The sequence below is a fragment of the Saccostrea cucullata genome, unplaced genomic scaffold (genome assembly GCF_032062105.1).
Source record: "Saccostrea cucullata isolate Sc308-1 unplaced genomic scaffold, CSIRO_AGI_Scuc_v1 ctg3110, whole genome shotgun sequence".
Taxonomy (NCBI): Eukaryota; Metazoa; Mollusca; class Bivalvia; order Ostreida; family Ostreidae; genus Saccostrea; species Saccostrea cuccullata.
Window position 1 is genome coordinate 1 of NW_026933755.1, and position 58,796 is coordinate 58,796.

General features: G+C 33.6%; 1 protein-coding gene across 1 annotated transcript; it reads right to left on the bottom strand.

Moving 5' to 3' along the window:
- Positions 1-6,929: 6,929 nt before the first annotated feature.
- On the bottom strand, positions 6,930-43,629 carry LOC134239288 (uncharacterized). Its single transcript, XM_062721466.1, has 9 exons — positions 43,547-43,629; positions 43,354-43,461; positions 35,896-35,979; positions 35,019-35,117; positions 28,810-29,300; positions 22,685-22,966; positions 20,645-20,759; positions 12,518-12,670; positions 6,930-7,109 (listed from the first exon to the last, which is right to left on the bottom strand). The coding sequence occupies exons 2-9, from the start codon at positions 43,450-43,452 to the stop codon at positions 6,930-6,932; spliced, it is 1,503 nt and encodes a 500-aa protein (XP_062577450.1). The 5' UTR covers positions 43,453-43,461; positions 43,547-43,629.
- Between the last annotated feature and the right edge of the window lie 15,167 nt (positions 43,630-58,796).

The window sequence follows — 58,796 nt, forward strand, 5'->3', positions numbered from 1 at the left end:
TTTTAAGCTGTTAACTATCATTTAACAAAAAAATATTCATAAATTTTAATTTTTAAATTTAATCATTTTATCATATCTTTATATGGAGCTATTCTTTTAAAGGAGATCAAAATTGTCTAAAAATGGCCACGACCACCCAGCCTCTTTAAAAAAAAGCACATCACCGATGTAAATTCGCATTATTGTCTTAATGAGAGGTAATAAATAATTCTTCCATAGAATTAAACAACAAAAAAGAATAGACAAGTTTTGTTATATTTATTTCAGTAACCCTCTAAGACTTAAAAGAAGTAACGATGATGCAAAAACAGGACATTAATTATCTTTAGCTTTGCTTGAAATATTAGAATTCAAACATATTCTTTATTGCCGTTTCTCTACATTAAATTTCAGGATATTTTTAAAGAAAATATTCATGTTTTATGACTTAAGAAATGCTTGATCTTTTTTTAAAATGGGTTAAAGGAAAAGTTAGCACAATAATAATAAATACTGAATTAATGTTGTTTATAAACTTGCAATGAAAATTCGCATTATTGTTACAAGGGGAAGGTGATTACCTCCCTCAAAGCAATTCCTTTAAATTAAGTCAAGAAGGGACAACATCCCGTTTTTATGAGGTTACACATTCTCAAATCCTTAGAATTCCCCAGTTGTCTGGAGATGAGCACCCACAAAAGGGTGATGTTACTTATAGAGAGTGGCGACAGTGTCTTATGAATGATCCTGAAATAAAAGAGACAGTAATAATTCAGAGCATAAGAAGATTTCTACGAGGTACAGCTTAAACCATGCTTATTCCTCTCCGTGAAAAAGCTAGTGTACAAGAAATACTTGACAAACTAAATATTTTATTTGGTGAAGTGTCAAATAATGCTATGATCATGCAAGAGTTCTTCAATGCATATCAATTTCAGGGAGAGTGTGCAACATCTTCTGGGTGTAGATTAGAAAGCATGTTACAGAATGCAATTGACAATGGTTATTTGAACAAATCACCTAAGGATGATTTACTCCGTCATAAATTCTGGACTTCGTTAAGTTGTGATCGGTGTAAATCACAAACGCGTCATAAGTACGATACGCTTAAGAACTGTGATCAGCTTTTACTTGAAATTAGAAGGGTTGAGAAAGAAATTATGATCAAATAACCAAAAAAAAATTGTTATACATTCTAAAAATAAAACAAAAAAGAAGTAGTAAATGATTCAGACAAAAATCACAGATATTTTTAACCAAATGAAATTAAACAAATTGGATTTATGTAAGTAGAACAAGTGAAAACACTTTATTTTGAAGAGGAACATTTGTGTATGAAAAGCAAGAGTGTCCCATACCCTCTGTTCTACCACAATTATTCAAAACATGAAAGGAAGCCGTCGGACATTATTCTCCAATAGATCACAAACGTCATCAAAAAATTATCAGATCAGAAACATGTATCAAATTAAAAAAAATCAAATGCATGTTTGGCTGTAGAATGAAATACTTGATTAGACCGCATCGATGTGTCGTCTTTTGCAGTATAAACACTGTAAATTGCATCAAGTTGCTGATGAATGTCGGTTTTTATAGCTAAGAGGGGCTATTCCACGGACCTCCCTACACATTAAACAACGTGATTTTAGCAGTAAAACAAGAACATGATTTTGTTTTTGTATATTCATTTTAACTGATCAATACATATTACGAACAAATTTGTAAGTAAAAAAGACTATTTTCAATGCAACGAAAGCTCAAATCATCTGCATTCCATATATAGGTAAGTCAACAAAATTTCTCTCTGGTGTTAAATAAATAAGGTAATCGAGACATGGTGACCTAATTCGTTTTTCTAAACAAGGAATACAAAATAAGGCCGTATTCATCGCCCTGGTAGAAACATAAAGTCCTTGTTGTCGTGAATGATGCTGAGAATAACCCCGCCGTGTGCTCATTGTCATAATCAGGAAATAACGGAAAAAACGCCTCGGCTTTTATATTTCAAACAACAATTCGACCTCGGAGGTTATTCAGCAACATTCAATGATAAATTTATTTCTTAAATCATACCTATTATAAGTATGTATATTATTATGCCTATTATAATGTAAATTATTGTTTCATTCAATAAATATACCAGTTTAATTTTGATTAATACAGAATGTTGTCTTATTTGGCTAATTTCTCTCTAACCAATGGTGGTCAGATAGGACAGGTTTTACTGCAAAACACAAACAGAAAGATTGGTATGAGTGTTTTAGAGATCTATTCTAAACTTTTTATGACCAGTTAGTTAGGGGTGTCCACACTGTGGCTTGAACCTACAACTGTTAGATTTGAAATCCAACTCTTACAACTGAGCTAAAGGGTTAACCCACTACCGTATAAGTGGAAATTTTAGCGAGACGCAAATTTAGCGATTTCTACCTAAGAACTAGTATTTTATTTTTAGCGAGAAGTAATTTAGCAAATTTAATATGTTATCTAAAGAAGCTATTACAAATAAAACGCAATTAATATTTAGCGATATTCAATTTTAGTGATGTCAGCACCCTTGCTAATAATGCCAAAATTAAATCCTCGCTAAAATTTCTACTAATACGGTATCTAGTGCTAGTAGGAGCGTGGCCTCACTATTTACAACACATATAGCCACTTTAAACTCTGTTACACATCCATGAATTTACAATAATAAGTGATTCCTTTAAAACATCATACCAATTTTAAAATATTTAGATAATTATGAATTATGCAGGGCTTGACATTAACGCTTGTCCGCTTGTCCGGTACCAATGAAAAACAATTACGGACAAGTGAATATTGCTGGGCACTTGTCCGATTGGACATTTAGTGATTTTTCATGTATAGAAGTCTTTGAATAATAATAAAAAAAACAACTATTGATTTAATTGATAAGTTTATCGAATACCTGTCATTTAACGGAAGCAGTACATAAACCCGAATTTCGATCCCGATATCAATCGCTATGTAAGTTGAAGTTTAACACTTGATCGGGATCGATATTCACTAATTGCATCCATACCGTTGCATGGCATAGATCTTGCGATGTTTGACGATTTGGAATAAATCTGATTGAATTACAGATTCACTTGCAAACATTTATGTTGTTGTCAGGTCAGGTTGTGTAGATAAAATTTTGCTTTATATGTGTTTGTCTTTTTTATCAATAACAAGACTAATAAATCAAGCACGTTTAATTTTTTTTTTTCATTTATGTAATAGTTTTCAAGTTGACAGAATAAGATATTCACTGAAAATTTTTTCGGACAAGTGAAGTTGAAGTTCGGACAAGTAAATATCTTGGTCACTTGTCCGAATGGACAAGTATGGAAAAAAGTTAATGTCGAGCCCTATTATGCTGCAAAACTAGAAGAAAATCCTTGTCAAGGTGAGCTAAAAGTGCTGCTTAATTCTTCTAGTGTATATTGGTTTATTCAAATCTGATTTACTGATTTTTATTTCAAGATTCTAAATCAGACCCTTTCCCTTTCGTTGCAATTTTTTCAGTATTTTAACCAACACAAATGAATACATCAATCAGGATTCATCTTACCAACACAAATGAATACACCAATCAGGATTCATCTTACCAACACAAATGAACACACCAATCAGGATTCATCTTACCTACACAAATGAACACACCAATCAGGACTCATCTTACCTACACAAATGAATACACCAATCAGGACTCATCTTACCTACACAAATGAATACACCAATCAGGACTCATCTTACCTACACAAATGAATACTCCGATCAGGACCCATCTTACCTACACAAATGAATACACCAATCAGGATTCATAAAAATGTTACCAAGGTAAAATGAACACAAATGAATCTTACACTACACAAATGAATACACACAATTTAAAATACATTATTTTTCCTGCAAAAATGAACACATAAAAGGACTATATATACCTACACAAATGAAAAAAAGGATTCATAATTTTTATAAAAAGTGACCAACACCTAATGACATCTTACCTACACAAATGAAATGCAAATCAGATTCATTTACTGATGTTATACACAAATAAATACACCAATCAGGATTCATCTTACCTACACAAATGAATACACCAATGTTTTTTTTCATATTCAGTTTTGAACACACCAACTGACAACATAATACACAAATGAATGCACCATCAGGACTCATTTTACCAACACAAATGAACACACCAATCAGTTCTTTCATCTTACCTACACAAATGAATACACCTACCAATCATAATTTACATTTTGCACAAATAAACACACCAATCATGATCATCTTACCTACACAAATGAATACACCAATCAGGACTCATTTTACCTGCACAAATGAACACACCAATCAGGACTCATCTTACCTACACAAATGAATACACCTATCAGGCCTCATTTTACCTGCACAAATGAACACACCAATCAGGACTCATCTTACCTACACAAATGAATACACCTATCAGGACTCATTTTACCTGCACAAATGAACACACCAATCAGGACTCATCTTACCTACACAAATGAATACACCTATTAGGCCTCATTTTACCTACACAAATGAACACACCAATCAGGACTCATCTTACCTACACAAATGAATACACCTATCAGGACTCATCTTACCTACACAAATGAATACACCTATCAGGATTCATCTTACCTACACAAATGAATGCACCAATCAGGACTCATTTTACCTACACAAATAAATACACCAATCAGGATTAATCTTACCTACACAAATGAATACACCAATCAGGCCTCATTTTACCTGCACAATTATGAACACACCAATCAGGACTCATTTACCCTACACAAATGAATACACCTATCAGGCCTATTTTACCTGCACAAATGAACACACCAATTCAAAATCATCTTCACCTACACAAATGCTTTGTACACCAATTTGGCCTCATTTTACCTACACAAATGAACACCAATCAGGACTCAATCTTACCTACACAAATGAATACACCAATCAGGACTCATCTTACCTACACAAATGAATACACCAATCAGGACTCATCTTACCTACACAAATGAATGCACCAATCAGGACTCATCTTACCTACACAAATGAATACACCAATCAGGACTCACCTTACCTACACAAATGAATATACAACAATCAGGATTCATCTTACCTACACAAATGAATACATCAATCAGGACTCATCTTACCTACACAAATGAATACAAAGTCAGCATACCTTACCTACACAAATATATAAATAACAGGATTCATCTTACCTACACAAATGAAACATCAAACAGGACTCATCTTACCTCACAAATGTCAATACACCAATCAGGTGTGCTTACCTACACAAATGAAAATAACAAGAAATCAATTCATCTTGTACACAAATTGAATAACAATTAACATTATCTTACCTGTCAGGATTAAATCTTACCTACACAAATGAATACACCAATCAGGACTTATCTTACCTACACAAATGAATGCACCAATCAGGACTTATCTTACCTACACAAATGAATACACCAATCAGGACTCATCTTACCTACACAAATGAATACACCAATCAGGACTCATCTTACCTACACAAATGAATACACCAATCAGGACTCATCTTACCTACACAAATGAATACACCAATCAGGACTCATCTTACCTACACAGGACTCATCTTACCTACACAAATGAATACACCAATCAGGACTTATCTTACCTACACAAATGGATACACCAATCAGGACTCATCTTACCTACACAAATGAATACACCAATCAGGACTCATCTTACCTACACAAATGAATGCACCAATCAGGACTCATTTGTTGTGTACTGGTTGATGACGCCAGGACAGAAAATAAATGATTGGACGACGTATCTTCAAAACATCCACGGTAAACTTCGTCCCCGTACTTCGTGGTCTGTAGGTTTATCTTAGATCTTCCTGGTAAACTATGGTCCTGAAGGAATGATAATGTTTATATTTATAATTCAAGTGTGCAATGCTACACTTTTATGCTAACAATCTTGAAATCATTATTTAAGTGACAGGTGACAACAGAATGGTTCAAGTACATGTACACATTTATACATTTAAGCAAAGCAATGTTAGGTATTTAATGTAAATTGGCAAAAATTGCACTGTTAATACAATGAATTGTGTAACTTTTTAAAAAGTTAAAATTTACATCTATTTTGTTCATGATTGAACTTGCAAAATTTTTAATGTAAATGCATACAAAACTTTTGCACTGGGTAAATTATCAAAAGTATGATAAATTTTATTAATAAAAGAAGTATTCAAGTCCAAAAGTCCATTAAATAATATATATGAGGAACAAAGCTAACAAGGACAAATGTTAACTAAATAATATAGAGTCTACATAAATAAACAGTTTAGAACCTGATAATTTGCAGCAAGTTTTACAAAATGAAGTAAAGAAACAGAAAATGGCTCCTTAGGACACATGTCTCACCTGAGTAACTTTTGTGATGCCGTTCTTCACCATAATTCCCCTCTTCTTATATCTATTGTGGCCCCCTAACACCCCCCCACCCCCGTGTTGAACACTGACCCCCTACTTTCTCTGCGATTTTAAGTCATACAGTATGAGTACTCATCCAAAATATACTTCTCAAAAATTTCATGATTTAAAAAATTTTACAAGTTACACATCTTTATACAGTGGGTCGCTATGGCAGTTTTAACTGAAAACTTCATACAATTATGATAAAAAAATATTTACTTTGGAGTCGTTTCAATATAAAGGGTTCAATGTTTGCAAACAAGCTTTTTTTAATTGTTTTCATGGGCATAATTTCAAAGCTAACAAAATAATATGGTAGAAAAAGCATTAATTTTTAAAATGAAAGGTATATTGTGTTAATGTGTGGGGCAAGGGTATCATGAAATATTGATTTCATCATTTTTACAAAATAAAATTTCATCATTACATTAAGACAATTCCTAACCAAAACATAAACTCTGCCATTTTCAATCTGTCCTCTGCTCTCAGCATGTCAAATGGTTCAGTGTACTTAATGATCCCTGGATCATCTGCTTTTCCTCTGATTCCATTATATATGCCGTCTGAATGCTGTCTTGATATTTTCAGGAAAGCAAAAATTAACTACAAAAGAAAGGAGAGACCAGTGTGTAAACTTTCAACTGTTGCAAAAAGGATGTTTGTACAGGCCCTAAAAGTTGCTACATGTACTACATGTATACCTTGCATAATATACTGTAAATGTATTATATTTTGCATGTACTGTATTTTGAAGAAATAATTTCTTTCAGCAAGTTAGTATAGTTCAGACACTATCTGAATGTGCTAGATATAACACTTGATGGCTCACCTGAGCACTGGTTAAAAAGAAAAACTTTAATCAACTATTGTGTACCCATCCAGTAAGGCTTTGGGTCAATTACTTTGGAATGTAACTAATTACTTTCAATTACTTTTAAGGAATGACTCTAATTCTTGGCCAAATTATCGAGTATAATATGGTTTGGGTAAGTTTACGTTTCATAATCCATAAAGTGGCATAATCCATAAAGTGGATTATAAAAAAGCGTAGACTGACCAAAACTAGATTATACTCGATAATTTGGCTAAGAATTAGAGTCATTCCTTTTAATTTAATTCTATAATAATTTAACAACTTAGGATGTAAAATTATATTGCTTTTCAAGAGTTCAAAGAACAAAGTATGTTATTGGCTCCATGCGGCCAAGGAATTTTACTTTTTTTAAACTACCATTATTAATGCAAGTCCCTTATGTTTCGTTTTCAATAAGATCAAAGCTAAAATCAAATTATATAAAATTGACGTAATATGTTACAGTACACATTTAATTATAACACCATACAGCAGTTGCCATTAAATTCCATTTTTCATGAAAAATCAGTAAATGTTAATGAAATTGAATATGTTCCCAAGCATAAACCACTTTTATTTTTTGTGTAATAAAAATCTTCAGTTCAATTAAAAATTCGTGTCAGTTAATGAGTTGACATCAGATTCATAATAAAAAGTAAGTCCAGAAATAAACAATAAAATTGTGAGCGAATGCTATGAATATAGCTCTGATGTAAATAAGCACTAAAATTTAATATATATGCAAGTTCAATAACAGGCAGTCACACAGAAATATATGAAGTTGACATTAGATTCATATAAAAATTAATCCCAATAATGGCATGCCTCAACAAATTGTGTAATAAAATTTCAAGCATCCGCTATGAATAGCTAATGAGAAAACTGTGACGAAAATTTGTTATGTGTAAAACAGACAGATGCACAGACAAATAGGAAGTTAACATCTGATTTGAAAAAAATGTATCCCACAATATGGCATACCTTAAAAAAGATTTTGTTAAAATTTCAAGCATCTGCAACGAGAAGTTGCTGATAAAACTGTGATGAAAATTTCTTATGTATGAAACAGACAGATGCACAGACAAACAGGAAGTTGACATCGGATTTAAGTGAAAATGAATCCCAACATATGGCATGCCTCAGAGAAGGTTGTGTTAAAATTTCAAGCATCTACAATGAGTAGTTGCTGAGAAAACTGTGACGAAAATTTGTTATGTATGAAACGGACAGACACACAGAAAAACAGGAAGTTGATATTTGATTTGAGCGAAAATGTATCCCACCATATGGCATGCCTCAGAGAAGATTGTGTTAAAATTTCAAGCATCTACGATGAGTAGTTGCTGAGAAAACTGCGACAAAAATTTGTTATGTATGAAACGGACAGACGCACAGACAAACAGGAAGTTGACATCGGATTTGAGCGAAAATGTATCCCACCATATGGCATGCCTCAGAGAAGATTGTGTTAAAATTTCAAGCATCTACAATGAGTAGTTTCTGAGAAAACTGTGACAAAAATTTGTTTCGGACGGACACACAGACACACGGACACACAGACACACGGACACACAGACATACGGACAGACACACAAGGGTAAAACAGTATACCCCCCTCTCCTTCGGAGCGGGGGTATAAAAATATGCAACATTAGCATTCATTACTTTATGCTGGTTTTACACAATATTTTAGGAAATTAATAACATCAACAGCTGTTTTAACATGTGAACACAAACAGAATCATACAAGATAAAATTTACATATGTTTATAATTATTTTTCAACTTTATAAAATCCATTTAAATTAAGAATGAACCATTCTAGTGTCGGGAATTTCATTGATTGCATGGTTCAGAATATACATATATAGCATTAATCCTTCCTCATTATATGTGCATTTGATGGTGACGTGATATATAGAATATCACACTGCTGTTTTGATCTCGGCCCTGGTATCAGCCCAAGCGGTTGGTATCGGCCCAAGCCCGGAGGGCGCGGGCCGAGACCACCCGAGGGCTGATACCAGGGCCGAGATCAAAACAGTGGTGTGATGTTGTTTATATCATATATCTAAAACCAAAGAATAGAACACATATCTATTTTTTTTATCAAAAAGTTCATATAAAATTGTCGTAAGAAAAATAAAGATATCTTTCTTTATTTCGTTGTTCCTGAGAAGTTGCTTGTCGATCAATAATCATTTATGAGAGAGATTCGCATTGTCTGGTCATTGAAAAGAAAAGTCCTGGTGTTTTGAAACACTTCATGTCGAAGCACATTAGATAACAAAGATTTAAAAGGTTCCAAACTGAAAAAAATATTCTACTTTCACTTTGGATTGAACCGGGGTTACAACTTCTTCAATGAATCGTTAAAAAATTTTAAGTCTGAGATTTATAGCTACTGTTTGTTTTGTTTACAATATATATTCACTTAAAAATGGCTTATTTAATAAATGAAAACATGGTATTGTCTTACTGTCGAAGCAAATTAACGTCCATTTTTTTCAAAACATGACTTGTTGCTGTCCTAGATGTAAACCAGGGTTATCTCTCACACGTCACAAGTGCTATCATTTGGCGCACTTTTTAAAACATTTTTTTAACATTCTAACATAAATAATTGTTATACCTTTAGAAATTTGTTCCTATACAATTCTATATGAAAAAAAGTCTAACATTTTTAATGTTTTGCTGAGCGGGCATAAAAAAATCGATGTTGGACCGCTGAGTGAGTATTGGACCGCTCGGAGAGATGTTGGACCGCTTACGTCACAGAGTGGGCGGAGCTTAATCTCATTTTCATTCGCTGGTGTTAAACAGTGATAGATCTGGTGTTACATCACGGAATAAAGTACAAAATACATGTAAATAAAAAAATAAATAAAATAAAATGAAAAGTATAACAAAACATTTATTGACAGAGTTCTCCGGCAAAATGCGTTTTGTCGAACCCTCGAACCAAACTGTCTGCCTTCGGCCTAACGGCCTCAGGCAGACAGTTTGTGTTCTTGGGTCCGACAAAACGCATGTTGCCCTCGAACTCAGTCAATAAATGTATAATATTTTTTATAGATTTTGGTTTAATTTCTCGATATATTATAATTCTTTTTAATATTTTAAATATGAATTTTACTCTTAATTCACACAAATTAAACAGAAATAATGATTTGAAATTTGAGGGCGAGACAGCCCCTTGACGACGGGCCAAGACTAATAGAATCATTCATTACTACGAGTGTGGGATAGTGAAATTCCACCGAGGGGACAAGATTCAGTCTAGGACGAGGCTGTGCCGAGTCCTATTCCGTGAATCTTGGCCCCGAGGTGGAATTTTACTATTCCCACACGAGTATGTAATGAATGATTATTTTTCTCGCATAATTTTATCCTAAATAACGCTCTGTCAATGACGTCGCCATGATGGGGCTAAAAAAATATTTTTTAATTTTCCATTTAATTAAAAATCTTCATACACCATCGTAAAGAACGTACCTTGAAATGGTTTACACATAGTGTAAACCGACAAAATAATTTTCAGTCGTGTAAATTAATCAGAAAGATAAAAACTTTGAATAAACAACTTATCTATCCGACAGCATAAAAGAAGAATCATTCCGCGATCTAAAAATAGTGCCATTAAAAAAGTGAAAATACGACAATATTTTGAATGAAAATAAGTTTATATCAATAAGTTAAATGACAACAATTTAATTATGTGTTATAATTTTTTACATTGTTACAATTTCTTTAAATAATGACTGAATGTTTACGTTCTCGTTCGTGGCGTAGTAATACACAGTGTAAGACAGAAAAATCTCACACTGCTGTCTCACACCGGACAAGTCAATCTTACACTGGTGATTATGTGAGAAAGAGATACCTCAGCCCTGAGGGCGAGACAGCCCTACTTCCCAGGCGCTGTATCAGGGCTGATACACTACTAGGTATATCATATAAAGGATAAATCATACATATGTATTTTAAATAATCTTTTAAGATATGCTTTTATTCAAAAGTAGTAAGACTTTACAATTATATAGCTATCACCAGCTTCTTGTACTGTCTAGTACGTGATGGTAGTCCTGATGGTTTTTTTGGGGAGGGGGTCATAACGTAATGTGTCTTGAATCGTTCCGCATTTAAGCATTTGCGAACCTTATTTACCACTGTACTTTGCACAATTTATACTCGAGAATACCCAACAGTCATTAATTACAACTTATAAAAAAAAATTTTTTTGTTCTCTCAGATGACGTACATGTAGATGGACCCTAAAATTTGATTGAATTGGATTTCATAATATGCTGAAAGGGGGATACGACTGAATAAAAAAAACATGGAATAACTTATTATGTCATATCCATATGTTCACAAGTTCACAAACAATAATTAGTTTGTTCTGCATTCATTAAATAAATTGTGCTTCATTCATTTTCTTTGGATATAAATAGGCAAATAAATGGAAAAAAGAAATGGTTTTCAAAAAAAACAGTCTGATAAAAAATTACAAAACAAAATTCACACCTTTCTAATCGCACCATCATGAACGATTAAAACCACAAATGATTGAGTGTGATACATACACGATCCTGCACCGGTACATACAAGAATGATTCTACACAATTGGTTTGTTAGCAATACCATTGCAGCTACTGTATGAACAATTAAGATTGGACACTACCCTACCATGGTTCCACATAAGCTTCAGATTTCCAGGACCAGTCAGTTTTAAGAAGATTTATCCTAATATATATATCAAAGTAAAATTTGGATTCCTTATTGTGTCGCCCCAACTAAGAGGATCATTTTTTATACAATTAAGAAACAGCACTACCCTAAAATGCTTCCACATATAAGTTTCAGCTTTATCTCCGCTTTGTCCTTCATTTTAAGAATTGCCATCCCCTTCACACAAGGATGCTTTGTATCAAGTTTGCTTAAAATTGGCCCATTACTGTTCTTGAGAAGAAGGTAAAGATGTGAAAAGTTTACAAAAGGACAGAAAGATGGATGGATGATGGCCTGGGTAATCAGAAAAACTAACTTGAGCTTACAGCTCAGGTTAAGATAAAAAAGATTTTTCTTCCATTAAGTGGTGATGTATTACACTCTTAAATTTACTGTTTACTTGTGTTTGTACAAGTAAAAATTCTTACTTTTGTTTCCATACAGAGGACTCCAAGGGAATTAGGAAAAAATACAGAGTTCAATGACTGTCCAAAAAGCTCAGCTCCAAATTGTCCTAAAACATTCCTTCCAACAAGCTCTCTTATATCTGTCACATTCTCTGTTACTGGGGCTTTTTTCACCTATAATTAAAGAATAAAAAAAAATAAATACTTACAGAGGTTGAGCTATATGTATGTTAAGGACATTGAATGTTTCCAATAATGTTCCTAAAATATTTTATCATGAAAACTTTAATGTTTCAATCTAAATTTGCTTCTTATTGTAGTTCCATCTTGCTTCTAGAGTCAATGTTTAAAAAATTTAGAATCTTTATTTTCTCTGCAAATATTCACTTTTCTTCCTTTCTTGTCAATAGAAAGTAAAGTTTGTGAATCCCTCCAAATCTTATTTGCTTTCAAGTGCACATGACCTAAATTTGAGATTATTTGCCATTTTTGCATAATAAATTTTTTTAATTAAAAATTAATATTCTCTTTTAATAAACTTTCATAGAATAAAATAAACTAGCAAATTCAAAGAATTGTGGTCCCCTGCTTTCGGTGTATTTGTGGGTGAAATGTTATTTTTTATGACATTGTGTCTTATATGAACACCCTATCATATGTCATTTATTTAGAAATTATCATTGACGTTGATTCTTTATTTTTTTCAAATAAGGTCAATCGTGAAGGTCAATGGTAAAAAAATCATAGCATGCTCGGAATTATCTTGTCACAGACCTTATGATCATTTCATACATGCTAATTTTGGAAGAGACATTCGTCCTCATCATAACCATAAACTTAGTAAGTTTATTTAATACCCAGGAACAGAAAATATTTTCAAAGAATTAATGTATTTTCACTATATGATCTATATAGCCCCACCCTGCTAACACCAGAAACCCTGACCCCGGGGCAATAAAATACACAATTTTGGAAGGGGTATTCTTCCTCATCATAATTATTTACTAAGTTAGTTTGTTTAATACCCAGGAACATAGAGGAAGATTTCCAAAGAAATAATGCATTTTCACTATATGATCTATATAGCCCTTTCTTAGCACTAGAACCCCTGTCCCTTGGGCTGTGAATTTCACAATTTTGGTAGAGGACCCAATAGCCATTTCATCTATTCTAACAGTTTGACTGCTTGATGTCCAGGATTAAAGAAGATTTTTAATTTCATTTTTTAAAGATTGGATTAATTTTAGCCGTTTTGACCCCTTCCCTCAGGCCCCATGGGGGGCAGGACTATGAAATTCACAATTTTTGTTTCCCTTTACCAATAGATGCTTAATGCTAAATTTGGTTAAAATTGATTGATTATGTATTGTTTAACGTCCCTCTCAAGAATATTTCCCACTCATATGGAGATGTCACGGTATGCCGGTGAAGGGCTTCAAATTTTGACCTTTACTTGGCACTCAGGGCTATTGAGCAGTGAAAGGGCAGGGCTCTCACACCACTTTTTGGGACTGGAGCCGGGGCTGTTCAAATTGGGAAAATTATTGTCATTATTGGAAAAGATGGATATTAACCAAAATTCATTTTTAAAAATTCTAAAATTTCGCTTTTCTAGCATTTTGTAATCAATTTAACTCTTGTTTTGAATAAACAGTTAAACAGAACATACATGGATACATAGGCTATGGTATTTATGAAAGTACATAAGATTTGTTATTACTATCTTTGAGTGCTGATGATTTTCGGTTATGTCTTCAAGGTGACATGCAATTACCAGTCACACAGTCCCGAATTTCCTCAATCACATGGAAAATTTGCTTACCATTACAGCGCGAGATTGAACTTGCCAAAGCATGAGATTATTTCTAGGTGCAGCTTACTAATGTTTAAATGAAATGTCTCTTTTTGAAACCAAATTGATGTTTTTGTCGAAACTACATGACAAGATACTCTGCACTCATAGTTAGTACACATTTTTGTAAAAACGATAACCCACAACCAGTTTACGAATGCATTTGGTGCGAACTAATAAAATAGTGGTACGGTTTCACTTTCATTTGCAAATGTGTTGTTTGTTGGTTTTTTTGCGATTAAGTTTCATGGACTTTTATTTTTAAATTCATATTTTGCTATGGAAATTGGGAATTTTACACCTTTCTTTTGGGAAAAAAGGTACCTTTTTGGCATTTGGAAAGGGGCCGAAAATCTGCCCCAGATTTGGAGAATCAAAAGCCCTAGAGGGGCCTCGGTTTTTAAGGTCTCATCCAAAGGACCCAAAACTTCCACTTCAAAATGCCGAGCGCATGGCAAAGGAACAGTTGCTACCCATTTTAACGACTAGGTCAGTCGCGGCCGAGATACGAACTCACGACCTCCCTATCACTTGGTAGAAATTGGTTGAGTGGTTGCAGAAAAGAATATAAAAATGTTCAAACAATAACACATGGTGGAAGACAATGATGACAGACGAAATCAGACAGTTTACGCAAGTGACCTAACCATGCTAACAAGAAACTTCTGAGCATGCTATAATTTTTTACTTTGACCAAAAAGTTGAAAGGATGACTGCACTTACGGAAACTTAAAAATTGTGACATAATTAATTTTAAAAATGGGCATATTTCTTTTAATGGTAGAAATGTCCAATGTCTAAACTGCAACTTTATGTAATTACATTAATTAAAAGTTCGTATTTACGAAGTTCGAAGTCTTTTTATTGGGAGGGGGTCATTGCATATTCTGGAATCTCCGTAGGATTATGAGTACGCCCACCTTTTTACAGGCTTAATACATAGTCAGCGCATGTTTGTCTTTGTTCTCCTTTTTATGGTTGTTGTATATTTATATATATTACCTCATATTAAAAGGAGATCAATAGACAAACATGCGCTCATGGTTAAAAAGAGAAAAAACAGTTTCTTCTTGTGTTCACTTTCTCTATAGTAAACAGGCCATTTTGACCTTGTTACTTGTTGAATATTATAATTAACCACGTGATTTCTATACCCAGGTAACTCTGTGAATACTAAAATTCCACGTGTAAGAAAACACACATTCTGCTGGGCAATAGTGAATTTCCATATCTGTTTCAATCCATTCCCATCTAGCCACGGGTTATTCTTTTTTCTCTTAGAGGTCTATAAGATTCTTTTTATATTTATCTCAGATAAATGTCAGTTTTTTTTTTACTATATTTATATATTTTCGAGTGTCTCTATATGTTCGTAGTCTAAAAGAAAAAAGAGATTTATTTATTATGTTTTGAACCATCGCTTATCATGAACATCCAAAATAAAATCCAGTAAATAACAAGAGGCCCAAGGGCCTTGAATCGCTCTTCTGATAAATTGTGCAACCTATCACTTATATTTGAAACCTCTTACCCTAAGTATCCTATGACCAAAGTTGCACTACCTGACAAAGTTTGATGATTCTTAGCCAATAAGGACTACTTCTTGGTCTACATTCTTGGAAAACCCAAAATGCATCAACTTACACAGTTTGATTATTCTAAGCCAATAAATACCTAAGATACTTAAATATAGCCATAAAATGTCGAAAGTAGGTCACTGTGACCTTATTTTTGGTCGACATTCTCCGAAAACCCAAGATGCATCAACTGACAAAGTTTGATGATTCTAAGCCAATAAGTACCATAAATATAGCCATAGAATGTTGAAAGTAGGTCACCATGACCTACATTTTAGTCAACATTTTTCAGAGTCCAAATATGCATCTGCTGACTAAGTTTGATGATTTTAAGCCAATAAATAACTCAGATACTTTAATATAGCAATAAAATGTCAAAAGTAGGTCACTGTGACCTAATTTTTGGTTGTCACTCACCGAAAACCCAAGAGTCATCAACTCACAAAGTTTGATGATTCTAAGTTAATAAGTACCAGAAAAACTTAAATATAGCCATAAAATGTCAAAAGTATGTCACCATGACCTTATTTTTGGTCGTCACTCATTGAAAAACCAAGATGCATCAACTGACAATGTTTGATGATTCAAAGCCAATAAATACCCAAATATAGCCATAAAATGTCAAAAGTAGGTCACTGTGACCTTATTTTTGGTCGCCACTATCCGAAAACCCAAGATGCATCAACTCACAAAGTTTTTGATGATTCTAAGCCAATAAATACTCAAGATACTTAAATATAGCCATAAAATGTCAAAAGTAGGTCACTGTGACCTAATTTTTGGTCTACATTCTTGGAAAACCCAAGATTCATCAACTGACAAAGTTTGATGATTCTAAGCCATTAAGTACCGGAGATACTTAAATATAGCCATTAAACTGTCGAAAGTAGGTCACTACATTTTGGTCGACATTTTTCAGAGTCCCAAGATGCATCTCCTGACCAAGTTTGATGATTGTTGGTCTGAAGGTAATCAAAAAATGCCTTTTAAACAATTTGAAAACATATGCCTGCAAAATTCTAAAAGTAGGTCACAGTGACCTACATTTTCTTAAATATGTTTAAAGGTCCCAAGATGCAGCAAATTACAAGAATTGATGATTCTAATCCTTTCAGTGCCTGAAATAATGGGATTAAATGTTTTAAAAAGGTTAAGTCATAAGGTTCAAAAAGTAGGTCACGGTGACCTACTTTTAGGTTGACATTGTTAAAGGACCCAAGATGCATCAACTGACTAAGTTTCATGATCATAGGCAGTAAAGTGTTGAGGTATGTCCAGTACACGATGTTTTTTCGATATTGTCGACATCGTAAGAATACTAGTCCTTCTAATATCATAACATATTCAACAAGACAGTAATACCTTTGTTTATATCTGTATATAATATATATTACATCGTTTACCAATATTATGTAAACATCTTGTTAACATTGCCTTCTTATTATCTTGTTTACATCGTTCACATCGTCGACATCGCAATGTTGGACGATATCAAGTCTACATCGTGTCAATATTGCCCTACCTATTTTTCTTGTTTACATCGTTAACATCGTCAACATTGCAATGTTGGTCATTATCGAGTCGACATCGTGTCAACATTGAATTGTTTGGATCTTTGTTTACATTGTTCACATCGTCGACATCGCAATGTTGGACGATATCGGGTAGATAAGTCTTATTTCCCGATATTTGCAGAGAGGTGGGGTAAGAAAACAACAAATTATTTTATTGTAACGCAGTTTATAAGCTTTATGACATTGCCTTTCATTTGGAAATAGACCAAACTCTTTAACAAATGACTTTAAAGTACTTGTACACAGATTTGAAGTTATTATTTTCTTTATAATATTACGACTTTTATATTTTAATAGCATTTTACACAAAAATCAATCAAAAATCTTATTTCATATAAAAGATATTAAAATTTCAAATTTTTGGCGGGTTTGATTGACACATCCATGCACTTTCACAAATTTATTTTATTCTTAATCCTAAGGAAAAGTGACAATCTTGTTGTGTATAAATGAAAAATATTAATACTAGGGCTGTCACGGTTCCAAAATTTTTCGGGTCGGGTCTAGGGCTGTCACGGTTAACCGAAAACTCGGTTAACCGCTCCGAAATGGCATTCGGTTCGGTTCGAGTCAGGTTTTCCGGAATTCGGATCGGTTTTTTTATCTTTTATATAATACTAATTTGCTTGCAACACGCGTTGTGATTGGTTGTTTATTTCAATGAAGGGTTCTTTAACCAATAAAAATACAGGTTACATCGAAGACATTTAAACATGGCATACCGTAATTGTTTTGTCAACCACGTCCCCTTCTTTCAAAAACGTGAAGTATTCCCACACTTGTGATTTGGTGATAACTCTAGTCCATAACTATATTTATTTTATTTTAAACGAGAAGTTTATTACTTTGTGTTATTTTTTGCTACATTTAGCAACTTGTTCTGTTGAATAAAATGGATAGAAATTTGTGTCAGCAAAATAGTACTTTCTACAATGTCCTTAATCCTTATTATCCTTTGATATATATAAAGATGTTTTATTTAAATTCTCAAAATGAAAACCGAACCGAAAAAACCGAAAACCGAGAATTTATTTTCTGAACCGAACCGAACCGAAAAATGTCTGAACCGTGGCAGCCCTAGTCGGGTCGGTTCTGATTTATTCAAGTTCGGTTTCGGGTTTCTCGGGTCGGGTAGGTAATAGAAGAAAGCTCATGATTTGTATTATTTCCACATTAAATCTTAGAAATTGCAACATTATAACTAGTTTAAAGTAGCCTCCTAGCTGACTAGACAACAATTGTACCAATTAAATTATTTAAATCACCTTTCAGGGTTTCAGATTGAAATAACTTTTCAGTAATTATAAGACATCTGGCATATTTACCAGAAAAGTTATAGGCCATTCTGTCCTAATCTTCCTAAACTTATAGGCCAATAGAAAAGTTAAACTAACTCAGATTTCTGTCAGCCTTTAACAAAATAGTCATTTTATTACATTAAATATTCAAATATGAATACTAATTTTCCTTTTAATAAGGTGGAAATATTATTTTGTTTCCTTTTAAACAAAATAAATATATTGAAACAGAATGGGGATTGTTTTTTTTTAAATTCCATTCAATGGGTATTTAACTTATATTAGTCCTACCTTTTCTTACTTGTACATGTATTTATTTCTTGTGAATATGATTTTTAAAAATAGTAATCCAAAAATAAAACTTGTATCTCTAATGATATTCAATGTATAATCATGTTTAAAGATTACCTAGACTAATTTTTTTCCCTTTGTAAAACTTTGCAACATTGTTCGTTTCCTGCTATTAGTCCGACCCCATATTCAATCATGGCGGTAAAAAAACAACATTGATGTTTTAAACACTCATTACTACTTTTATGCTCCTTGCAGATGGGTTTGGAAATAAAATTATAGAGTACGTATTTTGTCAAGATCTATTTATACCAAAATGTCATGGCTGATTGAATCGGCACTCGCAGAAATTAAAGAAAAACAATCGCACCTAAAGGGGGAAATATACAACTGGCCTGTAAATTACATACAGAAGATAATCGGCCATTCTGTCTGTTCAATGTCAAACTTATAGGTCAACATGGCAGGTGATTTTATTTTTTCCTGCCATTTTGAAATTTTATGACAATGCACTAACAAATCTCTCATTTTTGACGCCATTTTCATAGTAAAATCTACTCTATTATACATATCGGACCCGAACCGAATTCCAGAAAAACGGAACCGTACCCGTCCCGAATTAATTGTTCTGCGGTTCCGAGTCATTTCAGGTACCCATGACAGCCCTAATTAATACTATAATCCAGAAAATTCAGAGTAGAAATGTTTGAAAGCAAAACAAACTCGCAATATATTGGCAGTCCGTGCAGTTGTGGTAAGCAGATTGTGACGACTAAACGCAACCGGTGAATTGTAAACATAAACAAAAACAGAACTCTTGCCCTGTTTACAAAAAGTGTGTACACAACACGAGTGTGCTCGATTTGCTAAACTCTGTACACAACTCTTACTTCGGAATGGCAATTCTTGTGAATGAATTTTGCTTTCTAACATATATTCTCTGAATAAAATTATTTTTCTGGATAAAAGTTTTAATATTTCTCATTAATACACAAGATTGCCATTTTTTTCTTAGGATTAAGAATAAGGTAAAATTTGTGAAAGTGCAGGAATGTGTCAATCAAACCTGCCAAAAATTTTGAAATTTGAATAACTTTTATCATGTTTAAATATGAAATAAGATTTTATATTAATTTTTGTGTGAAATACTTTAAAAATCTATAGGTCGTAATATTATAGAGAAAATATTGACTTCAAATCTGTGTCCAAGTACCATTAAGGCAAAAATAAAAATAAAAATAAATGTGACAGCAAAGATTAAAATAGACCCAGAAAACGGCGTTTAGTGCAGTCATCCTTTGGTTATTACTTTTGCATGATATGATAGGGCTTAAATTATGACATACCATCGACTAACACATTGATAGTGGGTCCCACAATTCTCTGAATTGCTTTGTTTATGCATAACTTAATAACTCAAAAAGGCATTTTATCATTACATGTATTTAATTATTATAGCTAAGGCTGTTCTGAGTGAACAAAAATGGACTTAGGCAAGATATCTAAAATTAGTCTATGTCCTCTTTTAAACGAGTTACATAATTTAACAAAAATACCTCCACCATAAACAGGAGTTCTTCAGATGACATTCCTGAATCAAAATGATAGACCAGATCTGGAGTATTCCTCACTTTTTTCCCATGAAAACTAAAGATTCTCTCTGGGATGTGACTAAAGGAAAATATATTGTTTTAAAAGCAGAGCAAAGTCATTTTTATACAGTATTTTAAACTTTGAATAAAAATTGACCAGTATGAACAAATACTGTAAAATCACATATTTTCGTGGGGTCAAATTTTTGTGGTTTGGGGAAAAATTTTTGGTTCGTGGGGATTTGATTTCTTGGATCAAGAATTAATGATTTCTTATGTGTGTGAAATTTTACACATTGTTGTGGACATGAATTCGTGGGTCTTGTCATACCACGAAAACAACGAAAATTAAACCCCCACGAAAATTTGTGATTCCACAGTATGAGAAATGGAAACAAAGACATAAACAAGAGACCCAAGGGCCTTGAATCGCTCTTGTACGTATTACCTAATGTACCTATCAATTCTATTTGAAACCTCTAACCCTAAGTATCGTAAGACCCAAGTTGCATCCACTGACAAAGTTTGGTGATTCTTATTCAATTAGGACTGAAGATATTTTAATAAAGCTATAAAAAAAACATAATAAGGTCACAATGACCTATTTTAAGTTTGAAGTTTTCTGAGAATTCAAGATGCAATAACAGAAAGATTCTAAGCCAATAAGTATTTGAGTCGACATTCTCTGAACACCCAAGATGCATCAACTATCAAAGTTTGATGATTCTAATGTCAATAAATACAGGATATATTTAAATGAGGCCATGAAATGTCAAATGTTGGTCACCTTGACTTACTTTTGGACGTCATTCTCCAAAAATGCAAGATGCATCAATTGACAAAGTTTGATGATTCTAAGCCAATATCAGAGATACTTAAATAAAGCCATAAATTGTCAAAAGTAGGTCACTGTGACCTACTTTTTGGTCGTCACTCTCCAAAAACCCAAGAGGAATCAACTTAAAAAGTTTTCAAAGTTATTTTAAGACAATAAATACCTAAAATACTTAAAATATAGCCATAAAATGTCGAAATTGGGTCATCATAACCTACTTTTTGATTGACTTTTTCAAAGTCCCAAGATACATCTACTGATAAAATTTTATGGTCATCCATGATGAAGCAACTTACAAGATTTGATGATTCTAAACCTCTCAGTGTCTGAAACAATGGTATTAAATGTTTTAGAAAGAGTTAATCAAAGTTCAAAAAGTAGGACACAGTGACCTACTTTTAAGCTGACGTTATTTGAGGACCCAAGATGCATCAACCGACAATGTTTGATGATCATAGTCCTTATAGTGTACAAAATATGCCTTCAAATCAATTAAAAAACAAATGCCAATAAAATTTAACAAGCGGCCCATGGACCAAATAGGTCAGCAGAGCATGCAACAACTTTCAAATGATCGAATTTACTTCATGTTTTAGATGCTATCCCATTCACAATTGAAAGAGGCACCATTGCTCATCATAACTATACATATGGAATACTGAATGTCTTACATGATCAGGGGAATTGGAAAAGATTTTATAATGATTTTCTCTAGAAATTTAAAGGAAAACAAAAAAATATATAATTGCTCGCTCTATTTTTTCACTTCTTCGCCTGGAAATTATTTGATAAAAATATTAATATTATGATTATCAAATTGCTTGCTCGCCCTAATTCTTAGAGTCAGTTGTCCGAAGAACAAGAAATTTTATTGGTGTGGCCTTAATTTAAAAAACTTGAATCTCTCTTACCTAAGGGAGATTTTTAGCAAGTTTGGTTGAAACTTACAAGTGGTTTTGAGAAGAAATTTGAGAAAAAGATTACTGATAGATGGACACTCTGAGAGACACTGGATAAAATGTGATCAGAAAGATAAAATTAACCTTCAGCTCAGGTGAGCTAAAATACTGATTCTAGTTTCATTTACAACTAAATTTGAGCATATTTGGTCTAGCAATTATCTCTCTTCAAATTATTGATTTCTAGTGTTAATAAATTTAAAATGTTACCCTTTTAGCAGAAAGAATATCCTTCCAAATAATTCACAGTAGTTTTGGAAACTGTTTTCAGTGTTTTGACCAATATCTCTAAATTCAAATGACTCTTCTGAGGCATTTTCATCTTGACTTTTCCCTTTCTTTGCCTCCTTTTCACCTGAAGAATATTCCTTTTCAACTCCAAATAATACTCTTTTGGTCAAACTGATAGTCTCCTTTGCAAAATCAATTATAGCTGAATTCATCATTATGACAGACCTCAGTACAAATTTCTCCAAAGCTGGTCCAAATGCTCTTAAAAAAAAAAACAAGAAATCTATGAGTCACTGTTCACTAGTAATACCCCTGCTCTGATTTGAATAAACACATCATGTTTATATACACAAGTTCAATTATGATGATGATATTATGATATCAATTAAGATGATGCACAGAAAAATAAGAAGTTGACATCAGATTCATATAAAAACAAGAAATGTTTGTAAAACATGCATTCCCCCAATTAGAGTTTTTCAAAGTCCAAAGGGGCATAACTCAGTCAAAAATGGCATGATCATACCCAAAATAGAACTTGACATAGATATTCATCTGAATAATCCAAGAAGTTACAATGGCAGACAAAACTTTTTTTTTATTTAGATCATGTGAATAAAAATTCTGATAAATAAAATTTATACAATCCCTGCTGAACTACTCGGTATATTTTGTTCTAACATTTGCATTTGCAACAAAGTGTGTTTAAAATGGGTTAGGGAAAATCAGGGGCAATCTGGGAAATTCTAAAATGAAAACCTTTTTTTTACCTTTAAATTATTGAAATATACTAATGTATTCATCACAAACTTTTTTAATATGTAATTCAAATTCTATAAAATAATATGCTGAACTTCAACACGAATCCAGTTTTTAGTTAATTAGAAATCTCCAACCCGGTTCAAGTTTTGCTACACATTTATAACTCTGCTCCCTACAGTTTACAGTCTACATACAAGCAGAATCCAGCCAGGGATTAAAAATTCCGTCATTTAATAATACACACACACAGAATGATTATTTTTTTTCTCTAAGAGAAAACTATATGATAATTAACAAACAATTAAGATGAACTTAATTAGGGCTGTGTATTGAACCAAAAATTTCGATATAATATGATAAAATATTTTTTAAAGAGATATGCGATATATTGGATTCTAAATCATTTTAATGTATACATTTCAAAACAATAAAGTGTTTTTTTATTACCCATGTTTAAGTTCATGTCTCATTTTCTTTAAAAATAACACTTCATTTAAAACTTTCGATGACAGTAAAATCAACATGTTCAAAAAAATTTCTCTATGTATTTTGTAATAATTATAGAAACTGTTTTATTTTCTCTAGAAATTATATAATTATTGAAGGTTTTAATTCAAAAAAGTCAAAATATAACCCTTGGTGATTGAAATTCCCATCTTTTAAATAGAATTTGAAGAAAAAAGTCTGTCCGATACATATTGGAAGTTACTTTTCGATACGATATTTTTCTTGAATATCGATACGTATCAAAATATCAATATATTGGTACAGCCCTAAACTTAATACAATAGTTTACTGTTGATATAGTATAATAAATTCATCTGTGAAAAAATATCAATCCAAGATTGACCTAGATATTTTCTGCTTCCAAACATGTTACAACTACAGTGACATGCCAAAATTGATGCAACTTTTTCCCGAAGTTTTTTATGTTTGTTTTATTCTCTGTGCATTTTGATAGATAATTCAAAATCAAAACACTTTTAAAAAAAAATTAGAGTTGATACAAATTATATGGGGTATGATTTCCCCTTGCACCCAATTTCAGTTGCTTCCCCTGTTTTAACTCTCTAGTGTTTTAACTGTAAACAATGGAGAGCAGACGACAAGAAATGTCAGAGGAGCAAAGAAAACTCGCTATAGATTTGTATCTACGAGGCGAAAAACAAAGTGATTTGGCAGAAATATTTTCTGTGAATAAATCTACAATATCTAGACTTGTGAAGAAATATAATAATGGGGAAAGTATGGAAAAGAGTTCCAATAGAGTTAGGAAGAGTCTAATTGATGAGAGGGGTGACAGAATTTTGATTCGGACTGTGAAGAAAAATATGACATACTACATACTTTGAAAGAAATTGTGGATAATTTCAACCAACATGCTACTGACAAAGTGTCTGTTAGGACTGTTCAGAGGAAACTCCCTTCTCATGGAAAACATAGACACAAAGTAAGGAAGACCCTCACTGTATCAGAAGTGAACCGAAAACGCCGTGTTCAATGGTGTAAACATATTTTAAAAATCAGAAAGTTGATGACTATTGGAGAAAAGTGATTTTTTCAGATGAAACTCAGATAGTGATATCAAATGAAAATCGTCTGTATGTGTGGAGAACCCAGGATGAAGCGTATCGTCCAGAGTGTGTTGGTCAACATGGCCGCAATGTAAAGCTGAGCGCTATGTTTTGGGGATGTGTGACATATTCAGGAGTGGGGACATTGGTTCCAATAACTGGAAATATGAACTCTGAGAAGTATATTGAGACCCTTGATGAACATTTATGGCCAGTCATTGCGAAACATTTTGGAAATTCGTCATTTTTACTCCAGGATGACAATGCCCCCTGCCATGCCTCACAAATGACAACAGCTTGGAAACGTGAAAATGATTTAGATTGTCTTGACTGGCCATCACAGTCACCTGACCTCAACATCATTGAAAATGTCTGGCTAATTTTAAAAATTTGACTGAGCAAATCACTGGCAGCAATTAAATCCAAAGATGATTTGATCTCTGAAGTTATGAACATTTGGTCCTCTCTAACTGTCCCTTATATTAGAAACTTATACCGCACAATTCCAAGACGATTACATGCTGTAATAACTGCTAAAGGTCACATCACTAAATACTGAAAATTTCAAGTAAGTACCTTTTGTAGTTTTTGAATAATGATGGTTTGAAAATGCAAGAAAGTTTGTTTTGAAACAATGACGTCAGGGAAAAGTTGCATCAATTTTGGCACGTCACTGTAGAACTGTCCAATAGGTACAAATATCCCCGTGGGTTTTACAGAGAAGGTGCCAATTCAAAAATACTTTATGGATCTAGAGGTGTTCACAATTTACTTACAAAAATTTGAAGTGAAATATAATTTCTCATCATATTGTTTTCTTAATGAATAAAACAAAGGTGCAACCAATTGAAACATCAATACTAATACATTGTAATTTCATTGTAAAATTATTTTTTTTTATTTTATTTTCTAATTTCTGCATTAAAAAAATATACTGCAATTATGTGTTATGTCACTCTGCAAACTAATTGTTGAAAAAAAAAATCATATTATACAAAATAAAATTAATCTTAATAACTTTTTATCAAATTTATTTTGAAAATAAATAGCTGGTCATCCAGTAATGAAGTGCTTTGACCGACAATAAATTACAATAAAAAGAATAAGAGAAAAGGGATCTTTAGTTTTTGTGCCTGATTCCCTGCTCGATTCCCAGAGATTACACATATTTGATAATGAGATGCCTTAATGTTCAACTTCCCACACCAAACTCATAAATCTTTAACTGGATGCATGTCCAGTCATTATTTCCAAGAGACAAATGAAATTACATTATCTTCTGTGCAATGTAAAAACTGTTTTTAGCAATTTACTTTTTAAAAAGTTTATATTAGTAGTTTTAAGCTGTAGTATTTTTATACAGATATTCTAGATTCTATGTTTCAAACCTTATACATGAGCCCAAAATGAACAAGTAAATTAAGATAAAAAATAAAACCTGTAAAATGCAAAAAAAAAAAACTAGAACTGTCCAAACGGGACAAAATACCCCCTGCTGGGTTTTTCAGAAGTTTTTCCATAATAAAAATATGTATCAAACACCAATTATGAAATTTTTCTTCCAGTGACCTTGAACTTCCCCAGATAATCTTGGGTCAAGGTCATGACACACCCTTAGGTCATGGGCAATCTTTCAGTGAAATGAGAACATACCAAGTTTATCCATAAGAAAGATATGGACCGGACAGGAATCATTAAAATTTTCTTCCAGTGACCTTGAACTACCCCAAATGACCTTGGGTTAAGGTCATGACACACCCTTGTGTCATGGGCAATCTTTGTGTGAAATGAAAATCTACCTAGTTTATCCATAAGAAAGATATGGACCGGACACGAATTGATATTTTTCTTCCAGTGACCATGAACTTCCTCAAATGACCTTGAGTCAAGATCAAGACACACCCTTGGGTCATGGGCAATTTTTGTGTGAAATGAGAACCTACAAAGTTTATCAATGAGAAAGATATGGACCGGACACCAATTATGAAATTTTTCTTCCAGTGACTTTGTACTTCCCCAAATGACCTTAGGTCAAGATCATGACACACCCTTAGGTCATGAGAAATCTTAGTGTGGAGTAGTAGATTTTAATGTCTTTCTGTAAGAAAGATATGGACCGGACACGATTGCACAGACAGACGGACAGCTAGACAGACAGACGGACAGACGGACAGAGGGACAGACAGACAGACGGACAAGGTGATTCCTATATACCCCCCCAAACTTTGTTTGCGGGGGGTATAATTAACAAAAAGATTTGAAGATTCCAGGTGCACACCTTCATATGTTGAATAATAAGTGTACAAATTTACAGATTAATCCTTTCAATAGTTTCTGATAAACGGTCCAGAAAAAAAACACAAAATAAAAATGACAAGAGGCCCACTGGCCACATCGCTCACCTGAGAAGCTTTGATAATTCTGTCCTTTCCTAGATTTACCCCTTGTAATACATATAGTGACCCCACCCTACCCCACTGATCATAATTTAGACAATTTGAAATCTACACTACCCCAGGATGCTTCCATATAAGTTTCAGCTTTTCTTGCCCAGTTGCTTTTAAGAAGAAGATTTTCAAAGATTTTTCCTGTTTATTGTAAATCTAGAAATTTTTCGTCGATTTATTTTTGCAAATTTGGGTCAAAAAGCTGTTATATTAATTTTTACTTCATTTTTATTTCTATTTCATTTCAGAATTAGGAAACTGAAATGCCAAGCTCTAGTAAGACCACAATTTAATATGTACACTACCCAAGGATGCTCCCACATAAGTTTCAGCTTTCCTGGCCCAGTGGTTCTTGAGAAGAAGATTTTTAAAGATTTATTCTATACATGTATAATTTTTTTTGGTTAAACTTGAATTCCCTATTGTGCCCCCCCCCTACCCCCGGGGGTCATGATATTGACAATTAAATATCAACACTGCCCAAGGATGCTTCCACTTAAGTTTCAGCTTTCCTGGCCCAGTGATTCTTGAGAAGAAGATTTTTAAAGAATTATTCTATATATTTTTTCGGTTAAACTTTGATTCCCTATTGTGGCCCCGCCCTACCCCCAGGGGGTCATGATTTTAACAATTTATTATCTACACTACCCAAGGATGCTTCCACATAAGTTTCAGCTTTTCTGGCCAAGTGGTTCTTGAGAAGAAGATTTTTTAAAGATTTGTTCTATATATTTCTAGGTTAAACTTGGATTCCCTATTGTGGCCCCGCCCTACCCCCAGGGGTCATGATTTTTAAAATTTAATATCTACACTACCCAAGGATGCTTCCACATAAGTTTCAGCTTTTCTGGCCCAGTGGTTCTTGAGAAGATTTTTAAAGATTTGTTCTATATATTTCTATGTAAAACTTGGATTCCCTATTGTGGCCCCGCCCTACCCCCGGGAGTCATGATTTTAACAATTTATTATCTACACTACCCAAGGATGCTTCCACACAAATTTCAGCTTTTTTGGCCCAGTGGCTCTTGAGAAGAAAATTTTTTAATAACCCCACCCTATTTTCGTATTTTCTTGATTATCTCCCCTTGGAAGGGGTCTTGGCCCTTGATTTTAAGAATTTTTATTCCCCTTCCCCCAAGAATGCTTTGTACCAAGTTTGGTTAAAATTGGCCCAGTGGTTCTTGAGAAGAAGTTGAAAATGTGAAAAGTTTACAGACGGACAGACAGATGGACGGACGGACGGACGGACGACGGACACCGGGTGATCAGAAAAGCTCACTTGAGCTTTCAGCTCAGGTGAGCTAAAAACTTGATAACTTACTTTTTATCACACAGCACTGGCATTTCCCTCGCATTTGCTCTTTCTGCTATTTCCTTCATTTCTTGCTTTACTTTTTCTGAAGTCTTTTCTTTATGATCCAGTTTGCGAACATTTTTAATTTCAGTCATGTCATAAGAAAATGTCAACATTTCCTCAAGTTCTTTGATCAAAATGTCTGTTACTTTGCTTATATTTGGACAAAATCCTTTCTCTTTCATAAAAGCATCTTTTACTTCTTTGACAAATGTGTCTAATGTATCAGGTTTCTTTTCATAAAAAATATTTATATACATCAGATCTTTATAACCCCAGCGACTTGCTGGAAAGTTTCTTGAATCATCACTTGAAAGGGGACTCTTTAAGACGCTTGAATCAACCTCATCTCCAGGTTCAGACCATGAAGCATAAGTTGAAAAAGAAGATGGTGTGCGTTTCTCTCTTGAAGGCAAGTTAGCTGTCTTACTAGAGCTTGGCATTTCAGTTTCCAAATTCTGAAATGAAATAGAAAACTGCGAATTAAAAACAGGAGAGGCCTATGGGCCTGATAGGTCACCTGAGTATCATGCAACAACTTTCCACCAATTGAATTTGGTTTGTATTTAAACCACAGGCCATGAAATTCACAATCTTGAAAGTGGCACCCTGTGCCTGGTGGGGCAACAATTTTGTCAATTTTGAATTAAGAAAAAGATAATACAAAAATATTATTATAACAGTAACTTGATCCGAAGGGTCGTATCAAGTTCGAGTTGACAGGCGCGGATCGTCAGATCAAACAGGACGCGAAGCGTCGAGTTTGATCTGATGATCCGCCCCTGTCAACGAGACGTGATACGGCTCTTCGGATCAAGTTACTGTTATAATGATAAATTTATTATATACTGGCCCCCTTATAACTAGCTAAATATATTAAAATAAATCTTTAGAGATAAATTGGATAATAAAAATCCATTAAACAAAGCATAATAACAAGGGACTTTTTAACGCGCAGGAAAAATAACGTCATATTTCTGCGTACTACGTCATCAGTTTCAGAGAGTGGTGATATGGATTCAGAAAACAACATGTTGGTGATCCGGAAAATCGGATCACGACGTCACGTGATAGCGTAAATTCAATAGTAAAATTGAGTGATACACATTAGGTATATAATAAATGTACCAAAGACGGATTTCAAAGCAACAATTCAATTTCAGAAAATAATATAATAACCCCACCTGAACACAAAACTCCCTGACCAGGGGCCATAAAATTTAAATTTTAAAAGAGGTATGTATCCTTCCTCATCAGAATTTTCTGTGTACTATAGAGCATTGCTACATGTGTGTCATTAGATCTATTTTTCCAATGATAAATTTCCTCCATATACAAATCCAGAACATATGTGATCATGTCAGGTCGCAGCCATTTTGGGTGCATTGATTAAGAAAACAATTTCTTATATACTTAAGACACATACTGAGGACACTTAACTTTAAGTCTGTCAATACTTAAACACTAAATCCATGAACTTTATGAATTACATGTTGTATTTCTAATAAATTTAAATACAACTTAGAGCAGTTAAACTTGGAAAACTACACAGCTTAGGTGATTTTTAAGTTTAAGGATGTATTCTTCTGATCATTTTACCCCAAGTGGATCTTCGTACATAAACATGTCGAAAAATTCAAACTGATAACAATTTACCAACAAGTTTTCATGGTTCACATGTTTAACTATATTTATTTTTAAATAAAAATTCTTTCTATGTAGTATTAATGACTAAGACGTGTGCAAAATTACGATATTTAAGACATAGGCCTACGAAAGTCAACAAGTAAAATTGACAGTCATGATCGAGACAGGAAGAAGATGGGATCGCCCGTTTCCAAGTGACAGGAATGCAGAATGGCACTACATTAAAAGAACCAAAAGACAGAATTTTTAAATATTTAAAAAAGTGTTGATATCACAATTAATCCTACAGGTATTTTTCTTGAAAGTGGTGTCCAAACATACCAGCCAAGAGCGCCAAACTGTGTTGACGACCTTCCAGTAGCAGTGGAAAAGCGAAAATGTAGGTTTCCAATGCTTCCAAACTTATTGAAAATAACAAAGTTTATGCATTATAGATACAAAAGTTTCAAAATACATAGTATACTATCTTATCGCAAACTCAAACATGGCATAAACATGATACATAATGTTAAGCCTAAAGGGTCTTCAGATGCAGGGCTAGACAAATAGCAATGCCCTACGCCTGGGACAACCAGTTTTGGTTGGTGGGCAAGTAATTTGATAACAGGTGCCTGTCCGCGGACAAGTTGTTTTCCAATTAACAAAAAAACATTTTATACAATTCTCAAACATATTTTATGTTATCGATTTTAAAGTATCATGAATCACAGCAAAGCACCTGTTTTCACTGATGTTGGCTACTGCATAGGCTGTACATACGTCAGAGTTGTGGAAAACTGTCGGTCATGCGGGCAAAACCGGCTTAAAATTCGCATGACCGGTAAAAATGCTATCAATGTCGGTTCAAATGACCGGCCCCTTTTTTGGTTAAAAGTTTTTTTTGTTTTGTGCATTTTCCATCACAATTTATCGTATCTTATATGCGATTACGTAATACCTTTTGCTTAAACGAGATCGAGGCTGTAAAAGAAAATGAAACTAGTATTGTTCTCGTGACCTTTTTTAAATGCACAACTGGGGCCAAGTTAGGTAGATAACATATTAGACATCGAATAGACGGAACTCCTCTAGAATTTACCCATTAACGTGTTGTAAAAATATGCATATGTCGTAAAACACGGAGTTATCGATGTCGTTAAAAACGTGGTATGGGAATTTAGACATTTTGGATAAACTGGAGCTAAAAATGCATTTCAACTTTGTAACCAGTTGTCCAACATGACCAAGACTCAACAGGAAGCACAAATATCAAAATTTTGGAAATTTTACCATAAATTGTGTTTCATTAAAATTGATTTATCAATACCAAAGATCAGGGGGCATGAAATTCACCATTTTGCTAGATGCACCATTCTTCATCACATATATATACTTAGATCATTGGCATAATACACAGGAGTAAAGAAAAATATTTTCAAAGAATTCATGCATTTTCACTATATAATCAATAGAGCCCAGCCCTAACACCAGAACCCCTGACAAAGGGGCCATAAAATTGACATAAACTTGAGCCTTAAATACCGTATATAGTCGCCTATAAGTCGGTATTTTGGGGGTTAAATAATGGTCTAAAACTCTATGTCCGACTTATAGGCGAGTCATAAAGAGACAGGTATTTTTCCGGGGGCTAAAAGGTAGTATTTTATTTGCATTTCCAGGGCTCGACATTAACTTTTTTTCCTACTTGTCTATTCGGACAAGTGAACAAGACATTTACTTGTCCGAACTTCAACTTTACTTGTCCGAAAATTTTTCAATGAATGTCTTGTTTTGTCAACTTGAAAACAATTAAAAAATTAAATGTGCTTGATTTATAAGTGTTGTAATTGATAAATTAGACAAACACATATAAAACAAAATTTTATCTAGATTTCCTGTCCTGACAACAGCATAAATGTTCGCGAGTAAAATCAATCAAATATATTCTAAACTCATAAACGTCATAAGATCCACGCCATGCAATTGTATGGCTGCAATTAATGAACATCGATCCCGATCAAGTGTGAACTTACATAGCGATTCATATCGGGATCGAAATTCAGGTTTAAGTACTGCCTCCCATTTTTATTGATAAATTTTACAAAAGTTGTTTTTTATGATAATTATTATTTGAAGACTTTTTTACTTAGAAAAATCACTTGTCCAATCGGACAAGTGCCCAGCAATATTCACTTGTCCGAATTTTTTTTTCATTGGTACCAGACAAGCGGACAAGCGTTAATGTCGAGCCCTGATTTCCGATGATTATCAAAGAAATTGTCTAGATATATAAGTTAAATTTTGTATTCTAAGGTTATATACATAAAGTGCTAGTATATACATGAACATATTTGAATAATTTATTTGCATTTTAAGTGACATTGCCTTTATGTTTGATGATTTAAGATTAAATATCAGTGTCATTTCAAAAAATATTAATTGAAACCATGTTAAAATATCAGCGGATTTACTTGAAGTTGTCACCAGATTTTGGCAAAAAATCGTACCAACTTATAAGCGGGTCCATAGCAATTCCCACAAAAATAATGTTAACTAGAACTGTCCAATAGGGACAAATACCCCCGCTGGGTTTTTCAGAGTAGGTGCCAATTCAGAAATATTTTATGGATCTAGTAAGAGGTATTCACTATTGTCTAATAAAGTGCCTTGCCACAGCATGATACGCCCATCAAATATTGTTCGATAATCATAAATTGGTTAGGGTGCAAGAAAATTAAGTAACCTTGATTAACAGATTGACACAGATTTCAATGATCTAATTTCCATTTCTTAAATCATATTTAAAATATTGCACATACATCTCTAGGAGACTTACAGTGTAGGGATTAATTAAAACAAATAATACATCATATAATTCTAAACTGGCTGTGTTAGAGCTTAACAAATATCCATCTGCAGCTTTAAATTGTTTATTGCATATTTTATGAAATAATGGAAATGCTACAGTCTAATAAAAAAAAAATTCTAAGTAAAGTGAGACATGACTGCAATTTGTTGCAAATATATAAAAATTGAAATGTAATTTTTTTTTTCAATGAACACATGTATAATTGATTTTAATTATATTATACAATACTAATTCAGTTTTAATCATACACTAAAACATCAATTTGTTTTAATTACATTACACCAATTGAAAGATCTTTATCTGAACTACAGCCATCAAGAACTCACAATTAGAATTAACACAAGCAACTATAAGGCCATTTCTTTTTGCCCAACTCCCAAGAGATTAATTAAAGATTAGATCTAGAGATGCTCTTGCCAGTTAACTCCCCACAATGAACTCATTAATTTCTCTCTAATTTGACATGCACATTTCTGCTATCAAGAATTCTCCTTGACCAGTGCTCGATATATGACCGATTAGCTAGGGGGTGTCCACACTGTGGCTCGAACCTACGACCCTCAGATTTAAAATCCAACGCTCTACCGAATGAGCTAAAGGGTTAACCCACTAGCTATTGCTAGTAGGAGCGTGGCCTCACTATATATAACGCATGGCCACTTTAAACTCTGTTACACTTCCCCCTTCTTTTTCTTGAGATTTCTTACCCCTAAGAAATCTCACACACGAGACTCTGTAAACACCACTCACCATGTGGGTTTTTTAGTTGGGCGCCAATATGACCGATTAGCTAGGGGGTGTCCACACTGTGGCTCGAACCTACGACCCTCAGATTTAAAATCCAACGCTCTACCGAATGAGCTAAAGGGTTAACCCACTAGCTATTGCTAGTAGGAGCGTGACCTCACTATATACAACGCATGGCCACTTTAAACTCTGTTACAGATAATTATGCCCATGGGACAAACTGAATTCCTCTCAAATTATTAACATTTGTTATAGAATTTGCTGTAAAGCATATAATAAAAAGTAAGATTTTACTTAATTTAGCATTTTTTAATAAGGATACAACTATATTTTTACATTTTTAGGATTATGAAATTTGAAATTTTAAAGACTTAGTCTTTTAAAAAAAATCACTTAAATTAAAGGTCACAGTGACCTTGAAACAGGTCGTGACACACCGTCTACCCAAGATGCATAAATCGTCTAAGCTTGATGATTGTTAGTCTAATAGTTTTCTAGTTATGAGCCAAACAAAATCACAAAATAAAAAAGAAAAAATGCCTGTAAAATGCAGAAAAATCATCCAATCATGATGAAAATCCCAGGTGCACACCTTCATATGGTGAATAATAAGTGTATAAATTTTCAGAAAAATCCATCCAACAGTTTCTGAGAAACGGTCCGGACAAAATCTTGTCTACAGACAGACGGACAGACATAGTGATTCCAATATACCCCCCTAAACTTCGTTTGCGGGGGGTATAAAAATTACAACCGACTTATAGGCGGACCAACTTATAGGCGAGTATATACAGTAGGTCAAATTCTGAATATTGGGCAACCCCAGCAGTTCTGAGAAAAAAGTATCGACCTATACTCCATAAATTTTGGTACTAGCAGTCTGCCCTGCATGTCAAACTGTGACTACATTTTTAGTGTGGAATTAAAAACTTACCAAGTTTAGACCTTCATCCTCTGTAACATCTTCTGCCTTCCTTTTATGAGATTTCTTTTGCAAAGACTCTTGTATATTGGAAACAATATCCTTCTTCACCTTCAAAATAAACAAAAAAACAATAGGAATGCATATTATACATAAACCATGCAAACAAAAGAAAAATGCATTGAATTTTTAATATCCTTTCACCCCCTTCCCATAGTCACACATTTTAGTGCATTTTAATACCGTTGCCCCACAATCACGCATTTTAACGCATATACCTTTACCCCACAATCAAAATCATATCGAACATGTTATTAAATTACTTGAAATAATTTATTCATGACATGGTACATTCATCAAACAAAAACCAAAGTACAGGTACGAAATACAACCATGTTGAATTGTTACTTATGTACTGTAGATCTGGTGTTCGTACGGCAAATATTGCAATCGGCTTTTCCAAAATTCGGCTGTACTGATAAAACTATTCGACGACCTGACTATCTGTATAAACGGGACCCACTGTATCTCTACTTTTTCATAGCAGTAATGTCGATGAAATTTATCGTAACCAATGTAATCACTGATTTTCTACTGTTGTTGTTGTCAAATACGTGCTTGAAATCTATGTACACATAAGTACAAAAAAAAAAATGATTCGCGATTATCTGACGAGATTTCATGACGAGTGACTTCAAAAATGGATACCCAAATGAACCAAAAATACTTTAGACAAAATTTTTGTAGAAAAGCGGTAGATTTACACATGAAATCGGTAGGCGGTAGATGGAGTAAAAAAGCGGTAGACTCCCGCCTAAATCGGTAGAGTTAACATGTATGGGTTTTGACTACCTGGTTATATTGATAAAGTGGACTTTAAATTTTTTACCAAGCTTGGATCTTCATCTTCTTTAATGTCTTTCACTTTTTCTTTCAATGACTCACGTACCTTAGAGGATGTATCTTCTTTAATCTGTAAAATACACCAGAACTCTAATTAATAATATTAATCATTAATGAATAACTTACTTACATACATCATGTACATGTAAACTCCTTGGGAAAAATTGAAAAATTAAAAGTTATCAGAGATGACCACTAAAGCTCATCTCTACTGGTCGAGGAAACTACCTTATATAGCTATTATTGTCACTATGCACAAAGCACTCACAACGAGCAATGGTTCAATCCAGTGAAAGAACCAAAAAGCATAATGGTCAACTACATATTTAAAATTTACTACAATCATGGGGGTCAGGCCAAACAAAAAAATAACTTTGTTTACTGTTTGTTACATGCTGAAATAAAATAGGGTCGGTAGGTAAGAATTTTTTTTTATTTTATTGAATTTTTTTTATACACAAATTCATGTGAATTGGTTGAATTAAAAAAAAAAGTTTTACCATTGTATGGTGCCTTATAACTTTTGTTTGGGCTTGTAATATGGGTGGTAGACAATATAATCTTTCTTGCCAACTGCCTTATAACTCAGGGAAAAAAAATCAAGTACTAACCCACAGCACTGTAGGTTTGTAACAGCAATAAAGTTACTAGTCTGCAGTTAAAAATGACCAGTCCAAATATAGGGGCAACAGAAAATGGTAAAAACTAATATTTTAAGAAGTTCATTGTTGAGAAAGCCAGGCCAGGTCCTAAGCCATTCCTTTTAAAGTTGAAGTTTATAAATTTTAAGAAATGATCTTTTCTTTTTCTGAACATATTGCACTAGTCTTGCTTTAAGTTATCTAAAATGAAGCAAAAATCATTTTATTTTCTTTTTAAACCATTGAGTATAATTGATATATATTATAAAAGTTTAATCACATAACACTTAGCTATCAGTTGATTGGGGGGTCATATACTGTATAATTGAATGAGATATCTGCATGTATTTACCAACAGAGGAGTGGAGGAAATTCGGATTACCAAAAAATGATCATTTTTTAAATAAATAAGTCAGGTAGTACTGCAAAATGGATGAAATTAAAGTGATTTAAAGGCCGAGATTTTTAACCGTACGGTTTTCTCAGGTAAGGGGAGGGACTAAATTTTACATGTTTGGCACCCCAAGGCATTGATGGTCGTGCAGACCGTGGGAAGCGATAATCCCTATACATGAACAATATACACAGGAAGTCCATGAGTATTACCTGTACAGCTCGTTTAGCCTACTTTTCATTATAAAATTAGTAGATCTCAGGATTGTATATAAAAAATATAGTTAGTGATGGGACATCGGTTAATTTTCATAATCAATCATTGGTTGGAATCAGCTACTGCTTCCGATGCGATTTTACCGATTATAATCGGATGTCATAGTTTGGTATATATAAAGCAGACTGTTTTATTTATTTCAAATAATTTCTTTAACATGAATTTATAAAATAGGTAATCTATTGTTTTCTTTGTTGTTTTACTTAATCTATACAATCAATGTCATGCATGGTTTAAACTTAACAAAAATTTCCACTAGCCAGGTGGTTTTCTAAAGTTTCAAATTTAGGAGCTTATACAGCTAAATCTACAATCTCTGTGATTTTTGAACCCTTTGAATATATATCACTGGGTCAATTAATTAAATTCTAGGTATAAAATACACTTGTGCATTTGTTTAAAATGAAAATTGACATTCAAATCACTTTGAAAAATATATTTCACATAAGTATTGCATCATAGAAAATGAAATTGAATTTAATTAACAATTTTACTATTCTTTTTTGCAAGGTTATATTCTTAATCCCCTTTTCCTGGTCATTGGACTATACCATCACATGAATAAGATATTTTTTTCAGTTTAAATATTTTTGAAACTAAAATGTCTGCAATAAGTAGAAGCCTAATAACACTTCAACTTCATAAGACTGAGTAATTGAGAATAATCTAATTGGATATCTACCATGTATAACCGATACACAGAGGAATGGAGAAAATTCGGATTAGAAAAAAAGACGATAGTTTTCAAGAATCATGAAGAACTGGTAATTGGATTAGATGTAGGGTATTAACGAACAATAGGACCATGTTACTTTTATTTTTTAATTGATTGAAAGTTTTAAGGAAAAAAAACATGGGGAAAAGCGTCTGTTTTAGTAAGGGGACTGGAATGGTCCTGCAGATTTTTAATTCGTCACGTGGGCGAACAAGTTATAAAAATTATGAGCCTACATAAAAATTTACTTGTGGTTCCTAAGCACTAATTAAAAGTATTAAAAGCACATGCCAATTTTCTTTCATTAACAATAAATATATTTTAATTAAATAATTCTGGAATGTACTTTATAAGAAGTATTAGTATGTTACCGATGATCGATTATGAATACTTAAAATCGATCATCGGAATCAGTAGCATTTTTTCGTCGACAATCCATGTTTTCCGATTATCGGTACAACACTAATTAGTTGGAAATTAAATAGCAAAACAATTTATTTTTGCTACATGTACCCCCAAAAAACGGTAGCACCAAATTGCAACAAACTTGTTGATGTAGAAATATAACTCACTCAGTCACTGGTTTTGTTTCTGTACTTTAAATTTAGATTTCAAAGATGAATGTAAAAGTTAAACTGACCGGCCAGTAACTTCCGGATTTTTATGACGAAAAAAAGGTTTGGGTCGGCGATTAAAATTAGGGTCGGTCGGGTAACCGTAAACAAACATATTTTTTTGTTTATGCCTCAGGCAAATTAAGGACACAATTTCAAATGCCTGCAGGAAAGTCAAATAACAACTTTTTAAAATGTTTTTGTAAAAAAAAAAAAATTAGCAGCCACCGGCTACTAATGACAGTCCAGACGCATGAAGAAGTAAACAAGGTCATCAATATTTGCGCAAATAAGACCTGCTCATTGGATGTCATCCCCACAGCGGTCTTAAAGAACAGTGTTGTCCTCTCTCTAATGCTGCCGACAATTACTAAGTTGGTAAATACATAACTTTCAACCGGGGTCATCCCCAGTTAATCAGGAAATAAGGGAAAAAATCCGTTGACAATTCAGTGTTTAAATAATGGACTAACCATTGGTATGAAAAAAAAATTTAAAAAAAAAAAAGAAAAGAAAAGTTGAGATATGACATAATACAACAGTTTCTGAATTTTTACGAAGATATTTTTAAGAAAGGGAGAACCTGTCGACTGTCTTACTTATCTTACTCGAAAAATATGTTGATCTCTGACACTAATAACTAAGAAACTTTGACAGGGAACTAAATAAACAGTAAACAGCAAACATTTTCTGACGTAAAATGATCAGATTTGGTATTTTAAGTTTATAAATACACTATTTTTCGGTTCACTTCAAACTTTACATGAAATAGACAGCAATGCAATATATTGCAATATTCATTGCAATATGCCATCAAATATTGCACTAAATTGCAATATAGTTTTTCTGGCGATATCCACCCCTAATAATTTACCTCGTTTAAGAAATTGTTCATACATAGAGCATGCTCTTGTGTATCGAATCAACTGACAGAGATATATATACTCCGTATGCAGGTGATGAAGGTATATTGCTGCATAATAAGGGAAGTTAACGATAGAAAAGTTAAAGTCATCACGTTTATCATATAGCTTGGTTGTTAGATTACCATTAGTGTCTTTTTCAAGTAAAATATCCAATTATGAAGCAGAAGTGTCAGACTCTGTGGTATCTTTTATCTCAAGCTCACCAGGATATATCGTGTCGACGTAGGAATTGAAATTATCATTATTAATTGACAATACGTCGTCAATATATCTAAATGTAGAGTTGAAGGCCACAGCAAGCGTTTTCTTCTTTTCATGCATAAGATTTTGCATAAATTCTGCTTCATATGAAAATAAAAATAAGTCTGCTAATAACGGAGCGCAATTTGTTCCCATGGGAATTCCAATAGATTGTTGGAATACCTGGTCTCCAAAAACCACATAAATACTGTCAATCAGAAACTCAAGCATCTTCTTGATCTCAACTTCAGAGTACTAATGTGTGCAATCAGAATCTGTTTAAACAAAATAATTTTTCAAATGACCAATGACAAGGTAGCTTTATTTAGCTACCAAATTGGGGAAGTTTCTAGTATGCCGGTCCCCAGCATCACGCGATTGCGCATGAGAAGTTATTTTTCTTGCAGTTGCTATGCAGAATGAAAACAAACCGCAATGTCCCACTAGCTTCAACAAAACGCATCCGATCAAGTGATTAGGGTTAGGTTATATAGTTTTTAAAATTTGGGTTGTTTTATAAATCCACTCTGTAATCTTTCTGACTTTGGGCTAATTTATGTAAATTTTGCTTTATACAATGAGTGCCTTTTGTGACCAAAAACTTGCATGAATCAGCCTGTCAAATCATGCCGATATCTTACACTTTGGTTTAGTTCATGAAATTTTTGCTTTACAAAGGAAAGTTTAAGAAATGATAGTTCGGCTAAATCAACTCTATTGTCAAAACATGACAATTTTTAGCAAGTTATTCTAAAAGCGACTTAACGTTAACTGCAGCTCGATATCCCGACCTCATAATCATGTCCAAATATTTAGAATTCCTTTCAAATCGATAATGATGCACAATTCAATCCATCTATGACTAGTAATTAACTAACATTTGTTAAATCCCTGTATTTCTTACAAAAATCACGCATATTTTAATAGCATTGCACTTTGAGTCCTATCAGGCATTTCTTCATTACGTCAAACACAAATGACGCATTTCACAAATATTTATGAGATTACTTCAAAAATTGATCATGTGACTACATTCCTAAACAACACAAGAATGAGATTTACTTCCTAAACAAGTACATATTTTACGAGATCTTTTAATTCTCATTTAAACCAGAAGTCTCTGTCGAGACAGTAGCTCTACTGGTTTTTACTTAAAACAAAGGAAAAGTAGCATTTGGGACTTAAAACTTTAAAACAGCAATGAATATAAAAATGACCCTTGCCGCTCGTCAAAATAAAAACCGATGCACAGAATTATGTATCTTAGTATAGTCTACCGGTACTTGTGTGCCAAGTTATACTGAAATCGGACCAAAACTGTAGAAGGAGTAGCATTTTGAAAGAATTTCACAGAAATTTCTATTTTTAGTAACATGGCAACAACATTCATCGAAATCAAAAACCGATGAACAGAATTATATATCTTAGTGTAGTCTACTTGTGTGCCAAGTTATACTGAAATCAAACCAAAACTGTGGGAGGAGTAGCATTTTGAAAGAATTTCACAGAAATTTCTATTTTTAGTAACCATGGCAACACCGTTCATCGAACAATACAAAAATCAAAAACCGATGAACAGAATTATATATCTTAGTGTAGTCTACTTGTGTGCCAAGTTATACTGAAATCAAACCAAAACTGTGGGAGGAGTAGCATTTTGAAAGAATTTCACAGAAATTTCTATTTTTAGTAACCATGGCAACACCGTTCATCGAAATCAAAAACTGATGCACAGAATTATGTATCCTAGTGAAGTTTACTTGTATGCCATGTTATATTGAAATTGGACCAAAACTGTAGGAGGAGTAGCATTTTGAAAAATTGTTTACAGACAGACAGACGGACAGACAGACGGATGGATGGACGGACGACGGACGCATAACTATCGCATAAGCTCTTCTGGTCTCTGACCAGTAGAGCTAAACACTGTGTTAAATAACCAGTTTTTTAAACCCAATTTTTCACAAGGAACACGAATTTGGGGTCAAATTTGCAACTTGTGGCCTCTTTTCAATTTTGTCGATCGCTCACGCGTTCGTCTATATATTGTACACCGTCTTCGGCGGGACCTATTTTAGCGCCATATTTATGGGGACTGGTATACTAGAAGTGTTCCCCGAATTGATATATTTCTATTAAAAAGCTTTTTCTCAGGGTGTGCAGACAATATCATTTTGATGCAGTGATCATTTTCAACTTTGAACTCATCTGAAAACAACTAATGAAAAAATACCTCTTGGAAAAACCTCTTTTTCAGCGCAATTGCCGGTAAAACTCAGTTTGCGACCGTAAAATCAGCATTAACGGACGCAAATACCAAATTAGAAGTTTAGTTATTCCCATTCTAATGCAATCCGAACATTTTCTCTGTTGTTTACATCTTATTTTGTTGAATTTTGTTACATGAAATACGTCACTGAGCATTATATTTTTGTGTCGCTCTATTATGACGTCACAATGAAAAAGCTTTCACGCTCGTTAATGCTCATTTTACTGCTTCAAACATTAGTGTATCAGCCAATCAAAGAGTGGTTTACAAAACAATTGCATTAGAATGCGACTTTTTGTCTCTTTTTAATAAAAACAAAACTTATGAATACTTAAATAAAAATAGCTAAATAATGCTACTTGACGAAGATAAATACATGTAAAGCTATGTAGGAAATTATACCTACGTAGCTAAATCTAGTGATTGTACTGGACCTGTTTATCCGAGATTCCTCTGACTCTAACCCCTGCTTTTATATTGTGACTTGTGCAGGGGAGAGTCAGAGCGGACTCCATATTGAAAACTGGGAATTTGGCGAAACCACCTGGTATCGTTACTCTGCCTACCATTTACAACTTTATTTCGCGGAGCTAACTCCCGAGACTCGAGAAATCAGTAAAATAATTATTTTTCTACTTGTTAATTGTCATTAAAAGGATGCTTCCACCGTTTAAACAGCCCTATCACCGACAAATGAAGCATCACTTGAACTAGGTCGCCTCCTCGCCATTTGACTGCTTTGCGCATGACGTCAGCACACAAATACACAAAATTCGAGTCAATTTGAAAGTAACATGTGCTCAAACCATGTGTAGGGCTTTCGGAAAAATATAAAAGTGTTGTGAAAATACATATAAAATAACATAATGATGTTTTATTTATTGATTGAAAAGGAAAGCAACAGTCACAAACGACTTTAATGCTAATATGTGATTTAAAACACCAAACATGATATTTTTACATGATAGTTTGTTTGTGTATTTGTGTGTGACGTCATGCGCAAAGAAGTCAAATGTCGAGGAGGCGACCAAATTCAAGTGATGCTTCATTTTTCGGTGATAGGGTCGTTTAATCGGCGAAAGCATAATATTTATGACAATTAACAAGTAGGTGAATAATGGTTTTACTGATTTCTCGCATCTCGGGAGTTAGCTCCGCGAAATAAAGTTGTAAACGGTAGGTAGAGTAGCAATACCAGGTGGTTTCGCCAGATTCACAGTTTTCAATATGGAGTCCGCTCTGGCTCTCCCCTGCACAAGTCACAATATTATAAACGCAGGGGTTAGAGTCAGAGGAATCTCGGATTATGGACCTGTGAATGTCAGTTTACAAAGAAACTATTTTTATACTAAGTCAGACTAAAATTTACCAAGCTAAGATTTTCATCTTTGGTAAAATCTTTTGCTATCCCTCTCCGAGAATGGCGAGATTTCTTTTTCAATGGCTCACGTTCTGAATCAGATGCCATATCTTTTATCTACAAAGTAAACAAAATATTTCATATCCGAGGTAATTAAAAAGACAAGTGCATTATAGCAGTTCAATAAATAGTCATCAATTACCTGCCGTTACATTAACGCCTTTGATAAAACCTTTTTTTGGGGAAGTCTTTGTTCTACAGTAAAACACGTTCCTTGAGTTGGCTGATACCCTATCATTAGAAGCGACGAAGGCTGAGAACCAGCTGTGAGTGTTGGTAAAATGAGGGACAGGCAAACACGGACCGGAGCTGGTCGCAAATGCCAATGTCTAAATATTTTGTCAGTCGAGCTGAAAATTTCACTTTATTTTTTTTTTTTACTATTTGAATTACTTATTATTTTAAATTTTCATCGTCGAATGATGTTTTTCAAGCAATGTCAGACACCTCGGCCCACAATGACATCTCAGATACTGAGATAGTGAATTAATTTTTGCCTAACAGTTAGGTGTCTTTTATTTGGGTCGACGTGTCAATAATTTTGGGCCGACTTTTAGGGTTTGTTTGTCAATCATATTTTGAAAAGAAATTGAAACAAAATTGAAAAATTTTAGAGAAATTAATTTTTTTCATTATTTGAACCTAACCCGATCACAAAAATTAAACTGATCCCGATCAAATTAACACAAAATGAATAAAATGGGAAATAATGGCCTCTTTGTGTATTTACAATGAAGAAATCTATTTTATTGCTAGGTTCAATAATGTTTTAACCCTTATTACACCTAATCAGACTTGTGTTCTCGGGGAAACGTTATTCATTTCCAATAATTTTACAGTTATGGTTGGCAAGCGGTATATCTAGTCTTCCCGACTCCCGACGCCCGACTCCCGACGGTCCCGGATTTGGGATTTTTAGCGATTTCTTTTTTTACCGGTGCACAGATTTTATTAAAACTTTTCATGCATATTTTCTGGGTTTATATGAATTCATTAGTGCATAAAAACTTTAGGAAACTTGTCTTTTTGTTACTGAACCAGATGTTTCACCTGCCAAAAAGCGTTAAATCTAGTACTCTGTTATAAATGTTAAAACCCAAAACGGGCACCGATGCTTTTGTAGAATAGCGATTAAAAACAACAAAATGAATAAGAATTTTTTCAACAAATAAGCGGAAAACCTCATTTACATACCAGATAATTTGTACGCCTAAAAACACCCATATAATTTCTTTTTTTCCGAGTATAAATCGTTCAAAGCCACATTATGTTCACAGGCTCTACGTACGACATTGGCATATATACGTCGGAGCCCCCCCCCCCCATTAATTAATTTAGTTTTATTTGACTTTACTTTTTGTTGACTGATTTTAAGTTAACTCTAAATTCTACTTATTCTAAACAATGACAAAATGTTATCAGATTACCAGTAATATTTTAAGGACCATGGTTTGTCTCCGGCTACATGTTATGTTAACAAGTCATGGTTAATACTAATAGCTTTGATTTAGAAGCAGTTTACAATATATATTTACTTTTTTTTTTAATTTGACAGAATATATCTCTCCATTTTCATTGTATCAGCCAGGTGATTAGGAAATTAATTATTTTACCCAAGCTAACGCTGCTTTAATAAAGCTTTTATAATAAGTGATTATCTTCTTCATTAACCATGTTAACAGGTTTAAAAGGAACCCGACTTTAAAAGTCATTTTGATGTTGGAATCTATAAAATTAAATTGTTCATACTTTTCTTACACCTTCAATTATTTCACTGAAACACGAATTCTATCTTTTTAAAAGAAGAAATATCTTCCCAAATAATATCAATATTATGATCTATGAAACCTCACGTCTCCGCTCATCGCTATGAAACGATAATTAATAAGCATAAATCTTAATTAAAAAAAAAAATAAAATATGTGAGTGTCAGTGCGTACAAATTCTCTAGCATTTAAAAGAGGTTTTCCAGTTAGTTGTTAAAAGATATATTCTTCATTTTGTTGTTTTAATCGCGATTTTATGAAAACATCGGTGTCCGTTTTTGGTTTTAACATTTATAACAGAGTACTAGATTTACCGCTTTTTGGCAGGTGATACTGCTGATTCAGTAATAAAAAACAAGTTTCCTAAAGTTTTTATGCACTAATGAATTTATATAAACCCAGAAAATATGCCTGAAAAGTTTGAACAAAAACTGTGCACCGGTAAAAAAGAAATCGCTAAAAATCCCAAATCCGGGACCGTCGGGAGTCGGGCGTCGGGAGTCGGGAAGACTAGATATACCGCTTGCCTGTGGCAGTTGGCAGTAAGCAGTCAGCAGTTGGCAGTAAGCAGTTGGCAGTAAGCAGTTGGCTGTCGTATATGGCATTCCATAATATAACTATATACACAGCTTTTCTTTACATATTTTATTTGGTCATTAACATCAAAATTTTCACAAGAAAATTTGGATGTAAATATTTTTTTTTCTTTAAAAAAATACAAAAAAAAAAATCATATAAGACAATTAAAAGCTAATGTCGACCTTTCAATGCTGAAACAATTGTTTGAAAAAGTTAACTCAGAGATCTATAAAATAAAAAGTTGGTGTGGCATACCTCCTTAACCCCTTACATGGCAAGGATTTTAAGCATTTACAGATAATGCTGTCCCGTCCTTACACCAGAACCCCTGACCCTGGGGCCATAAAATTCATATTTTTGGAAGAGGCACTCTTGCTGATAATAACTATGTGCTTTGTTAGTTTATTTAATACGCAAGAGCAGAAAAGAAGATTTTCAAAAAATTAATGCATTTTCACCAAATAATCAATAGGACCCACCCTTACACCAGAACCCCTGACCCTGGGGTAACAAAATTCACAATTTTTGAAGAGGCACTCTTGCTCATTATCAATATGTACTTAGTTTATTTAATACCCAGAAGGAGAGGAAGATTTTCAAAGAATATAAATGCATTTTCACTACATAACCAATAGAGCCCCATGCTAACACCAGAACCCCTGACCCTGGGGCCATAAAATTCACAATTTTGGAAGAGGCACTCTTGCTCATCATAACTATGTGCTTGGTTAGTTTATTTAATACCCAGGAGCAGAGAAGATTTTCAAAGAATTATGAATTTCACTATATGATTTATATAGCCCCACCCTAGCACTAGAACCCCGGGGCTGACCCTGGGGCCATGAATTTCACAATTTTGGTAGAGGACTCAATGTTCATTACATTCATGCCAACAGTTTGCCTGCTTGATGTCCAGGAGTATAGAAGAAGATTTTTAAACATTGCAATAATTTTTGTGGTTTTGGCCCAGCCCCTCAGGCCACAGGGGGGAAAGGACCAAGAAAATCACAATTTTTGTTCCCCTCCACCCATAGATGCTTTGTGCCAAAATTGGTTAAAATTGGTGCAGATCGAGGTTTCAGAGAAAAAGCTGCAAATGTTCAAATGTTAACACACAACGCACGACACGTACACAACACACAGCGCACCGCAATGGACGAACATGGATAGCAATAGGTCACCTGAGTAAATCAGGTGACGTAAAAAAACTGGTCTCCACATCCTACTGTGGAATTTCAACTTACTACAGTAAAACTCGGTTATAACGAAGTCCTGGGGACTTGTGAATTTAAATCGCTATATCTGTTATTAGTCCCCTACCGGTAAAACCGGAGGGGACTGTAGGTTTCCTCTGCGTCCGTCCGTCCGTCTGTCTTTCCCCGTCAGTCTGTCCCACTTGGTTTTCCGCACTTTTTTTTCTAAACGCTTGCAGATATTGAGCTGAATTTTGGTATGTGAGTGTATCTGAATGAGTTGTAAACAGATCAAGTTTGAATTTCGTTTCGCTTCATTGATTTTTGACAGAATTATGGCATTTTGAATATTTTTCATTCCCACTTGGTTTTCCGCAATTTTTTTTTAAACGCTTACAGATATTGAGCTGAATTTTGGTAAGTACATGTAAGTGTATCTTAATGAGTTACAGATCAAGTTTGAATTTTGTTTAAATTGCTGGGGACAGGTTTCATTTTTACTTCTGAGGATATTATTTTACGAGAAATTCAACTTACTTAGTTTTACATAAAAAGGGGTAGTTTCCATTCTTTACCGTGATTGATACAAAAATACAAAAACAGAAAAACTACACACAATCCCCCAGCAAAGTCAATAAGAGGACCTTCTGGAGTCACAGAGAATATCTTCAATTTATCCTTGTTTAATGTTTATCACTTGTGCCAGTCCAATATAAACATGATTCATAAATTCTAACTCTGTCTACAGAAAGGGGAATGTTTCATACATGATTTTTCGCTATTATTTGAATATAGGCATATCTGACATGTATATGAAAGGAATATGCATATTTAAATTTCAAATGTTCAATATCATAATAGCAAACTGTAAGTAACAAGGAATCAATACATCTAAATTAAACAAGGCCCCTGAAAAAAGTCTATATGCCATGTAAAAATCATGACACTTTCCCAGTCATGTTAGCTCAAGTATGCAATGACTTGACATCATATTCTATTATGACGTCATACCTAGGTAGTTCAGAAAAGTTACTACAGATTGAGCAGTTTGCTACTTTATACCTTATGTGTATCACTCAATTTTACAGTGGAATTGATGCAATCACGTGACGACGCGATCCGATTTTCCAGATCACCAACATGTTGTTTTCTGAATCCATATCACCACTGTCTGAAACTGATGACGTAGTTCGCAGAAATATGACGTTATTTATCGTGCACGTTAAAAAGTCCCCTGTTATTATGCTTTGTTTTATGAAAAATTGTTATGCAATTGATCTCTAAAGTTTTCTTTTGTTATATTTTGCTAGTTATGAGGGTGTATATAATAAATTTATCATTATAACAGTAACTTGATCCGAAGAGCCATATCACGTCTTGTTGACAGACTCGGATCATCAGATCAAACTCGACGCTTCACCTCTCGTTAGATCTAATGATCCGTGCATGTCAACTTGACGTGATACGACTGTTCGAATCAAGTTACTGTTATAATAATATATAATAATTAGTAGTAAAATTAAGGGATTTTCAATTATAATGATTTTATTTTTGACTTTTTGAAAACATCCCTAACCATTTTTAAAAAAATGATATTATACAATAAATTAAAATATTAAAACAAACATTAATTTAGATTTGAGTGTATGTGTTAATTAAAAACAAGATGTGTTTGTGAAACACTATGCGCCCGGCGGCAACAAAGTTAAAAAAATCTATTTTTAGCATATTGGTCACAGTCAAGGTCACAAGGTCATTGACCGTGGTGTCATTTGAAAGAACTTAATCAGTGGAGTATGCATCCCAAATATGAAGTTCTTATCTCCTATGGTTCAAAAGTTATGGCAAAAAGTGTAAAAAGCTATTTTTAGCATATAGGTCACAGTCAAGGTCACAAGATCATTGACCTTGTTGTCAACTGTAAGAGCTTTATTAGTGGAGTAAGCATCCCAAATATGAGGTCCCTATCTCCTATGGTTAAAAAGTTATGACAAACAGTGGAAAAAGCCATTTTTAGCATATAGATCATAGTCTAGGTCACAAGGTCATTGACCTTGATGTCATTTGAAAGGACTTTATTAGTGGAGTATGCATACCAAATATGAAGTCTCTATCTCTTATTGTTCAAAAGTTATGGCCAAGGTTAAAGTTGACAACAGACAAACAGATATAAACAGACAAACAGATAAACAGATAAACAGACAAACAGACAAACAGACAGGACAAAAACAATATACGCCCGGGATCTATCGATCCGGGCGCATAAAAAACAACTCCTGTAACAATACCTCAGTTTCAATTATTAACATAAACATTTTGTATATGAACAATAAAACTTGATGGTAAAGATTTGAGTTCCAAGCTCTGTAGCAATATTCTTTTTTTTTCAATCATGCAGTCATGAAAGGTGCAGTTTCAAGAAGTATTCAGTTAACTGCAAGTATTCAGTTAACTGCTGACCAACGTTTTTCATACTAATTGTTAGTCCACTATTTAAACACTGAATTGACAACAGATTTTTCAGTACATACCTATAGAACAAAACAGATATTGCAAATTCATGGATATAGAAAAGTTAACTTGGATCCCCATTGATATAAATTTAGTATATTCCTTATAAGGATATAACGAATAATATATATTATAGAGAAGTAATTGCATTGGTCCCAGTGACTTTGTTATAACTGAGTTTTACTGTTAATAGACTTTATTTGCATGGTTCTGGACTACACAAATTAAATACTATGAGGAGTATCAAATACTTTGATCAGAAAGCTCATGAGCTTAATTTGACCCTGCATGGATTTAAAACTCAAGGCTGTGGGTCCCCCAATTTGCAAGATATATTAAACTGACACCATTGAAAAGTTGGGGAGTTGAGTTCTTTGAAATGAGCAATGCAATTCCCAGAGTGCTCATCAAAGTCATTTTTTGTTTAAAACAATTTTCTCAAAATTAAAATGCTATCTTTAAAGTGAATTTTATCCCCAGAATGTATACAGATTCAACATCAGAATCAAAATATGTCTTCTTCAGCCTTTTGAAAGAATATTCCATATTTGAACATTATGTAAGATGCACCATATTTAATGTTTGGTCGCTGATTAATAAATTATTTAGAAGATTACCAGTAAGAAAACAAGAGGCCCATGGGCCACATCGCTCACCTGAGCACTAAGGGTAGGAAAAAGTAGAAAATGGCTTTTAAAAGTAGTCCCATGACCAATCATGGATTTGCTAATTTTTAGAAAATGATTTTTTAAGAATTTTCCTTTATACATCTTTAAAAACTTTGGTCGGCCATTTTGGCCCCGCCTACCCATGGGGATCATAATTTGAACAAACTTGAATCTACACTACATGAGCATGCTTCCATATTAATATGATGAATTATGGCTTTGTCATTCTTGAGAAGAAGATTTTGAAAGAATTTTCCTATATATTTTTATGTAAAACTTTGGTCGGCCATTTTGGCCCCACCCTAACCCCCGGGGTCATGATTTGAACAAACTTGAATCTACACTACATGAGGATGCTTCCATATTAATATGATCAATTATGGCTTAGCCATTCTTGAGGAGAAGATTTTGAAAGAATTTTCCTATATATTTCTATGTAAAACTTTGGTCGGCCATTTTGGCCACGCCCTAACCCCCGGGGTCATGATTTGAACAAACTTGAATCTACACTACATGAGCATGCTTCCATATAAATATGATCAATTATGGCTTAGCCATTCTTGAGGAGAAGATTTTGAAAGAATTTTTCTATATATTTCTATGTAAAACTTTGGTCGGCCATTTTGGCCACGCCCTTACCCCCGGGGTCATGATTTGAACAAACTTGAATCTACACTACATGAGCATGCTTCCATATAAATATGATCAATTATGGCTTAGCCATTCTTGAGGAGAAGATTTTGAAAGAATTTTCCTATATATTTCTATGTAAAACTTTGGTCGGCCATTTTGGCCACGCCCTAACCCCCGGGGTCATGATTTGAACAAACTTGAATCTACACTACATGAGCATGCTTCCATATAAATATGATCAATTATGGCTTTGCCATTCTTGAGAAGAAGATTTTGAAAGGATTTTCCTATATATTTCTATGTAAAACTTTGGTCAGCCATTTTGGTCTCGCCCTACCCCCGGGGTCATGATTTGAACAAACTTGAATCTACACTACCTGAGCATGCTTCCATATGAAAATGATGAATTATGGCTTTGTCATTCTTGAGAAGAAGATTTTTAAAGAATTTTCCTATATATTTCTATGTAAAACTTTGGTCGGCCATTTTGGACATGCCCTACCCCTGGGGGTCATGATTTGAACAAACTTGAATCTACACTACCTGAGGATGTTTCCCCATAAGTTACATCTTTCCTGGAACAGTGGTTCTTGAGAAGAAGATTTTTAAAATATGCCACCAAATTTTCATTAATTCCCAATTATCTCCCCTTGAAGAAGGGCGTGGCCCTTAATTTGAACAAACTTGAATCCCCTTCACCCAAGGATACTTTGTGGCAAGTTTGGTTGAAATTGGCCCAGCGTTTCTTGAGAAGAAGTCGAAAATGTGAAAAGTTTACAGACAGACGGACAGACAGACAGACAGACAGACGGACGCCGGGCAAAAGTGATCAGAAAAGCTCACTTGAGCTTTCAGCTCAGGTGAGCTAAAAATTCATAAGTGTAAAGTATATTTTTTAATGTTTACGGTGCAGATATCAATACTTCATTTACAGATAAATAACACTTATTCACTATTGAGTAGTACCAAAAATTATTTTTAAAATAAGCAATGGATTGAATGACACGTTGATTCTCATTGGGCTTTTCCATATACTAATGTTGTCCTAGAGCAAAGATTTATAATATGTTCTTTCCCAATTGCAACCTGCATTTTACAAAAAATAATAATAATAAAATTTGTGTTCAATTTTCAAAGGCACAAAAACAATAAATCTTTACCGGGACTGAAGCATGGTTTTTGGTTTTAAATCAGATGACAGTTAAAGATTTTAAGAAGATTTGTCATGTTGATGACTGTTGATTTTATTAATAGATCTTTACATTTGATTGATAGTTAAATAAAAGTTCAAGATTGTTCATAATTTGTGTTGTTTTCCTTAAATTTGTCAATTATTATACTGTAAATGTATTACATTTGGCAGTGTACTCTTTTTAGCGCTTTTGGCGGAAAGAAATGTTCGCTAATTCAAGTTCATCGCTAAATATCTTAAACATTTAGATAATGGATAAGAACATCAAGAAATGCGCTACATCGAATCTACGCTATCTTGTTTAAAAATCACTTTCGGCTAAATAATGTACACAGCAAATATCATACATTTAAGGTAATTTCGAATAAGTGATCACATATGGTCTCAATTTCCCAATCCCAGGAGCTCGTGCCCTATTTATTAAAATGTGAAAAATTCTTCATCAATGCAATCTTGTTATTGTTGATGTCTATATGAACACAATTCCCTTCAAGAGAGCTACATATGGTGTCAGTTTAAGTATCTATTAATTGTATTATCTGCTCAAAGGCAGGGGTATCCTCCAGAGCCACCGGAGTCATTGTGGCCCACTTAATGAGTCTCCATGTAATGCTCCAGATCCTCAATATTACATGAACCCCTAAGTGAGTATATGTGCACAATATATATATATAAAATGAAAAGTATGCAATTCAATCTTTTACATTTTTTAAATTAAACACAATGTCTCTTAATTTAATTACTTCTTTTTTTAATTCATGCTTAAATTGTCTTATGCATAATTTTTTTTTTTCATTTTATATCCAGTTGTCACACACTTGTATCAGTATCTATTCTACAAGCAATGGATAATAAAATATATCAGAAATAAGATTTGATACAGGTTTGTTAATTATATAATTATGAAAAGACAAGAAGAAAATCTTCATATTATTCTTTTTTCATGCCCAAGTACGTGTCTGTGTAACTAAATCATCATCAGCTGAATACTACAGAACAAGACAATAAATAGGGTTCTACAAAAAACGATATCTGATACAATATAAATCACTGATGATAATCCTTCTACGACTCCTCATTGCCAAGTGAATAGATTCTCCACTGCAAGCTGAATTTCTACTATGAAAGCTCTGCAAAGTTAATGAAACAAGAAATGGTCCTAAAATTCAATTACTCAGTAAATCACTAATCAATTTCATGCTTCAAGACTTTGCTATGTGTTGCCATTAGAAACACGATAACAAATTGATTCTATATGTTATCATATAGTTCTTTATGTTATACATTTAGGTTTGATTTAAGAGACATCTATATCTAAACCAAAAAAAGAAACATGTCTTGTTTTAATAGTGGAAAAATTACATAAAGTAATAAAACCCATAAAATATGCCCTGCTCACACAACCAGTTTAATTTGCAGTAAATCAATTCTAAGTAAACTCATGCAAATCAAACTCATGCGAATCAAACTAATGCAAATTAAGTTGTGTTCATACATCAGCTAAAAATGGCTCAAAATTTAATTCAAATTAGCTTCGCTTAGCATTCACACAGAGCTAATGTGAAGTAACTAGCACAGTAAATGAATTCAAATTAAACTAATTCACATTATATTAAGTTTAATTTGAATTAAACTCTGTATGTGAGCAGGGCATTAAAAAGTACAAGTAAATGTATTTTTAACAAATTGCAAATCAGTAGATTAGGGAATTCCTGAAGTCCAAGGGCTACTATACTGTGTCAGCATATAAAAATTGACCTCAGCATCTGAAAAATGAAAGTTTAAAAATGCAAAAGTTTGTATTTTATTTGCACAAATTTTTAAATTGATAAACCTAATGCATTGTAGAAATGCAGTTGCTATTGCATATGGTGGAGTCAAGCAGACTTGTATGCTGTAAATGGATGGTCAGCAGAGGGGATTTTTGAAGAGGAACGTATTACTTCATAAGGTTTAAAGCAATCTGACATTGCGATAAACCAGAAGTCTCTGTCTAGAGTGAAGCTCTACTGGTTTGTACTTATAACAAAGGAAGAGTAACTTGAAACTTTTAAACAGTAACATCTAGAATTATGATTCTTGATTAAGTCTTTTTTTGGCAAAATTGCAATAAAATAAGCTGCAAATAAGCTGCAATAATGTAGCCCTCTCCGGGTTTTTTTTTGGGGGGGAGAGGGCTACAACTCCTTAGGATCTCTGTAATGTTGCACAGCTGGAGCGATTCATTCCTCATGTACAGATAACGGCTCAAATTGTCAATAAACAGGTATTTTATTTATATGTCTTACCTGGACCCAGACATAAATTGATCCAAAATGAAAGAAAAAATGAGCTAGCTCACATACCCCATGCTCCCCCATAACTTGACGGTGAAACAAAATCTCTCATCAAAATGTTTTGCATATGAGGACATTTAAATATGGAATGATGTTTCTAGATAAATAATGGAATCAAAATTTCTTGACAATATACAAGTCCACACATTAGTTTGAAATGGGGGGGGGTTGAGAAATTTTCTTATATAATAGTCAATACTCTTTGGGATAAAATAATGGAATATGTTCTAAATATCAGCATAGGTTGACAAAACTATGTAAAACAGTTTGAGAGGAGTGGTGCTGACAAACTGTTCATTTCTATATTTAAAATATGGCCAACAAGTCTAAGTTGGAAAGTGTGGAAATTCCCGGAAAAATAAAAGAATAAAAATTTCCTGGTAATATGCACATCTACACATTGTGTCTTAAATATCTGCAAAGTTTAACGGAATTCTATGCAGCGGTTTATGAGCAGTTGCGCTGAAAAACTGTTCATCTCTATATTCAAGGTATGGCCATATGCCTAAGTTAAAAGTGCAGAAATTCCCGGAAAAAATAATGGAATCGGAATTTCCTGGTAATATGCACATCTACACATTGTGTTCTAAATGCCTGCAAAGTTTGACGAAATTCTGTGCAGCGGTTTATGAGGAGTTGCGCTGACAAACTGTTCATCTCTATATTCAAGGTATGGCCAAATGCCCAAGTTAAGAGTTCAGAAATTCCCGGAAAAAATAATGGAATCAGAATTTCCTGGTAATATGCACATCTACACATTGTGTTCTAAATGCCTGCAAAGTTTGACGAAATTCTGTGCAGCGGTTTATGAGGAGTTGCGCTGACAAACTGTTCATCTCTATATTCAAGGTATGGCAAAATGCCCAAGTTAAGAGTTCAGAAATTCCCGGAAAAAATAATGGAATCGGAATTTCCTGGTAATATGCACATCTACACATTGTGTCTTAAATGCCTGCAAAGTTTGACGAAATTCTGTGCAGAGGTTTGCGAGAAGTTGTGCTGACAAACTTCATCACTATTATAAAGGTATGGTCAATTGTCTAGGTTAAAAGTGCGGAAATTCCCAGAAAAAATAAAGGAATCGGAATTTCCTGGTAATATGCACATCTACACATTGTGTTCTAAATGCCTGCAAAGTTTAACGGAATTCTATGCAGTGGTTTATGAGGAGTTGCGCTGACAAACTGTTCATCTCTATATTCAAGGTATGGCCAAATGCCTAAGTTAAAAGAGCGGAAATTCCAAGAAAAAATAATGGAATCGGAATTTCCTCTACACATTGTGTCCTAAATACCTACAAAGTTTGACGAAATTCTGTGCAGCGGTTTATGAGGAGTTGTGCTGACAAAAAAAAGAGGACTGACTGACTGACTGACGGACCAGTCAAAAACATTATACCTCCCGCAACTAGTTGCGTGGGGTATAAATATACAGGAAAATCCATATATCCATATTTTTCGTGTATGTCAACATCGTAACTTAAATTTATCCTCCAAGTTTGATGACCTTCACAGATTTATTTAGGGACAGCCAATTTGATAAAGGACCTACAGGGAACGGATATCTGAAATATTTTAAGCTTAAATTACAATGTTTACAAAAAAAAAGACATATGGAATTATTTCATTTATCGATGTTTAGAGTTACTATTCATCATAATTATTTATACATTGACAATTGCTATATTAAGTAATTCTAAATTTCAAGCGCAAGTCAGTACGTCATGCATGAACTATCATGGCTGCTGAAAAAGGAAAACAGATGTATTTTACATGTTTTACGGGCTAATATGATGTCAACAGTGAATGAAAATACCATCTTATTAGAAATAAGCTGAAAGTAAAAACATTTTGTACTGCCTGCAGTCTCCCGTATTTAAAAATTACTTTGCATCATTAAAGAGATGCTGTGGAATTGTAGCCCTCTCCAGAAAACATCAAATAAAAAAATCGGAGAGGGCTAGACAGACAGACAGCTAGGCAAATAGACAGATGACAGACACCTTACTATCGCTTAAGCTCTTCTTGTTTCTGACCAAATGAACTAAAAATTCAGATGTAATTAATGCTTGTTGCTTTTGCTTTCTTTTGCGTGTTGGTCTATTTTTAAATCTTCCTTGGCAGAAAAAACTCAGACAGAAACTTTTTGTACTCCCTTCTTGTATTTTAGTCTCCTCTGTCTCCTCAGATTAAACACTTTTATCCTGATCTTCTTGGTTTTCTCCCCAGTTGGATAATCCCTTAGAATGTTTGGATTCTTGGTAAGGAATTGTTTTATTTTCTTTGCCACTGTTAAGTTAAAGAAAAAAATTAGTCAGCATGGTCAGAATAATTATTCATTTTAGATTAGGTTATGTAAACTCGTCTAGTCGTTTACTGTCAGTCAGGGTCTCAAAATGGAAGCCATTGCCCAAAAAACATGAATCAAATCTATGGTATAGGGAAAAGTGCAGATATTTTGATCAAAATGCAAACATTCTGTATCAAACTGAAGAGAGTAATATGAAATTTTAATCAAATTGAAGAGGCAATTTGAAATTATCAATTGTTAATCACACTTGTAAATATTACCATGTAATGGTCCTGCATTCCCCTCATTTTCGAAATCATTGATATCTTCCTTGAAATATGATTGTATGGCTTTATCCTCCTCTGGAAGCCAGCTGTGTCTCTTGACTTTCCTTGATGGCCCAGCTGTCAAAGAGAAATCGTTCATTAAATCAAAGAAAAGGTTTGGAAATTAACATACCTACAATTTTAGGGGAATAGGAGCTGTAATTTAATAACTATGATTCAGCTATAACAGATGAAAAACCTAGCATTTTTAGGTTGACCTCCTACATCATAGGGCATACAATTTTAAGTAAAATTAATCCATTTGAAGTACAAAAGTAAGGAAGTAAGTTAAACATCGGTAATTAAAGATTACAGAGCATACCTAAATGAATGTTGTCTTTAAGCAGGACAAAGTCCCACAATTAAGCAACAAATACTGTATACAGGGTTATTTTCGCCCCGTCTAATTTTCGCCCTTTCACACTTGCAAACAATTTTGCCCCGTTTTAAATTCGCCCAGTCATAGTTTTGTTTAAGAAATTATACTGTATTCTTTGAATTCGCCCCGTTTTAAATTCGCCCAAATGATAGTAGGGCGAAAGGGGCGAAAATAAAACGGGGGCGAAAATTTCCCTGTATACAGTAGTGTACATCCAAAAATGCAATATTTATGAAATTTTGATTTGATACTTTGGAAAAGGCCTATATAAAAACTTCAAACTAGTTCTTCAACATGAAACCTAATTAAAATCCAGCTTCTGAAGCAACTTTGAGACTTTTCATCCCTTGATGCACCATTTATGCAAGTTTGGTTTATATTAACCTTAAGCCCGCTTTACTCGCTCTGCTTTAGCAGCTGCTTTGAAGTAGAGCTGCAAAAGAAGAGCGTGTAAACTAGAGTTTACGCATTGCAGGCATGCAAGCAGACAGAATAGAACTTGCTTTATTTCAGTCTGCTTTGCAGACGTTACTGACCAATCAGCATCATCGATAAACTAAATATGAGATAAGGTGTTACACATGTAAAACAAATACAAAGAAAACGGCAGGTAAAACACTAAGAAAATAGATGAATTAAAGTTAACAAATAAGCAGAAAGAATGATTTATTGAGTTGTTTCATGAGTTGTTTCATGAGGATCCCGATCCATGGAATGCTTCATCTCCATCTTATTCAAAAAAGGACTTTTCTTTTCTTTTTCTTAAATGCTGCCTATATGCAGCAGCCATAATGATTATTAAAAGAGAATGGAAATATCAAAATCTTCATTGTGTTTATGGGAAATGATATGCTTATAAATTGAAAGCAGGCATGGTAAGCAGAGTGTGTAAACTCTCTCTCTCTCTCTCTGCTTTGCAGAGTAAAATGCAGACCTAAAAGCAGCTGTAAAAGCAGAGCGTGTAAACCGGGCTTTAGAGTTTCTTGGAAATAGACCTGCACCCATAACTTTAACCAGGTCCATTATCTTGAAATGTATGTCGAATTCAGCATCTGAACATTAGTTTGCATCCTGAGATGTATCATCCATGAAAGTCTGCTTAAAATATCGATAAAAGTTATTTGGAAATGAAACCTGTATAAAAAAAATAACCTATTTACTAGTCCAGAAAATGAAGGTCAGATTCAGCATCTGAAGCCAGCCTGGGAGAATGCTGTTTGCGCCTTTAGAATTATAATTCATGCAAGTTTGGTTACTGAAGAGCTCAAAGTTACTTGAACCTATTCACTCAACCGGAAAATGATGGTCAGATTCAGCAACTGAAACAAGTCAGTAGTATGCATCTTAAGATGTACCATCCATGCAAGTTTAGACATTATAGGGCTCATAGTATCTTTGAAATGAAAACTGCATCAAAAACTTTAACCTGTTCACTCAACTCGAAAATGTAGGTCAGATTCAGCATCCGAATCAAATCGGTAGTTTGCATCCTAAGATGTACCATTCATGCAAGTTTTGTC

Coding starts and splice junctions, on each gene's coding strand:
- LOC134239288 (XM_062721466.1), bottom strand. CDS start 43,452: ATGGCATCTGATTCAGAACGTGAGCCATTGAAAAAGAAATCTCGCCAT. Junction 12,671..20,644: donor AACTCCTGTTTATGGTGGAG/GTATTTTTGTTA, acceptor CTTTAATTATAG/GTGAAAAAAGCCCCAGTAAC. Junction 7,110..12,517: donor TCCTCTGTATGGAAACAAAA/GTAAGAATTTTT, acceptor TTTCTTTTGTAG/TTAATTTTTGCTTTCCTGAA.